The following is a 72,089-nucleotide window of genomic DNA, read 5'->3' as shown; positions in this document are numbered from 1 at the left end:
TCTGAGGTGGGATTCGAACCCACGCCTCCTGGGGAGACTGCGACCTGAACGCAACGCCTTAGACCGCTCTGCCATCCTGGCAACTGGTAATTCTCTCTTGACTGTGTTTGCTTTGTTATTGCTTGGTACTTTCAATGGGCTCTGTCTGAGGTGGGATTCGAACCCTCGCCTCCTGGGGAGACTGCGACCTGAACGCAACGCCTTAGACCGCTATGCCATCCTGGCAACTGGTAATGCTCTCTTGACTTTGTTTGCTTTGTTATCACTTGGTACTTTCAATGGTCTCTGTCTGAGGTGGGATTCGAACCCACGCCTCCTGGGGAGACTGCGACCTGAACGCAACGCCTTAGACCGCTCTGCCATCCTGGCATCTGGTAATGCACTCTTGAATGTGTTTGCTTTGTTCTTACTTGGTACTTTCAATGGGCACTGTCAGAGGTGGGATTCAACCCACGCCTCCTGGGGAGACTGCGACCTGAACGCAACGCCTTAGACCGCTCTGCCATCCTGGCACCTCGTAATGCTCTTATGACTGTGTTTGCTTTGTTCTTGCTTGGTACTTTCAATGGGCTATGTCTGAGGTGGGATTCGAACCGACGCCACCTGGGGAGACTGCAACCTGAACGCAACGCCTTAGACCACTCTGCCATCCTGGCATCTGGGAATGCTCTCTTGAATGTGTTTGCTTTGTTCTTGCTTGGTACTTTCAATGGGCACTGTCTGAGGTGGGATTCTCACCCACGCCTCCTGGGGAGACTGCGACCTGAACGCAACGCCTTAGACCGCTCTGCCATCCTGGCAACTGGTAATTCTCTCTTGACTGTGTTTGCTTTGTTATTGCTTGGTACTTTCAATGGGCTCTGTCTGAGGTGGGATTCGAACCCTCGCCTCCTGGGGAGACTGCGACCTGAACGCAACGCCTTAGACCGCTATGCCATCCTGGCAACTGGTAATGCTCTCTTGACTTTGTTTGCTTTGTTATCATTTGGTACTTTCAATGGTCTCTGTCTGAGGTGGGATTCGAACCCACGCCTCCTGGGGAGACTGCGACCTGAACGCAACGCCTTAGACCGCTCTGCCATCCTGGCAACTGGTAATGCTCTCTTGACTGTGTTTGCTTTGTTATTGCTTGGTACTTTCAATGGGCTCTGTCTGAGGTGGGATTCGAACCCACGCCTCCTGGGGAGACTGCGACCTGAACGCAACGCCTTAGACCACACTGCCATCCTGGCAGCTGGTAATGCTCTCTTGACTGTGTTTGCTTTTTTCTTGCTCGGTACGTTCAATGGGCTCTGTCAGAGGCGGGATTCGAACCCACGCCTCCTGGGGAGACTGCGACCTGAACGCAACGCCTTAGACCGCTCTGCCATCCTGGCAACTGGTAATGCTCTCTTGACTGTGTTTGCTTTTTTCTTGCTTGGTACGTTCAATGGGCTCTGTCTGAGGCGGGATTCGAACCCACGCCTCCTGGGGAGACTGCGACCTGAACGCAACGCCTTAGACCGCTCTGCCATCCTGGCAACTGGTAATGCTCTCTTGACTTTGTTTGCTTTGTTATTGCTTGGTACTTTCAATGGGCTCTGTCTGAGGTGGGATTCTAAACCACGCCTCCTGGGGAGACTGCGACCTGAACGCAACGCCTGAGACCGCTCTGCCATCCTGGCAACTGGTAATGCTCTCTTGACTGTCTTTGCTTTGTTATTGCTTGGTACTTTCAATGGGATCTGTCTGAGGTGGGATTCGAACCCACGCCTCCTGGGGAGACTGCGACCTGAACGCAACGCCTTCGACCGCTCTGCCATCCTGGCATTTGGTAATGCTCTCTTGACTGTGTTTGCTTTGTTCTTGCTTGGTACTTTCAATGGGCACTGTCTGAGGTGGGATTCGAAACCACGCCTCCTGGGGAGACTGCGACCTGAACGCAACGCCTTAGACCGCTCTGCCATCCTGGCATCTGGTAATGCTCTCTTGAATATGTTTGCTTTGTTCTTGCTTGGTACTTTCAATGGGCACTGTCTGAGGTGGGATTCAACCCACGCCTCCTGGGGAGACTGCGACCTGAACGCAACGCCTTAGACCCCTCTGCCATCCTGGCACCTCGTAATGCTCTTATGACTGTGTTTGCTTTGTTCTTGCTTGGTACTTTCAATGGGCTCTGTCTGAGGTGGGATTCGAACCCCTGCGTCCTGGGGAGACTGCGACCTGAACGCAACGCCTTAGACCGCTCTGCCATCCTGGCACCTGGTAATGCTCTCTTGACTGTGTTTGCTTTGTTATTGCTTGGTACTTTCAATGGGCTATGTCTGAGGTGGGATTCGAACCCACGACTCCTGGGGAGACTGCGACCTGAACGCAACGCCTTAGACCGCTCTGCCATCCTGGCAACTGGTACCTCTCTCTTGACTGTGTTTCCTTTGTTCTTGGGATTCGAACCCACGCCTCCTGGGGAGACTGCGACCTGAACGCAACGCCTTAGACCGCTCTGCCATCCTGGCAACTGGTAATGCTCTCTTGACTGTGTTTGCTTTTTTCTTGCTTGGTACGTTCAATGGGCTCTGTCTGAGGCGGGATTCGAACCCACGCCTCCTGGGGAGACTGCGACCTGAACGCAACGCCTTAGACCGCTCTGCCATCCTGGCAACTGGTACCTCTCTCTTGACTGTGTTTCCTTTGTTCTTGGGATTCTAACCCACGCCTCCTGGGGAGACTGCGACCTGAACGCAACGCCTTAGACCGCTCTGCCATCCTGGCATCTGGGAATGCTCTCTTGAATGTGTTTGCTTTTTTCTCGCTTGGTACTTTCAATGGGCTCTGTCTGAGGTGGGATTCGAACCCACGCCTCCTGGGGAGACTGCGACCTGAACGCAACGCCTTAGACCGCTCTGCCATCCTGGCATCTGGTAATGCACTCTTGAATGTGTTTGCTTTGTTCTTACTTGGTACTTTCAATGGGCACTGTCAGAGGTGGGATTCAACCCACGCCTCCTGGGGAGACTGCGACCTGAACGCAACGCCTTAGACCGCTCTGCCATCCTGGCACCTCGTAATGCTCTTATGACTGTGTTTGCTTTGTTCTTGCTTGGTACTTTCAATGGGCTATGTCTGAGGTGGGATTCGAACCGACGCCACCTGGGGAGACTGCAACCTGAACGCAACGCCTTAGACCACTCTGCCATCCTGGCATCTGGGAATGCTCTCTTGAATGTGTTTGCTTTGTTCTTGCTTGGTACTTTCAATGGGCACTGTCTGAGGTGGGATTCTCACCCACGCCTCCTGGGGAGACTGCGACCTGAACGCAACGCCTTAGACCGCTCTGCCATCCTGGCAACTGGTAATGCTCTCTTGACTGTGTTTGCTTTTTTCTTGCTCGGTACGTTCAATGGGCTCTGTCAGAGGCGGGATTCGAACCCACGCCTCCTGGGGAGACTGCGACCTGAACGCAACGCCTTAGACCGCTCTGCCATCCTGGCAACTGGTAATGCTCTCTTGACTGTGTTTGCTTTTTTCTTGCTTGGTACGTTCAATGGGCTCTGTCTGAGGCGGGATTCGAACCCACGCCTCCTGGGGAGACTGCGACCTGAACGCAACGCCTTAGACCGCTCTGCCATCCTGGCAACTGGTAATGCTCTCTTGACTTTGTTTGCTTTGTTATTGCTTGGTACTTTCAATGGGCTCTGTCTGAGGTGGGATTCTAAACCACGCCTCCTGGGGAGACTGCGACCTGAACGCAACGCCTGAGACCGCTCTGCCATCCTGGCAACTGGTAATGCTCTCTTGACTGTCTTTGCTTTGTTATTGCTTGGTACTTTCAATGGGATCTGTCTGAGGTGGGATTCGAACCCACGCCTCCTGGGGAGACTGCGACCTGAACGCAACGCCTTCGACCGCTCTGCCATCCTGGCATTTGGTAATGCTCTCTTGACTGTGTTTGCTTTGTTCTTGCTTGGTACTTTCAATGGGCACTGTCTGAGGTGGGATTCGAAACCACGCCTCCTGGGGAGACTGCGACCTGAACGCAACGCCTTAGACCGCTCTGCCATCCTGGCATCTGGTAATGCTCTCTTGAATATGTTTGCTTTGTTCTTGCTTGGTACTTTCAATGGGCACTGTCTGAGGTGGGATTCAACCCACGCCTCCTGGGGAGACTGCGACCTGAACGCAACGCCTTAGACCCCTCTGCCATCCTGGCACCTCGTAATGCTCTTATGACTGTGTTTGCTTTGTTCTTGCTTGGTACTTTCAATGGGCTCTGTCTGAGGTGGGATTCGAACCCCTGCGTCCTGGGGAGACTGCGACCTGAACGCAACGCCTTAGACCGCTCTGCCATCCTGGCACCTGGTAATGCTCTCTTGACTGTGTTTGCTTTGTTATTGCTTGGTACTTTCAATGGGCTATGTCTGAGGTGGGATTCGAACCCACGACTCCTGGGGAGACTGCGACCTGAACGCAACGCCTTAGACCGCTCTGCCATCCTGGCAACTGGTACCTCTCTCTTGACTGTGTTTCCTTTGTTCTTGGGATTCGAACCCACGCCTCCTGGGGAGACTGCGACCTGAACGCAACGCCTTAGACCGCTCTGCCATCCTGGCAACTGGTAATGCTCTCTTGACTGTGTTTGCTTTTTTCTTGCTTGGTACGTTCAATGGGCTCTGTCTGAGGCGGGATTCGAACCCACGCCTCCTGGGGAGACTGCGACCTGAACGCAACGCCTTAGACCGCTCTGCCATCCTGGCAACTGGTACCTCTCTCTTGACTGTGTTTCCTTTGTTCTTGGGATTCTAACCCACGCCTCCTGGGGAGACTGCGACCTGAACGCAACGCCTTAGACCGCTCTGCCATCCTGGCATCTGGGAATGCTCTCTTGAATGTGTTTGCTTTTTTCTCGCTTGGTACTTTCAATGGGCTCTGTCTGAGGTGGGATTCGAACCCACGCCTCCTGGGGAGACTGCGACCTGAACGCAACGCCTTAGACCGCTCTGCCATCCTGGCATCTGGTAATGCACTCTTGAATGTGTTTGCTTTGTTCTTACTTGGTACTTTCAATGGGCACTGTCAGAGGTGGGATTCAACCCACGCCTCCTGGGGAGACTGCGACCTGAACGCAACGCCTTAGACCGCTCTGCCATCCTGGCACCTCGTAATGCTCTTATGACTGTGTTTGCTTTGTTCTTGCTTGGTACTTTCAATGGGCTATGTCTGAGGTGGGATTCGAACCGACGCCACCTGGGGAGACTGCAACCTGAACGCAACGCCTTAGACCACTCTGCCATCCTGGCATCTGGGAATGCTCTCTTGAATGTGTTTGCTTTGTTCTTGCTTGGTACTTTCAATGGGCACTGTCTGAGGTGGGATTCTCACCCACGCCTCCTGGGGAGACTGCGACCTGAACGCAACGCCTTAGACCGCTCTGCCATCCTGGCAACTGGTAATTCTCTCTTGACTGTGTTTGCTTTGTTATTGCTTGGTACTTTCAATGGGCTCTGTCTGAGGTGGGATTCGAACCCTCGCCTCCTGGGGAGACTGCGACCTGAACGCAACGCCTTAGACCGCTATGCCATCCTGGCAACTGGTAATGCTCTCTTGACTTTGTTTGCTTTGTTATCATTTGGTACTTTCAATGGTCTCTGTCTGAGGTGGGATTCGAACCCACGCCTCCTGGGGAGACTGCGACCTGAACGCAACGCCTTAGACCGCTCTGCCATCCTGGCAACTGGTAATGCTCTCTTGACTGTGTTTGCTTTGTTATTGCTTGGTACTTTCAATGGGCTCTGTCTGAGGTGGGATTCGAACCCACGCCTCCTGGGGAGACTGCGACCTGAACGCAACGCCTTAGACCACACTGCCATCCTGGCAGCTGGTAATGCTCTCTTGACTGTGTTTGCTTTTTTCTTGCTCGGTACGTTCAATGGGCTCTGTCAGAGGCGGGATTCGAACCCACGCCTCCTGGGGAGACTGCGACCTGAACGCAACGCCTTAGACCGCTCTGCCATCCTGGCAACTGGTAATGCTCTCTTGACTGTGTTTGCTTTTTTCTTGCTTGGTACGTTCAATGGGCTCTGTCTGAGGCGGGATTCGAACCCACGCCTCCTGGGGAGACTGCGACCTGAACGCAACGCCTTAGACCGCTCTGCCATCCTGGCAACTGGTAATGCTCTCTTGACTTTGTTTGCTTTGTTATTGCTTGGTACTTTCAATGGGCTCTGTCTGAGGTGGGATTCTAAACCACGCCTCCTGGGGAGACTGCGACCTGAACGCAACGCCTGAGACCGCTCTGCCATCCTGGCAACTGGTAATGCTCTCTTGACTGTCTTTGCTTTGTTATTGCTTGGTACTTTCAATGGGATCTGTCTGAGGTGGGATTCGAACCCACGCCTCCTGGGGAGACTGCGACCTGAACGCAACGCCTTCGACCGCTCTGCCATCCTGGCATTTGGTAATGCTCTCTTGACTGTGTTTGCTTTGTTCTTGCTTGGTACTTTCAATGGGCACTGTCTGAGGTGGGATTCGAAACCACGCCTCCTGGGGAGACTGCGACCTGAACGCAACGCCTTAGACCGCTCTGCCATCCTGGCATCTGGTAATGCTCTCTTGAATATGTTTGCTTTGTTCTTGCTTGGTACTTTCAATGGGCACTGTCTGAGGTGGGATTCAACCCACGCCTCCTGGGGAGACTGCGACCTGAACGCAACGCCTTAGACCCCTCTGCCATCCTGGCACCTCGTAATGCTCTTATGACTGTGTTTGCTTTGTTCTTGCTTGGTACTTTCAATGGGCTCTGTCTGAGGTGGGATTCGAACCCCTGCGTCCTGGGGAGACTGCGACCTGAACGCAACGCCTTAGACCGCTCTGCCATCCTGGCACCTGGTAATGCTCTCTTGACTGTGTTTGCTTTGTTATTGCTTGGTACTTTCAATGGGCTATGTCTGAGGTGGGATTCGAACCCACGACTCCTGGGGAGACTGCGACCTGAACGCAACGCCTTAGACCGCTCTGCCATCCTGGCAACTGGTACCTCTCTCTTGACTGTGTTTCCTTTGTTCTTGGGATTCGAACCCACGCCTCCTGGGGAGACTGCGACCTGAACGCAACGCCTTAGACCGCTCTGCCATCCTGGCAACTGGTAATGCTCTCTTGACTGTGTTTGCTTTTTTCTTGCTTGGTACGTTCAATGGGCTCTGTCTGAGGCGGGATTCGAACCCACGCCTCCTGGGGAGACTGCGACCTGAACGCAACGCCTTAGACCGCTCTGCCATCCTGGCAACTGGTACCTCTCTCTTGACTGTGTTTCCTTTGTTCTTGGGATTCTAACCCACGCCTCCTGGGGAGACTGCGACCTGAACGCAACGCCTTAGACCGCTCTGCCATCCTGGCATCTGGGAATGCTCTCTTGAATGTGTTTGCTTTGTTCTTGCTTGGTACTTTCAATGGGCACTGTCTGAGGTGGGATTCGAACCCACGCCTCCTGGGGAGACTGCGACCTGAACGCAACGCCTTAGACCACTCTGCCATCCTGGCATCTGGTAATGCTCTCTTGAATGTGTTTGCTTTGTTCTTGCTTGGTACTTTCAATGGGCTCTGTCTGAGGTGGGATTCGAACCCACGCCTCCTGGGGTGACTGCGATCTGAACGCAACGCCTTAGACCGCTCTGCCATCCTGGCAACTGGTAATGCTCTCTTGACTGTGTTAGCTTTTTTCTCGCTTGGTACTTTCAATGGGCTCTGTCTGAGGTGGGATTCGAACCCACGCCTCCTGGGGTGACTGCAACCTGAACGCAACGCCTTAGACCGCTCTGCCATCCTGGCAACTGGTAATGCTCTCTTGACTGTGTTTGCTTTTTTCTCGCTTGGTACTTTCAATGGGCTCTGTCTGAGGTGGGATTCGAACCCACGCCTCCTGGGGTGACTGCAACCTGAACGCAACGCCTTAGACCGCTCTGCCATCCTGGCATCTGGTAATGCACTCTTGAATGTGTTTGCTTTGTTCTTACTTGGTACTTTCAATGGGCACTGTCAGAGGTGGGATTCAACCCACGCCTCCTGGGGAGACTGCGACCTGAACGCAACGCCTTAGACCGCTCTGCCATCCTGGCACCTCGTAATGCTCTTATGACTGTGTTTGCTTTGTTCTTGCTTGGTACTTTCAATGGGCTATGTCTGAGGTGGGATTCGAACCGACGCCACCTGGGGAGACTGCAACCTGAACGCAACGCCTTAGACCACTCTGCCATCCTGGCATCTGGGAATGCTCTCTTGAATGTGTTTGCTTTGTTCTTGCTTGGTACTTTCAATGGGCACTGTCTGAGGTGGGATTCGAACCCACGCCTCCTGGGGAGACTGCGACCTGAACGCAACGCCTTAGACCGCTCTGCCATCCTGGCAACTGGTAATTCTCTCTTGACTGTGTTTGCTTTGTTATTGCTTGGTACTTTCAATGGGCTCTGTCTGAGGTGGGATTCGAACCCTCGCCTCCTGGGGAGACTGCGACCTGAACGCAACGCCTTAGACCGCTATGCCATCCTGGCAACTGGTAATGCTCTCTTGACTTTGTTTGCTTTGTTATCACTTGGTACTTTCAATGGTCTCTGTCTGAGGTGGGATTCGAACCCACGCCTCCTGGGGAGACTGCGACCTGAACGCAACGCCTTAGACCGCTCTGCCATCCTGGCAACTGGTAATGCTCTCTTGACTGTGTTAGCTTTTTTCTCGCTTGGTACTTTCAATGGGCACTGTCTGAGGTGGGATTCGAACCCACGCCTCCTGGGGAGACTGCGACCTGAACGCAACGCCTTAGACCGCTCTGCCATCCTGGCAACTGGTAATTCTCTCTTGACTGTGTTTGCTTTGTTATTGCTTGGTACTTTCAATGGGCTCTGTCTGAGGTGGGATTCGAACCCTCGCCTCCTGGGGAGACTGCGACCTGAACGCAACGCCTTAGATCGCTATGCCATCCTGGCAACTGGTAATGCTCTCTTGACTTTGTTTGCTTTGTTATCACTTGGTACTTTCAATGGTCTCTGTCTGAGGTGGGATTCGAACCCACGCCTCCTGGGGAGACTGCGAACTGAACGCAACGCCTTAGACCGCTCTGCCATCCTGGCAACTGGTAATGCTCTCTTGACTGTGTTTGCTTTGTTATTGCTTGGTACTTTCAATGGGCTCTGTCTGAGGTGGGATTCGAACCCACGCCTCCTGGGGAGACTGCGACCTGAACGCAACGCCTTAGACCACACTGCCATCCTGGCAGCTGGTAATGCTCTCTTGACTGTGTTTGCTTTTTTCTTGCTCGGTACGTTCAATGGGCTCTGTCAGAGGCGGGATTCGAACCCACGCCTCCTGGGGAGACTGCGACCTGAACGCAACGCCTTAGACCGCTCTGCCATCCTGGCAACTGGTAATGCTCTCTTGACTGTGTTTGCTTTTTTCTTGCTTGGTACCTTCAATGGGCTCTGTCTGAGGCGGGATTCGAACCCACGCCCCCTGGGGAGACTGCGACCTGAACGCAACGCCTTAGACCGCTCTGCCATCCTGGCAACTGGTAATGCTCTCTTGACTTTGTTTGCTTTGTTATTGCTTGGTACTTTCAATGGGCTCTGTCTGAGGTGGGATTCTAAACCACGCCTCCTGGGGAGACTGCGACCTGAACGCAACGCCTGAGACCGCTCTGCCATCCTGGCAACTGGTAATGCTCTCTTGACTGTCTTTGCTTTGTTATTGCTTGATACTTTCAATGGGATCTGTCTGAGGTGGGATTCGAACCCACGCCTCCTGGGGAGACTGCGACCTGAACGCAACGCCTTAGACCGCTCTGCCATCCTGGCATCTGGTAATGCTCTCTTGAATATGTTTGCTTTGTTCTTGCTTGGTACTTTCAATGGGCACTGTCTGAGGTGGGATTCAACCCACGCCTCCTGGGGAGACTGCGACCTGAACGCAACGCCTTAGACCCCTCTGCCATCCTGGCTCCTCGTAATGCTCTTATGACTGTGTTTGCTTTGTTCTTGCTTAGTACTTTCAATGGGCTCTGTCTGAGGTGGGATTCGAACCCCTGCGTCCTGGGGAGACTGGGACCTGAACGCAACGCCTTAGACCGCTCTGCCATCCTGGCACCTGGTAATGCTCTCTTGACTGTGTTTGCTTTGTTATTGCTTGGTACTTTCAATGGGCACTGTCTGAGGTGGGATTCGAACCCACGGCTCCTGGGGAGACTGCGACCTGAACGCAACGCCTTAGACCGCTCTGCCATCCTGGCAACTGGTAATTCTCTCTTGACTGTGTTTGCTTTGTTATTGCTTGGTACTTTCAATGGGCTCTGTCTGAGGTGGGATTCGAACCCTCGCCTCCTGGGGAGACTGCGACCTGAACGCAACGCCTTAGACCGCTATGCCATCCTGGCAACTGGTAATGCTCTCTTGACTTTGTTTGCTTTGTTATCACTTGGTACTTTCAATGGTCTCTGTCTGAGGTGGGATTCGAACCCACGCCTCCTGGGGAGACTGCGACCTGAACGCAACGCCTTAGACCGCTCTGCCATCCTGGCAACTGGTAATGCTCTCTTGACTGTGTTTGCTTTGTTATTGCTTGGTACTTTCAATGGGCTCTGTCTGAGGTGGGATTCGAACCCACGCCTCCTGGGGAGACTGCGACCTGAACGCAACGCCTTAGACCACACTGCCATCCTGGCAGCTGGTAATGCTCTCTTGACTGTGTTTGCTTTTTTCTTGCTCTGTACGTTCAATGGGCTCTGTCAGAGGCGGGATTCGAACCCACGCCTCCTGGGGAGACTGCGACCTGAACGCAACGCCTTAGACCGCTCTGCCATCCTGGCAACTGGTAATGCTCTCTTGACTGTGTTTGCTTTTTTCTTGCTTGGTACCTTCAATGGGCTCTGTCTGAGGCGGGATTCGAACCCACGCCCCCTGGGGAGACTGCGACCTGAACGCAACGCCTTAGACCGCTCTGCCATCCTGGCAACTGGTAATGCTCTCTTGACTTTGTTTGCTTTGTTATTGCGTGGTACTTTCAATGGGCTCTGTCTGAGGTGGGATTCTAAACCACGCCTCCTGGGGAGACTGCGACCTGAACGCAACGCCTGAGACCGCTCTGCCATCCTGGCAACTGGTAATGCTCTCTTGACTGTCTTTGCTTTGTTATTGCTTGATACTTTCAATGGGATCTGTCTGAGGTGGGATTCGAACCCACGCCTCCTGGGGAGACTGCGACCTGAACGCAACGCCTTAGACCGCTCTGCCATCCTGGCATCTGGTAATGCTCTCTTGAATATGTTTGCTTTTTTCTTGCTCGGTACGTTCAATGGGCTCTGTCAGAGGCGGGATTCGAACCCACGCCTCCTGGGGAGACTGCGACCTGAACGCAACGCCTTAGACCGCTCTGCCATCCTGGCAACTGGTAATGCTCTCTTGACTGTGTTTGCTTTTTTCTTGCTTGGTACGTTCAATGGGCTCTGTCTGAGGCGGGATTCGAACCCACGCCTCCTGGGGAGACTGCGACCTGAACGCAACGCCTTAGACCGCTCTGCCATCCTGGCAACTGGTAATGCTCTCTTGACTGTGTTTGCTTTGTTATTGCTTGGTACTTTCAATGGGCTCTGTCTGAGGTGGGATTCGAACCCACGCCTCCTGGGGAGACTGCGACCTGAACGCAACGCCTTAGACCGCTCTGCCATCCTGGCATCTGGTAATGCTCTCTTGACTGTGTTTGCTTTTTTCTTGCTCGGTACGTTCAATGGGCTCTGTCAGAGGCGGGATTCGAACCCACGCCTCCTGGGGAGACTGCGACCTGAACGCAACGCCTTAGACCGCTCTGCCATCCTGGCAACTGGTAATGCTCTCTTGACTGTGTTTGCTTTTTTCTTGCTTGGTACGTTCAATGGGCTCTGTCTGAGGCGGGATTCGAACCCACGCCTCCTGGGGAGACTGCGACCTGAACGCAACGCCTTAGACCGCTCTGCCATCCTGGCAACTGGTAATGCTCTCTTGACTTTGTTTGCTTTGTTATTGCTTGGTACTTTCAATGGGCTCTGTCTGAGGTGGGATTCTAAACCACGCCTCCTGGGGAGACTGCGACCTGAACGCAACGCCTGAGACCGCTCTGCCATCCTGGCAACTGGTAATGCTCTCTTGACTGTCTTTGCTTTGTTATTGCTTGGTACTTTCAATGGGATCTGTCTGAGGTGGGATTCGAACCCACGCCTCCTGGGGAGACTGCGACCTGAACGCAACGCCTTCGACCGCTCTGCCATCCTGGCATTTGGTAATGCTCTCTTGACTGTGTTTGCTTTGTTCTTGCTTGGTACTTTCAATGGGCACTGTCTGAGGTGGGATTCGAAACCACGCCTCCTGGGGAGACTGCGACCTGAACGCAACGCCTTAGACCGCTCTGCCATCCTGGCATCTGGTAATGCTCTCTTGAATATGTTTGCTTTGTTCTTGCTTGGTACTTTCAATGGGCACTGTCTGAGGTGGGATTCAACCCACGCCTCCTGGGGAGACTGCGACCTGAACGCAACGCCTTAGACCCCTCTGCCATCCTGGCACCTCGTAATGCTCTTATGACTGTGTTTGCTTTGTTCTTGCTTGGTACTTTCAATGGGCTCTGTCTGAGGTGGGATTCGAACCCCTGCGTCCTGGGGAGACTGCGACCTGAACGCAACGCCTTAGACCGCTCTGCCATCCTGGCACCTGGTAATGCTCTCTTGACTGTGTTTGCTTTGTTATTGCTTGGTACTTTCAATGGGCTATGTCTGAGGTGGGATTCGAACCCACGACTCCTGGGGAGACTGCGACCTGAACGCAACGCCTTAGACCGCTCTGCCATCCTGGCAACTGGTACCTCTCTCTTGACTGTGTTTCCTTTGTTCTTGGGATTCGAACCCACGCCTCCTGGGGAGACTGCGACCTGAACGCAACGCCTTAGACCGCTCTGCCATCCTGGCAACTGGTAATGCTCTCTTGACTGTGTTTGCTTTTTTCTTGCTTGGTACGTTCAATGGGCTCTGTCTGAGGCGGGATTCGAACCCACGCCTCCTAGGGAGACTGCGACCTGAACGCAACGCCTTAGACCGCTCTGCCATCCTGGCAACTGGTACCTCTCTCTTGACTGTGTTTCCTTTGTTCTTGGGATTCTAACCCACGCCTCCTGGGGAGACTGCGACCTGAACGCAACGCCTTAGACCGCTCTGCCATCCTGGCATCTGGGAATGCTCTCTTGAATGTGTTTGCTTTGTTCTTGCTTGGTACTTTCAATGGGCACTGTCTGAGGTGGGATTCGAACCCACGCCTCCTGGGGAGACTGCGACCTGAACGCAACGCCTTAGACCACTCTGCCATCCTGGCATCTGGTAATGCTCTCTTGAATGTGTTTGCTTTGTTCTTGCTTGGTACTTTCAATGGGCTCTGTCTGAGGTGGGATTCGAACCCACGCCTCCTGGGGTGACTGCGATCTGAACGCAACGCCTTAGACCGCTCTGCCATCCTGGCAACTGGTAATGCTCTCTTGACTGTGTTAGCTTTTTTCTCGCTTGGTACTTTCAATGGGCTCTGTCTGAGGTGGGATTCGAACCCACGCCTCCTGGGGTGACTGCAACCTGAACGCAACGCCTTAGACCGCTCTGCCATCCTGGCAACTGGTAATGCTCTCTTGACTGTGTTTGCTTTTTTCTCGCTTGGTACTTTCAATGGGCTCTGTCTGAGGTGGGATTCGAACCCACGCCTCCTGGGGTGACTGCAACCTGAACGCAACGCCTTAGACCGCTCTGCCATCCTGGCATCTGGTAATGCACTCTTGAATGTGTTTGCTTTGTTCTTACTTGGTACTTTCAATGGGCACTGTCAGAGGTGGGATTCAACCCACGCCTCCTGGGGAGACTGCGACCTGAACGCAACGCCTTAGACCGCTCTGCCATCCTGGCACCTCGTAATGCTCTTATGACTGTGTTTGCTTTGTTCTTGCTTGGTACTTTCAATGGGCTATGTCTGAGGTGGGATTCGAACCGACGCCACCTGGGGAGACTGCAACCTGAACGCAACGCCTTAGACCACTCTGCCATCCTGGCATCTGGGAATGCTCTCTTGAATGTGTTTGCTTTGTTCTTGCTTGGTACTTTCAATGGGCACTGTCTGAGGTGGGATTCGAACCCACGCCTCCTGGGGAGACTGCGACCTGAACGCAACGCCTTAGACCGCTCTGCCATCCTGGCAACTGGTAATTCTCTCTTGACTGTGTTTGCTTTGTTATTGCTTGGTACTTTCAATGGGCTCTGTCTGAGGTGGGATTCGAACCCTCGCCTCCTGGGGAGACTGCGACCTGAACGCAACGCCTTAGACCGCTATGCCATCCTGGCAACTGGTAATGCTCTCTTGACTTTGTTTGCTTTGTTATCACTTGGTACTTTCAATGGTCTCTGTCTGAGGTGGGATTCGAACCCACGCCTCCTGGGGAGACTGCGACCTGAACGCAACGCCTTAGACCGCTCTGCCATCCTGGCAACTGGTAATGCTCTCTTGACTGTGTTAGCTTTTTTCTCGCTTGGTACTTTCAATGGGCACTGTCTGAGGTGGGATTCGAACCCACGCCTCCTGGGGAGACTGCGACCTGAACGCAACGCCTTAGACCGCTCTGCCATCCTGGCAACTGGTAATTCTCTCTTGACTGTGTTTGCTTTGTTATTGCTTGGTACTTTCAATGGGCTCTGTCTGAGGTGGGATTCGAACCCTCGCCTCCTGGGGAGACTGCGACCTGAACGCAACGCCTTAGATCGCTATGCCATCCTGGCAACTGGTAATGCTCTCTTGACTTTGTTTGCTTTGTTATCACTTGGTACTTTCAATGGTCTCTGTCTGAGGTGGGATTCGAACCCACGCCTCCTGGGGAGACTGCGACCTGAACGCAACGCCTTAGACCGCTCTGCCATCCTGGCAACTGGTAATGCTCTCTTGACTGTGTTTGCTTTGTTATTGCTTGGTACTTTCAATGGGCTCTGTCTGAGGTGGGATTCGAACCCACGCCTCCTGGGGAGACTGCGACCTGAACGCAACGCCTTAGACCACACTGCCATCCTGGCAGCTGGTAATGCTCTCTTGACTGTGTTTGCTTTTTTCTTGCTCGGTACGTTCAATGGGCTCTGTCAGAGGCGGGATTCGAACCCACGCCTCCTGGGGAGACTGCGACCTGAACGCAACGCCTTAGACCGCTCTGCCATCCTGGCAACTGGTAATGCTCTCTTGACTGTGTTTGCTTTTTTCTTGCTTGGTACCTTCAATGGGCTCTGTCTGAGGCGGGATTCGAACCCACGCCCCCTGGGGAGACTGCGACCTGAACGCAACGCCTTAGACCGCTCTGCCATCCTGGCAACTGGTAATGCTCTCTTGACTTTGTTTGCTTTGTTATTGCTTGGTACTTTCAATGGGCTCTGTCTGAGGTGGGATTCTAAACCACGCCTCCTGGGGAGACTGCGACCTGAACGCAACGCCTGAGACCGCTCTGCCATCCTGGCAACTGGTAATGCTCTCTTGACTGTCTTTGCTTTGTTATTGCTTGATACTTTCAATGGGATCTGTCTGAGGTGGGATTCGAACCCACGCCTCCTGGGGAGACTGCGACCTGAACGCAACGCCTTAGACCGCTCTGCCATCCTGGCATCTGGTAATGCTCTCTTGAATATGTTTGCTTTGTTCTTGCTTGGTACTTTCAATGGGCACTGTCTGAGGTGGGATTCAACCCACGCCTCCTGGGGAGACTGCGACCTGAACGCAACGCCTTAGACCCCTCTGCCATCCTGGCTCCTCGTAATGCTCTTATGACTGTGTTTGCTTTGTTCTTGCTTAGTACTTTCAATGGGCTCTGTCTGAGGTGGGATTCGAACCCCTGCGTCCTGGGGAGACTGGGACCTGAACGCAACGCCTTAGACCGCTCTGCCATCCTGGCACCTGGTAATGCTCTCTTGACTGTGTTTGCTTTGTTATTGCTTGGTACTTTCAATGGGCACTGTCTGAGGTGGGATTCGAACCCACGCCTCCTGGGGAGACTGCGACCTGAACGCAACGCCTTAGACCGCTCTGCCATCCTGGCAACTGGTAATTCTCTCTTGACTGTGTTTGCTTTGTTATTGCTTGGTACTTTCAATGGGCTCTGTCTGAGGTGGGATTCGAACCCTCGCCTCCTGGGGAGACTGCGACCTGAACGCAACGCCTTAGACCGCTATGCCATCCTGGCAACTGGTAATGCTCTCTTGACTTTGTTTGCTTTGTTATCACTTGGTACTTTCAATGGTCTCTGTCTGAGGTGGGATTCGAACCCACGCCTCCTGGGGAGACTGCGACCTGAACGCAACGCCTTAGACCGCTCTGCCATCCTGGCAACTGGTAATGCTCTCTTGACTGTGTTTGCTTTGTTATTGCTTGGTACTTTCAATGGGCTCTGTCTGAGGTGGGATTCGAACCCACGCCTCCTGGGGAGACTGCGACCTGAACGCAACGCCTTAGACCACACTGCCATCCTGGCAGCTGGTAATGCTCTCTTGACTGTGTTTGCTTTTTTCTTGCTCTGTACGTTCAATGGGCTCTGTCAGAGGCGGGATTCGAACCCACGCCTCCTGGGGAGACTGCGACCTGAACGCAACGCCTTAGACCGCTCTGCCATCCTGGCAACTGGTAATGCTCTCTTGACTGTGTTTGCTTTTTTCTTGCTTGGTACCTTCAATGGGCTCTGTCTGAGGCGGGATTCGAACCCACGCCCCCTGGGGAGACTGCGACCTGAACGCAACGCCTTAGACCGCTCTGCCATCCTGGCAACTGGTAATGCTCTCTTGACTTTGTTTGCTTTGTTATTGCTTGGTACTTTCAATGGGCTCTGTCTGAGGTGGGATTCTAAACCACGCCTCCTGGGGAGACTGCGACCTGAACGCAACGCCTGAGACCGCTCTGCCATCCTGGCAACTGGTAATGCTCTCTTGACTGTCTTTGCTTTGTTATTGCTTGATACTTTCAATGGGATCTGTCTGAGGTGGGATTCGAACCCACGCCTCCTGGGGAGACTGCGACCTGAACGCAACGCCTTAGACCGCTCTGCCATCCTGGCATCTGGTAATGCTCTCTTGAATATGTTTGCTTTGTTCTTGCTTGGTACTTTCAATGGGCACTGTCTGAGGTGGGATTCAACCCACGCCTCCTGGGGAGACTGCGACCTGAACGCAACGCCTTAGACCCCTCTGCCATCCTGGCTCCTCGTAATGCTCTTATGACTGTGTTTGCTTTGTTCTTGCTTAGTACTTTCAATGGGCTCTGTCTGAGGTGGGATTCGAACCCCTGCGTCCTGGGGAGACTGGGTCCTGAACGCAACGCCTTAGACCGCTCTGCCATCCTGGCACCTGGTAATGCTCTCTTGACTGTGTTTGCTTTGTTATTGCTTGGTACTTTCAATGGGCTCTGTCTGAGGTGGGATTCGAACCCACGACTCCTGGGGAGACTGCGACCTGAACGCAACGCCTTAGACCGCTCTGCCATCCTGGCAACTGGTACCTCTCTCTTGACTGTGTTTCCTTTGTTCTTGGGATTCTAACCCACGCCTCCTGGGGAGACTGCGACCTGAACGCAACGCCTTAGACCGCTCTGCCATCCTGGCAACTGGTAATGCTCTCTTGACTTTGTTTGCTTTGTTATTGCTTGGTACTTTCAATGGGCTCTGTCTGAGGCGGGATTCGAACCCACGCCTCCTGGGGAGACTGCGACCTGAACGCAACGCCTTAGACCAATCTGCCATCCTGGCATCTGGTAATGCTCTCTTGAATGTGTTTGCTTTGTTCTTGGGATTCGAACCCACGCCTCCTGGGGAGACTGCGACCTGAACGCAACGCCTTAGACCGCTCTGCCATCCTGGCAACTGGTACCTCTCTCTTGACTGTGTTTGCTTTTTTCTTGCTAGGTACTTTCAATGGGCTCTGTCTGAGGTGGGATTCGAACCCACGCCTCCTGGGGAGACTGCAACCTGAACGCAACGCCTTAGACCACTCTGCCATCCTGGCATCTGGGAATGCTCTCTTGAATGTGTTTGCTTTGTTCTTGCTTGGTACTTTCAATGGGCACTGTCTGAGGTGGGATTCGAACCCACGCCTCCTGGGGAGACTGCGACCTGAACGCAACGCCTTAGACCACTCTGCCATCCTGGCATCTGGTAATGCTCTCTTGAATGTGTTTGCTTTGTTCTTGCTTGGTACTTTCAATGGGCTCTGTCTGAGGTGGGATTCGAACCCACGCCTCCTGGGGTGACTGCGACCTGAACGCAACGCCTTAGACCGCTCTGCCATCCTGGCAACTGGTAATGCTCTCTTGACTGTGTTTGCTTTTTTCTCGCTTGGTACTTTCAATGGGCTCTGTCTGAGGTGGGATTCGAACCCACGCCTCCTGGGGTGACTGCAACCTGAACGCAACGCCTTAGACCGCTCTGCCATCCTGGCAACTGGTAATGCTCTCTTGACTGTGTTTGCTTTTTTCTCGCTTGGTACTTTCAATGGGCTCTGTCTGAGGTGGGATTCGAACCCACGCCTCCTGGGGTGACTGCAACCTGAACGCAACGCCTTAGACCACTCTGCCATCCTGGCATCTGGGAATGCTCTCTTGAATGTGTTTGCTTTGTTCTTGCTTGGTACTTTCAATGGGCACTGTCTGAGGTGGGATTCTCACCCACGCCTCCTGGGGAGACTGCGACCTGAACGCAACGCCTTAGACCGCTCTGCCATCCTGGCAACTGGTAATTCTCTCTTGACTGTGTTTGCTTTGTTATTGCTTGGTACTTTCAATGGGCTCTGTCTGAGGTGGGATTCGAACCCTCGCCTCCTGGGGAGACTGCGACCTGAACGCAACGCCTTAGACCGCTATGCCATCCTGGCAACTGGTAATGCTCTCTTGACTTTGTTTGCTTTGTTATCATTCGACGCCTTTCAATGGGCTCTGTCTGAGGTGGGATTCGAACCCACGCCTCCTGGGGTGACTGCAACCTGAACGCAACGCCTTAGACCGCTCTGCCATCCTGGCAACTGGTAATGCTCTCTTGACTGTGTTTGCTTTTTTCTCGCTTGGTACTTTCAATGGGCTCTGTCTGAGGTGGGATTCGAACCCACGCCTCCTGGGGTGACTGCAACCTGAACGCAACGCCTTAGACCACTCTGCCATCCTGGCATCTGGTAATGCTCTCTTGAATGTGTTTGCTTTGTTCTTGCTTGGTACTTTCAATGGGCTCTGTCTGAGGTGGGATTCGAACCCACGCCTCCTGGGGTGACTGCGACCTGAACGCAACGCCTTAGACCGCTCTGCCATCCTGGCATCTGGTAATGCACTCTTGAATGTGTTTGCTTTGTTCTTACTTGGTACTTTCAATGGGCACTGTCAGAGGTGGGATTCAACCCACGCCTCCTGGGGAGACTGCGACCTGAACGCAACGCCTTAGACCGCTCTGCCATCCTGGCACCTCGTAATGCTCTTATGACTGTGTTTGCTTTGTTCTTGCTTGGTACTTTCAATGGGCTATGTCTGAGGTGGGATTCGAACCGACGCCACCTGGGGAGACTGCAACCTGAACGCAACGCCTTAGACCACTCTGCCATCCTGGCATCTGGGAATGCTCTCTTGAATGTGTTTGCTTTGTTCTTGCTTGGTACTTTCAATGGGCACTGTCTGAGGTGGGATTCTCACCCACGCCTCCTGGGGAGACTGCGACCTGAACGCAACGCCTTAGACCGCTCTGCCATCCTGGCAACTGGTAATTCTCTCTTGACTGTGTTTGCTTTGTTATTGCTTGGTACTTTCAATGGGCTCTGTCTGAGGTGGGATTCGAACCCTCGCCTCCTGGGGAGACTGCGACCTGAACGCAACGCCTTAGACCGCTATGCCATCCTGGCAACTGGTAATGCTCTCTTGACTTTGTTTGCTTTGTTATCATTTGGTACTTTCAATGGTCTCTGTCTGAGGTGGGATTCGAACCCACGCCTCCTGGGGAGACTGCGACCTGAACGCAACGCCTTAGACCGCTCTGCCATCCTGGCAACTGGTAATGCTCTCTTGACTGTGTTTGCTTTGTTATTGCTTGGTACTTTCAATGGGCTCTGTCTGAGGTGGGATTCGAACCCACGCCTCCTGGGGAGACTGCGACCTGAACGCAACGCCTTAGACCACACTGCCATCCTGGCAGCTGGTAATGCTCTCTTGACTGTGTTTGCTTTTTTCTTGCTCGGTACGTTCAATGGGCTCTGTCAGAGGCGGGATTCGAACCCACGCCTCCTGGGGAGACTGCGACCTGAACGCAACGCCTTAGACCGCTCTGCCATCCTGGCAACTGGTAATGCTCTCTTGACTGTGTTTGCTTTTTTCTTGCTTGGTACGTTCAATGGGCTCTGTCTGAGGCGGGATTCGAACCCACGCCTCCTGGGGAGACTGCGACCTGAACGCAACGCCTTAGACCGCTCTGCCATCCTGGCAACTGGTAATGCTCTCTTGACTTTGTTTGCTTTGTTATTGCTTGGTACTTTCAATGGGCTCTGTCTGAGGTGGGATTCTAAACCACGCCTCCTGGGGAGACTGCGACCTGAACGCAACGCCTGAGACCGCTCTGCCATCCTGGCAACTGGTAATGCTCTCTTGACTGTCTTTGCTTTGTTATTGCTTGGTACTTTCAATGGGATCTGTCTGAGGTGGGATTCGAACCCACGCCTCCTGGGGAGACTGCGACCTGAACGCAACGCCTTCGACCGCTCTGCCATCCTGGCATTTGGTAATGCTCTCTTGACTGTGTTTGCTTTGTTCTTGCTTGGTACTTTCAATGGGCACTGTCTGAGGTGGGATTCGAAACCACGCCTCCTGGGGAGACTGCGACCTGAACGCAACGCCTTAGACCGCTCTGCCATCCTGGCATCTGGTAATGCTCTCTTGAATATGTTTGCTTTGTTCTTGCTTGGTACTTTCAATGGGCACTGTCTGAGGTGGGATTCAACCCACGCCTCCTGGGGAGACTGCGACCTGAACGCAACGCCTTAGACCCCTCTGCCATCCTGGCACCTCGTAATGCTCTTATGACTGTGTTTGCTTTGTTCTTGCTTGGTACTTTCAATGGGCTCTGTCTGAGGTGGGATTCGAACCCCTGCGTCCTGGGGAGACTGTGACCTGAACGCAACGCCTTAGACCGCTCTGCCATCCTGGCACCTGGTAATGCTCTCTTGACTGTGTTTGCTTTGTTATTGCTTGGTACTTTCAATGGGCTATGTCTGAGGTGGGATTCGAACCCACGACTCCTGGGGAGACTGCGACCTGAACGCAACGCCTTAGACCGCTCTGCCATCCTGGCAACTGGTACCTCTCTCTTGACTGTGTTTCCTTTGTTCTTGGGATTCGAACCCACGCCTCCTGGGGAGACTGCGACCTGAACGCAACGCCTTAGACCGCTCTGCCATCCTGGCAACTGGTAATGCTCTCTTGACTGTGTTTGCTTTTTTCTTGCTTGGTACGTTCAATGGGCTCTGTCTGAGGCGGGATTCGAACCCACGCCTCCTGGGGAGACTGCGACCTGAACGCAACGCCTTAGACCGCTCTGCCATCCTGGCAACTGGTACCTCTCTCTTGACTGTGTTTCCTTTGTTCTTGGGATTCTAACGCACGCCTCCTGGGGAGACTGCGACCTGAACGCAACGCCTTAGACCGCTCTGCCATCCTGGCAACTGGTAATGCTCTCTTGACTTTGTTTGCTTTGTTATTGCTTCGTACTTTCAATGGGCTCTGTCTGAGGCGGGATTCGAACCCACGCCTCCTGGGAAGACTGAGACCTGAACGCAACGCCTTAGACCAATCTGCCATCCTGGCATCTGGTAATGCTCTCTTGAATGTGTTTGCTTTGTTCTTGGGATTCGAACCCACGCCCCCTGGGGAGACTGCGACCTGAACGCAACGCCTTAGACCGCTCTGCCATCCTGGCACCTGGTAATGCTCTCTTGACTGTGTTTGCTTTGTTATTGCTTAGTACTTTCAATGGGCTCTGTCTGAGGTGGGATTCGAACCCACGCCTCCTGGGGAGACTGCGACCTGAACGCAACGCCTTAGACCGCTCTGCCATCCTGGCAACTGGTACCTCTCTCTTGACTGTGTTTGCTTTTTTCTTGCTAGGTACTTTCAATGGGCTCTGTCTGAGGTGGGATTCGAACCCACGCCTCCTGGGGAGACTGCGACCTGAACGCAACGCCTTAGACCGCTCTGCCATCCTGGCACCTGGTAATGCTCTCTTGACTTTGTTTGCTTTGTTATCACTTGATACTTTCAATGGTCTCTGTCTGAGGTAGGATTCGAACCCACGCCTCCTGGGGAGGCTGCGACCTGAACGCAACGCCTTAGACCGCTCTGCCATCCTGGCAACTGGTTATGCTCTCTTGACTGTGTTTGCTTTGTTATTGCTTGGTACTTTCAATGGGCTCTGTCTGAGGTGGGATTCGAACCCACGCCTCCTGGGGAGACTGCGACTTGAACGCAACGCCTTAGACCACTCTGCCATCTGGTAATGCTCTCTTGAATGTGTTTGCTTTGTTCTTGCTTGGTACTTTCAATGGGCTCTGTCTGAGGTGGGATTCGAACCCACGCCTCCTGGGGTGACTGCGACCTGAACGTAACGCCTTAGACCGCTCTGCCATCCTGGCAACTGGTAATGCTCTCTTGACTGTGTTTGCTTTTTTCTCGCTTGGTACTTTCAATGGGCTCTGTCTGAGGTGGGATTCGAACCCACGCCTCCTGGGGTGACTGCAACCTGAACGCAACGCCTTAGACCGCTCTGCCATCCTGGCAACTGGTAATGCTCTCTTGACTGTGTTTGCTTTTTTCTCGCTTGGTACTTTCAATGGGCTCTGTCTGAGGTGGGATTCGAACCCACGCCTCCTGGGGTGACTGCAACCTGAACGCAACGCCTTAGACCGCTCTGCCATCCTGGCATCTGGTAATGCACTCTTGAATGTGTTTGCTTTGTTCTTACTTGGTACTTTCAATGGGCACTGTCTGAGGTGGGATTCAACCCACGCCTCCTGGGGAGACTGCGACCTGAACGCAACGCCTTAGACCGCTCTGCCATCCTGGCACCTCGTAATGCTCTTATGACTGTGTTTGCTTTGTTCTTGCTTGGTACTTTCAATGGGCTATGTCTGAGGTGGGATTCGAACCCACGCCACCTGGGGAGACTGCAACCTGAACGCCACGCCTTAGACCACTCTGCCATCCTGGCATCTGGGAATGCTCTCTTGAATGTGTTTGCTTTGTTCTTGCTTGGTACTTTCAATGGGCACTGTCTGAGGTGGGATTCGAACCCACGCCTCCTGGGGAGACTGCGACCTGAACGCAACGCCTTAGACCGCTCTGCCATCCTGGCAACTGGTAATTCTCTCTTGACTGTGTTTGCTTTGTTCTTGCTTGGTACTTTCAATGGGCTCTGTCTGAGGTGGGATTCGAACCCTCGCCTCCTGGGGAGACTGCGACCTGACCGCAACGCCTTAGACCGCTATGCCATCCTGGCAACTGGTAATGCTCTCTTGACTTTGTTTGCTTTTTTCTTGCTTGGTACTTTCAATGGGCTCTGTCTGTGGTGGGATTCGAACCCACGCCTCCTGGGGAGACTGCGACCTGAACGCAACGCCTTAGACCGCTCTGCCATCCTGGCAACTGGTACCTCTCTCTTGACTGTGTTTCCTTTGTTCTTGGGATTCGAACCCACGCCTCCTGGGGAGACTGCGACCTGAACGCAACGCCTTAGACCGCTCTGCCATCCTGGCAACTGGTAATGCTCTCTTGACTTTGTTTGCTTTGTTATTGCTTGGTACTTTCAATGGGCTCTGTCTGAGGCGGGATTCGAACCCACGCCTCCTGGGGAGACTGCGACCTGAACGCAACGCCTTAGACCACTCTGCCATCCTGGCATCTGGTAATGCTCTCTTGAATGTGTTTGCTTTGTTCTTGGGATTCGAACCCACGCCTCCTGGGGAGACTGCGACCTGAACGCAACGCCTTAGACCGCTCTGCCATCCTGGCACTTGGTAATGCTCTCTTGACTGTGTTTGCTTTGTTATTGCTTGGTACTTTCAATGGGCTCTGTCTGAGGTGGGATTCGAACCCACGCCTCCTGGGGAGACTGCGACCTGAACGCAACGCCTTAGACCGCTCTGCCATCCTGGCAACTGGTACCTCTCTCTTGACTGTGTTTGCTTTTTTCTTGCTAGGTACTTTCAATGGGCTCTGTCTGAGGTGGGATTCAAACCCACACCTCCTGGGGAGACTGCGACCTGAACGCAACGCCTTAGACCACTCTGCCATCCTGGCATCTGGTAATGCTCTCTTGAATGTGTTTGCTTTGTTATTGCTTGGTACTTTCAATGGGCTCTGTCTGAGGTGGGATTCAAACCCACGCCTCCTGGGGTGACTGCGACCTGAACGCAACGCCTTAGACCGCTCTGCCATCCTGACAACTGGTAATGCTCTCTTGACTGTGTTTGCTTTTTTCTCGCTTGGTACTTTCAATGGGCTCTGTCTGAGATGGGATTCGAACCCACGCCTCCTGGGGTGACTGCAACCTGAACGCAACGCCTTAGACCGCTCTGCCATCCTGGCATCTGGTAATGCACTCTTGAATGTGTTTGCTTTGTTCTTACTTGGTACTTTCAATGGGCACTGTCTGAGGTGGGATTCAACCCACGCCTCCTGGGGAGACTGCGACCTGAACGCAACGCCTTAGACCGCTCTGCCATCCTGGCAACTGGTACCTCTCTCTTGACTGTGTTTCCTTTGTTCTTGGGATTCTAACCCACGCCTCCTGGGGAGACTGCGACTTGAACGCAACGCCTTAGACCGCTCTGCCATCCTGGCAACTGGTAATGCTCTCTTGACTTTGTTTGCTTTGTTATCACTTGATACTTTCAATGGTCTCTGTCTGAGGTAGGATTCGAACCCACGCCTCCTGGGGAGGCTGCGACCTGAACGCAACGCCTTAGACCGCTCTGCCATCCTGGCAACTGGTAATGCTCTCTTGACTGTGTTTGCTTTGTTATTGCTTGGTACTTTCAATGGGCTCTGTCTGAGGTGGGATTCGAACCCACGCCTCCTGGGGAGACTGCGACTTGAACGCAACGCCTTAGACCACTCTGCCATCTGGTAATGCTCTCTTGAATGTGTTTGCTTTGTTCTTGCTTGGTACTTTCAATGGGCTCTGTCTGAGGTGTGATTCGAACCCACGCCTCCTGGGGTGACTGCGACCTGAACGTAACGCCTTAGACCGCTCTGCCATCCTGGCAACTGGTAATGCTCTCTTGACTGTGTTTGCTTTTTTCTCGCTTGGTACTTTCAATGGGCTCTGTCTGAGGTGGGATTCGAACCCACGCCTCCTGGGGTGACTGCAACCTGAACGCAACGCCTTAGATCGCTCTGCCATCCTGGCAACTGGTAATGCTCTCTTGACTGTGTTTGCTTTTTTCTCGCTTGGTACTTTCAATGGGCTCTGTCTGAGGTGGGATTCGAACCCACGCCTCCTGGGGTGACTGCAACCTGAACGCAACGCCTTAGACCGCTCTGCCATCCTGGCATCTGGTAATGCACTCTTGAATGTGTTTGCTTTGTTCTTACATGGTACTTTCAATGGGCACTGTCTGAGGTGGGATTCAACCCACACCTCCTGGGGAGACTGCGACCTGAACGCAACGCCTTAGACCGCTCTGCCATCCTGGCACCTCGTAATGCTCTTATGACTGTGTTTGCTTTGTTCTTGCTTGGTACTTTCAATGGGCTATGTCTGAGGTGGGATTCGAACCCACGCCACCTGGGGAGACTGCAACCTGAACGCAACGCCTTAGACCACTCTGCCATCCTGGCATCTGGGAATGCTCTCTTGAATGTGTTTGCTTTGTTCTTGCTTGGTACTTTCAATGGGCACTGTCTGAGGTGGGATTCGAACCCACGCCTCCTGGGGAGACTGCGACCTGAACGCAACGCCTTAGACCGCTCTGCCATCCTGGCAACTGGTAATTCTCTCTTGACTGTGTTTGCTTTGTTATTGCTTGGTACTTTCAATGGGCTCTGTCTGAGGTGGGATTCGAACCCTCGCCTCCTGGGGAGACTGCGACCTGACCGCAACGCCTTAGACCGCTATGCCATCCTGGCAACTGGTAATGCTCTCTTGACTTTGTTTGCTTTGTTATCACTTGGTACTTTCAATGGTCTCTGTCTGAGGTGGGATTCGAACCCACGCCTCCTGGGGAGACTGCGACCTGAACGCAACGCCTTAGACCGCTCTGCCATCCTGGCAACTGGTAATGCTCTCTTGACTGTGTTTGCTTTTTTCTCGCTTGGTACTTTCAATGGGCTCTGTCTGAGGTGGGATTCGAACCCACGCCTCCTGGGGTGACTGCAACCTGAACGCAACGCCTTAGACCGCTCTGCCATCCTGGCATCTGGTAATGCACTCTTGAATGTGTTTGCTTTGTTCTTACTTGGTACTTTCAATGGGCACTGTCTGAGGTGGGATTCAACCCACGCCTCCTGGGGAGACTGCGACCTGAACGCAACGCCTTAGACCGCTCTGCCATCCTGGCACCTCGTAATGCTCTTATGACTGTGTTTGCTTTGTTCTTGCTTGGTACTTTCAATGGGCTATGTCTGAGGTGGGATTCGAACCCACGCCACCTGGGGAGACTGCAACCTGAACGCAACGCCTTAGACCACTCTGCCATCCTGGCATCTGGGAATGCTCTCTTGAATGTGTTTGCTTTGTTCTTGCTTGGTACTTTCAATGGGCACTGTCTGAGGTGGGATTCGAACCCACGCCTCCTGGGGAGACTGCGACCTGAACGCAACGCCTTAGACCGCTCTGCCATCCTGACAACTGGTAATTCTCTCTTGACTGTGTTTGCTTTGTTATTGCTTGGTACTTTCAATGGGCTCTGTCTGAGGTGGGATTCGAACCCTCGCCTCCTGGGGAGACTGCGACCTGACCGCAACGCCTTAGACCGCTATGCCATCCTGGCAACTGGTAATGCTCTCTTGACTTTGTTTGCTTTTTTCTTGCTTGGTACTTTCAATGGGCTCTGTCTGTGGTGGGATTCGAACCCACGCCTCCTGGGGAGACTGCGACCTGAACGCAACGCCTTAGACCGCTCTGCCATCCTGGCAACTGGTACCTCTCTCTTGACTGTGTTTCCTTTGTTCTTGGGATTCGAACCCACGCCTCCTGGGGAGACTGCGACCTGAACGCAACGCCTTAGACCGCTCTGCCATCCTGGCAACTGGTAATGCTCTCTTGACTTTGTTTGCTTTGTTATTGCTTGGTACTTTCAATGGGCTCTGTCTGAGGCGGGATTCGAACCCACGCCTCCTGGGAAGACTGCGACCTGAACGCAACGCCTTAGACCACTCTGCCATCCTGGCATCTGGTAATGCTCTCTTGAATGTGTTTGCTTTGTTCTTGGGATTCGAACCCACGCCTCCTGGGGAGACTGCGACCTGAACGCAACGCCTTAGACCGCTCTGCCATCCTGGCACTTGGTAATGCTCTCTTGACTGTGTTTGCTTTGTTATTGCTTGGTACTTTCAATGGGCTCTGTCTGAGGTGGGATTCGAACCCACGCCTCCTGGGGAGACTGCGACCTGAACGCAACGCCTTAGACCGCTCTGCCATCCTGGCAACTGGTACCTCTCTCTTGACTGTGTTTGCTTTTTTCTTGCTAGGTACTTTCAATGGGCTCTGTCTGAGGTGGGATTCGAACCCACACCTCCTGGGGAGACTGCGACCTGAACGCAACGCCTTAGACCACTCTGCCATCCTGGCATCTGGTAATGCTCTCTTGAATGTGTTTGCTTTGTTATTGCTTGGTACTTTCAATGGGCTCTGTCTGAGGTGGGATTCAAACCCACGCCTCCTGGGGTGACTGCGACCTGAACGCAACGCCTTAGACCGCTCTGCCATCCTGACAACTGGTAATGCTCTCTTGACTGTGTTTGCTTTTTTCTCGCTTGGTACTTTCAATGGGCTCTGTCTGAGATGGGATTCGAACCCACGCCTCCTGGGGTGACTGCAACCTGAACGCAACGCCTTAGACCGCTCTGCCATCCTGGCATCTGGTAATGCACTCTTGAATGTGTTTGCTTTGTTCTTACTTGGTACTTTCAATGGGCACTGTCTGAGGTGGGATTCAACCCACGCCTCCTGGGGAGACTGCGACCTGAACGCAACGCCTTAGACCGCTCTGCCATCCTGGCAACTGGTACCTCTCTCTTGACTGTGTTTCCTTTGTTCTTGGGATTCTAACCCACGCCTCCTGGGGAGACTGCGACTTGAACGCAACGCCTTAGACCGCTCTGCCATCCTGGCAACTGGTAATGCTCTCTTGACTTTGTTTGCTTTGTTATCACTTGATACTTTCAATGGTCTCTGTCTGAGGTAGGATTCGAACCCACGCCTCCTGGGGAGGCTGCGACCTGAACGCAACGCCTTAGACCGCTCTGCCATCCTGGCAACTGGTAATGCTCTCTTGACTGTGTTTGCTTTGTTATTGCTTGGTACTTTCAATGGGCTCTGTCTGAGGTGGGATTCGAACCCACGCCTCCTGGGGAGACTGCGACTTGAACGCAACGCCTTAGACCACTCTGCCATCTGGTAATGCTCTCTTGAATGTGTTTGCTTTGTTCTTGCTTGGTACTTTCAATGGGCTCTGTCTGAGGTGGGATTCGAACCCACGCCTCCTGGGGTGACTGCGACCTGAACGTAACGCCTTAGACCGCTCTGCCATCCTGGCAACTGGTAATGCTCTCTTGACTGTGTTTGCTTTTTTCTCGCTTGGTACTTTCAATGGGCTCTGTCTGAGGTGGGATTCGAACCCACGCCTCCTGGGGTGACTGCAACCTGAACGCAACGCCTTAGACCGCTCTGCCATCCTGGCAACTGGTAATGCTCTCTTGACTGTGTTTGCTTTTTTCTCGCTTGGTACTTTCAATGGGCTCTGTCTGAGGTGGGATTCGAACCCACGCCTCCTGGGGTGACTGCAACCTGAACGCAACGCCTTAGACCGCTCTGCCATCCTGGCATCTGGTAATGCACTCTTGAATGTGTTTGCTTTGTTCTTACATGGTACTTTCAATGGGCACTGTCTGAGGTGGGATTCAACCCACGCCTCCTGGGGAGACTGCGACCTGAACGCAACGCCTTAGACCGCTCTGCCATCCTGGCACCTCGTAATGCTCTTATGACTGTGTTTGCTTTGTTCTTGCTTGGTACTTTCAATGGGCTATGTCTGAGGTGGGATTCGAACCCACGCCACCTGGGGAGACTGCAACCTGAACGCAACGCCTTAGACCACTCTGCCATCCTGGCATCTGGGAATGCTCTCTTGAATGTGTTTGCTTTGTTCTTGCTTGGTACTTTCAATGGGCACTGTCTGAGGTGGGATTCGAACCCACGCCTCCTGGGGAGACTGCGACCTGAACGCAACGCCTTAGACCGCTCTGCCATCCTGGCAACTGGTAATTCTCTCTTGACTGTGTTTGCTTTGTTATTGCTTGGTACTTTCAATGGGCTCTGTCTGAGATGGGATTCGAACCCTCGCCTCCTGGGGAGACTGCGACCTGACCGCAACGCCTTAGACCGCTATGCCATCCTGGCAACTGGTAATGCTCTCTTGACTTTGTTTGCTTTGTTATCACTTGGTACTTTCAATGGTCTCTGTCTGAGGTGGGATTCGAACCCACGCCTCCTGGGGAGACTGCGACCTGAACGCAACGCCTTAGACCGCTCTGCCATCCTGGCAACTGGTAATGCTCTCTTGACTGTGTTTGCTTTTTTCTCGCTTGGTACTTTCAATGGGCTCTGTCTGAGGTGGGATTCGAACCCACGCCTCCTGGGGTGACTGCAACCTGAACGCAACGCCTTAGACCGCTCTGCCATCCTGGCATCTGGTAATGCACTCTTGAATGTGTTTGCTTTGTTCTTACTTGGTACTTTCAATGGGCACTGTCTGAGGTGGGATTCAACCCACGCCTCCTGGGGAGACTGCGACCTGAACGCAACGCCTTAGACCGCTCTGCCATCCTGGCACCTCGTAATGCTCTTATGACTGTGTTTGCTTTGTCTTGCTTGGTACTTTCAATGGGCTATGTCTGAGGTGGGATTCGAACCCACGCCACCTGGGGAGACTGCAACCTGAACGCAACGCCTTAGACCACTCTGCCATCCTGGCATCTGGGAATGCTCTCTTGAATGTGTTTGCTTTGTTCTTGCTTGGTACTTTCAATGGGCACTGTCTGAGGTGGGATTCGAACCCACGCCTCCTGGGGAGACTGCGACCTGAACGCAACGCCTTAGACCGCTCTGCCATCCTGGCAACTGGTAATTCTCTCTTGACTGTGTTTGCTTTGTTATTGCTTGGTACTTTCAATGGGCTCTGTCTGAGGTGGGATTCGAACCCTCGCCTCCTGGGGAGACTGCGACCTCACCGCAACGCCTTAGACCGCTATGCCATCCTGGCAACTGGTAATGCTCTCTTGACTTTGTTTGCTTTGTTATCACTTGGTACTTTCAATGGTCTCTGTCTGAGGTGGGATTCGAACCCACGCCTCCTGGGGAGACTGCGACCTGAACGCAACGCCTTAGACCGCTCTGCCATCCTGGCAACTGGTAATGCTCTCTTGACTGTGTTTGCTTTTTTCTTGCTTGGTACTTTCAATGGGCTCTGTCTGAGGTGGGATTCGAACCCACGCCTCCTGGGGAGACTGCGACCTGAACGCAACGCCTTAGACCGCTCTGCCATCCTGGCAACTGGTACCTCTCTCTTGACTGTGTTTCCTTTGTTCTTGGGATTCGAACCCACGCCTCCTGGGGAGACTGCGACCTGAACGCAACGCCTTAGACCGCTCTGCCATCCTGGCAACTGGTAATGCTCTCTTGACTTTGTTTGATTTGTTATTGCTTGGTACTTTCAATGGGCTCTGTCTGAGGCGGGATTCGAACCCACGCCTCCTGGGAAGACTGCGACCTGAACGCAACGCCTTAGACCACTCTGCCATCCTGGCATCTGGTAATGCTCTCTTGAATGTGTTTGCTTTGTTCTTGGGATTCGAACCCACGCCTCCTGGGGAGACTGCGACCTGAACGCAACGCCTTAGACCGCTCTGCCATCCTGGCAACTGGTAATGCTCTCTTGACTGTGTTTGCTTTGTTATTGCTTGGTACTTTCAATGGGCTCTGTCTGAGGTGGGATTCGAACCCTCGCCTCCTGGGGAGACTGCGACCTGACCGCAACGCCTTAGACCGCTATGCCATCCTGGCAACTGGTAATGCTCTCTTGACTTTGTTTGCTTTGTTATCACTTGGTACTTTCAATGGTCTCTGTCTGAGGTGGGATTCGAACCCACGCCTCCTGGGGAGACTGCGACCTGACCGCAACGCCTTAGACCGCTATGCCATCCTGGCAACTGGTAATGCTCTCTTGACTTTGTTTGCTTTTTTCTCGCTTGGTACTTTCAATGGGCTCTGTCTGAGGTGGGATTCGAACCCACGCCTCCTGGGGTGACTGCAACCTGAACGCAACGCCTTAGACCGCTCTGCCATCCTGGCATCTGGTAATGCACTCTTGAATGTGTTTGCTTTGTTCTTACTTGGTACTTTCAATGGGCACTGTCTGAGGTGGGATTCAACCCACGCCTCCTGGGGAGACTGCGACCTGAACGCAACGCCTTAGACCGCTCTGCCATCCTGGCACCTCGTAATGCTCTTATGACTGTGTTTGCTTTGTTCTTGCTTGGTACTTTCAATGGGCTATGTCTGAGGTGGGATTCAACCCACGCCTCCTGGGGAGACTGCGACCTGAACGCAACGCCTTAGACCGCTCTGCCATCCTGGCAACTGGTAATTCTCTCTTGACTGTGTTTGCTTTGTTATTGCTTGGTACTTTCAATGGGCTCTGTCTGAGGTGGGATTCGAACCCACGCCTCCTGGGGAGACTGCGACCTGAACGCAACGCCTTAGACCGCTCTGCCATCCTGGCAACTGGTACCTCTCTCTTGACTGTGTTTGCTTTTTTCTTGCTAGGTACTTTCAATGGGCTCTGTCTGAGGTGGGATTCGAACCCACGCCTCCTGGGGTGACTGCAACCTGAACGCAACGCCTTAGACCACTCTGCCATCCTGGCATCTGGTAATGCACTCTTGAATGTGTTTGCTTTGTTCTTACTTGGTACTTTCAATGGGCACTGTCTGAGGTGGGATTCAACCCACGCCTCCTGGGGAGACTGCGACCTGAACGCAACGCCTTAGACCGCTCTGCCATCCTGGCATCTGGTAATGCTCTCTTGAATGTGTTTGCTTTGTTCTTGCTTGGTACTTTCAATGGGCTCTGTCTGCTGCGGGATTCGAACCCACGCCTCCTGGGGAGACTGCGACCTGAACGCAGCGTCTTAGACCGCTCCGCCATCCTGGCACCTGGTAATTCTCTCTTTACTGTGTTTGCTTTGTTCTTGCTTGGTACTTTCAATGGGCTTTGTCTGAGGCGGGATTCGAACCCACGCCTCCTGGGGAGACTGCGACCTGAACGCAACGCCTTAGACCGCTCCGCGATCCTGGCACCTGGTAATTCTCTCTTTACTGTGTTTGCTTTGTTCTTGCTTGGTACTTTCAATGGGCTCTGTCTGAGGTGGGATTCGAACCCACGCCACCTGGGGAGACTGCAACCTGAACGCAACGCCTTAGACCACTCTGCCATCCTGGCAACTGGTAATGCTCTCTTGACTGTGTTTGCTTTGTTATTGCTTGGTACTTTCAATGGGCTCTGTCTGAGGTGGGATTCGAACCCTCGCCTCCTGGGGAGACTGCGACCTGACCGCAACGCCTTAGACCGCTCTGCCATCCTGGCAACTGGTAATGCTCTCTTGACTGTGTTTGCTTTTTTCTTGCTTGGTACTATCAATGGGCTCTGTCTGAGGTGGGATTCGAACCCACGCCTCCTGGGGAGACTGCGACCTGAACGCAACGCCTTAGACCGCTCTGCCATCCTGGCAACTGGTACCTCTCTCTTGACTGTGTTTCCTTTGTTCTTGGGATTCGAACCCACGGCTCCTGGGGAGACTGCGACCTGAACGCAACGCCTTAGACCGCTCTGCCATCCTGGCAACTGGTAATGCTCTCTTGACTTTGTTTGATTTGTTATTGCTTGGTACTTTCAATGGGCTCTGTCTGAGGCGGGATTCAAACCCACGCCTCCTGGGAAGACTGCGACCTGAACGCAACGCCTTAGACCACTCTGCCATCCTGGCATCTGGTAATGCTCTCTTGAATGTGTTTGCTTTGTTCTTGGGATTCGAACCCACGCCTCCTGGGGAGACTGCGACCTGAACGCAACGCCTTAGACCGCTCTGCCATCCTGGCACCTGGTAATGCTCTCTTGACTGTGTTTGCTTTGTTATTGCTTGGTACTTTCAATGGGCTCTGTCTGAGGTGGGATTCGAACCCACGCCTCCTGGGGAGACTGCGACCTGAACGCAACGCCTTAGACCGCTCTGCCATCCTGGCAACTGGTAATGCTCTCTTGACTGTGTTTGCTTTTTTCTCGCTTGGTACTTTCAATGGGCTCTGTCTGAGGTGGGATTCGAACCCACGCCTCCTGGGGTGACTGCAACCTGAACGCAACGCCTTAGACCGCTCTGCCATCCTGGCATCTGGTAATGCACTCTTGAATGTGTTTGCTTTGTTCTTACTTGGTACTTTCAATGGGCACTGTCTGAGGTGGGATTCAACCCACGCCTCCTGGGGAGACTGCGACCTGAACGCAACGCCTTAGACCGCTCTGCCATCCTGGCACCTCGTAATGCTCTTATGACTGTGTTTGCTTTGTTCTTTCTTGGTACTTTCAATGGGCTATGTCTGAGGTGGGATTCGAACCCACGCCACCTGGGGAGACTGCAACCTGAACGCAACGCCTTAGACCACTCTGCCATCCTGGCATCTGGGAATGCTCTCTTGAATGTGTTTGCTTTGTTCTTGCTTGGTACTTTCAATGGGCACTGTCTGAGGTGGGATTCGAACCCACGCCTCCTGGGGAGACTGCGACCTGAACGCAACGCCTTAGACCGCTCTGCCATCCTGGCAACTGGTAATTCTCTCTTGACTGTGTTTGCTTTGTTATTGCTTGGTACTTTCAATGGGCTCTGTCTGAGGTGGGATTCGAACCCACGCCTCCTGGGGAGACTGCGACCTGAACGCAACGCCTTAGACCGCTCTGCCATCCTGGCAACTGGTACCTCTCTCTTGACTGTGTTTGCTTTTTTCTTGCTAGGTACTTTCAATGGGCTCTGTCTGAGGTGGGATTCGAACCCACGCCTCCTGGGGTGACTGCAACCTGAACGCAACGCCTTAGACCACTCTGCCATCCTGGCATCTGGTAATGCACTCTTGAATGTGTTTGCTTTGTTCTTACTTGGTACTTTCAATGGGCACTGTCTGAGGTGGGATTCAACCCACGCCTCCTGGGGAGACTGCGACCTGAACGCAACGCCTTAGACCGCTCTGCCATCCTGGCATCTGGTAATGCTCTCTTGAATGTGTTTGCTTTGTTCTTGCTTGGTACTTTCAATGGGCTCTGTCTGCTGCGGGATTCGAACCCACGCCTCCTGAGGAGACTGCGACCTGAACGCAGCGTCTTAGACCGCTCCGCCATCCTGGCACCTGGTAATTCTCTCTTTACTGTGTTTGCTTTGTTCTTGCTTGGTACTTACAATGGGCTTTGTCTGAGGCGGGATTCGAACCCACGCCTCCTGGGGAGACTGCGACCTGAACGCAACGCCTTAGACCGCTCCGCGATCCTGGCACCTGGTAATTCTCTCTTTACTGTGTTTGCTTTGTTCTTGCTTGGTACTTTCAATGGGCTATGTCTGAGGTGGGATTCGAACCCACGCCACCTGGGGAGACTGCAACCTGAACGCAACGCCTTAGACCACTCTGCCATCCTGGCATCTGGGAATGCTCTCTTGAATGTGTTTGCTTTGTTCTTGCTTGGTACTTTCAATGGGCACTGTCTGAGGTGGGATTCGAACCCACGCCTCCTGGGGAGACTGCGACCTGAACGCAACGCCTTAGACCGCTCTGCCATCCTGGCAACTGGTAATTCTCTCTTGACTGTGTTTGCTTTGTTATTGCTTGGTACTTTCAATGGGCTCTGTCTGAGGTGGGATTCGAACCCTCGCCTCCTGGGGAGACTGCGACCTGACCGCAACGCCTTAGACCGCTATGCCATCCTGGCAACTGGTAATGCTCTCTTGACTTTGTTTGCTTTGTTATCACTTGGTACTTTCAATGGTCTCTGTCTGAGGTGGGATTCGAACCCACGCCTCCTGGGGAGACTGCGACCTGAACGCAACGCCTTAGACCGCTCTGCCATCTTGGCAACTGGTAATGCTCTCTTGACTGTGTTTGCTTTTTTCTCGCTTGGTACTTTCAATGGGCTCTGTCTGAGGCGGGATTCGAACCCACGCCTCCTGGGAAGACTGCGACCTGAACGCAACGCCTTAGACCACTCTGCCATCCTGGCATCTGGTAATGCTCTCTTGAATGTGTTTGCTTTGTTCTTGGGATTCGAACCCACGCCTCCTGGGGAGACTGCGACCTGAACGCAACGCCTTAGACCGCTCTGCCATCCTGGCAACTGGTAATGCTCTCTTGACTGTGTTTGCTTTGTTATTGCTTGGTACTTTCAATGGGCTCTGTCTGAGGTGGGATTCGAACCCTCGCCTCCTGGGGAGACTGCGACCTGACCGCAACGCCTTAGACCGCTATGCCATCCTGGCAACTGGTAATGCTCTCTTGACTTTGTTTGCTTTGTTATCACTCGGTACTTTCAATGGTCTCTGTCTGAGGTGGGATTCGAACCCACGCCTCCTGGGGAGACTGCGACCTGAACGCAACGCCTTAGACCGCTATGCCATCCTGGCAACTGGTAATGCTCTCTTGACTTTGTTTGCTTTTTTCTCGCTTGGTACTTTCAATGGGCTCTGTCTGAGGTGGGATTCGAACCCACGCCTCCTGGGGTGACTGCAACCTGAACGCAACGCCTTAGACCGCTCTGCCATCCTGGCATCTGGTAATGCACTCTTGAATGTGTTTGCTTTGTTCTTACTTGGTACTTTCAATGGGCACTGTCTGAGGTGGGATTCAACCCACGCCTCCTGGGGAGACTGCGACCTGAACGCAACGCCTTAGACCGCTCTGCCATCCTGGCACCTCGTAATGCTCTTATGACTGTGTTTGCTTTGTTCTTGCTTGGTACTTTCAATGGGCTATGTCTGAGGTGGGATTCAACCCACGCCTCCTGGGGAGACTGCGACCTGAACGCAACGCCTTAGACCGCTCTGCCATCCTGGCAACTGGTAATTCTCTCTTGACTGTGTTTGCTTTGTTATTGCTTGGTACTTTCAATGGGCTCTGTCTGAGGTGGGATTCGAACCCACGCCTCCTGGGGAGACTGCGACCTGAACGCAACGCCTTAGACCGCTCTGCCATCCTGGCAACTGGTACCTCTCTCTTGACTGTGTTTGCTTTTTTCTTGCTAGGTACTTTCAATGGGCTCTGTCTGAGGTGGGATTCGAACCCACGCCTCCTGGGGTGACTGCAACCTGAACGCAACGCCTTAGACCACTCTGCCATCCTGGCATCTGGTAATGCACTCTTGAATGTGTTTGCTTTGTTCTTACTTGGTACTTTCAATGGGCACTGTCTGAGGTGGGATTCAACCCACGCCTCCTGGGGAGACTGCGACCTGAACGCAACGCCTTAGACCGCTCTGCCATCCTGGCATCTGGTAATGCTCTCTTGAATGTGTTTGCTTTGTTCTTGCTTGGTACTTTCAATGGGCTCTGTCTGCTGCGGGATTCGAACCCACGCCTCCTGGGGAGACTGCGACCTGAACGCAGCGTCTTAGACCGCTCCGCCATCCTGGCACCTGGTAATTCTCTCTTTACTGTGTTTGCTTTGTTCTTGCTTGGTACTTTCAATGGGCTTTGTCTGAGGCGGGATTCGAACCCACGCCTCCTGGGGAGACTGCGACCTGAACGCAACGCCTTAGACCGCTCCGCGATCCTGGCACCTGGTAATTCTCTCTTTACTGTGTTTGCTTTGTTCTTGCTTGGTACTTTCAATGGGCTCTGTCTGAGGTGGGATTCGAACCCACGCCACCTGGGGAGACTGCAACCTGAACGCAACGCCTTAGACCACTCTGCCATCCTGGCAACTGGTAATGCTCTCTTGACTGTGTTTGCTTTGTTATTGCTTGGTACTTTCAATGGGCTCTGTCTGAGGTGGGATTCGAACCCTCGCCTCCTGGGGAGACTGCGACCTGACCGCAACGCCTTAGACCGCTCTGCCATCCTGGCAACTGGTAATGCTCTCTTGACTGTGTTTGCTTTTTTCTTGCTTGGTACTATCAATGGGCTCTGTCTGAGGTGGGATTCGAACCCACGCCTCCTGGGGAGACTGCGACCTGAACGCAACGCCTTAGACCGCTCTGCCATCCTGGCAACTGGTACCTCTCTCTTGACTGTGTTTCCTTTGTTCTTGGGATTCGAACCCACGCCTCCTGGGGAGACTGCGACCTGAACGCAACGCCTTAGACAGCTCTGCCATCCTGGCAACTGGTAATGCTCTCTTGACTTTGTTTGATTTGTTATTGCTTGGTACTTTCAATGGGCTCTGTCTGAGGCGGGATTCGAACCCACGCCTCCTGGGAAGACTGCGACCTGAACGCAACGCCTTAGACCACTCTGCCATCCTGGCATCTGGTAATGCTCTCTTGAATGTGTTTGCTTTGTTCTTGGGATTCGAACCCACGCCTCCTGGGGAGACTGCGACCTGAACGCAACGCCTTAGACCGCTCTGCCATCCTGGCACCTGGTAATGCTCTCTTGACTGTGTTTGCTTTGTTATTGCTTGGTACTTTCAATGGGCTCTGTCTGAGGTGGGATTCGAACCCACGCCTCCTGGGGAGACTGCGACCTGAACGCAACGCCTTAGACCGCTCTGCCATCCTGGCAACTGGTAATGCTCTCTTGACTGTGTTTGCTTTTTTCTCGCTTGGTACTTTCAATGGGCTCTGTCTGAGGTGGGATTCGAACCCACGCCTCCTGGGGTGACTGCAACCTGAACGCAACGCCTTAGACCGCTCTGCCATCCTGGCATCTGGTAATGCACTCTTGAATGTGTTTGCTTTGTTCTTACTTGGTACTTTCAATGGGCACTGTCTGAGGTGGGATTCAACCCACGCCTCCTGGGGAGACTGCGACCTGAACGCAACGCCTTAGACCGCTCTGCCATCCTGGCACCTCGTAATGCTCTTATGACTGTGTTTGCTTTGTTCTTTCTTGGTACTTTCAATGGGCTATGTCTGAGGTGGGATTCGAACCCACGCCACCTGGGGAGACTGCAACCTGAACGCAACGCCTTAGACCACTCTGCCATCCTGGCATCTGGGAATGCTCTCTTGAATGTGTTTGCTTTGTTCTTGCTTGGTACTTTCAATGGGCACTGTCTGAGGTGGGATTCGAACCCACGCCTCCTGGGGAGACTGCGACCTGAACGCAACGCCTTAGACCGCTCTGCCATCCTGGCAACTGGTAATTCTCTCTTGACTGTGTTTGCTTTGTTATTGCTTGGTACTTTCAATGGGCTCTGTCTGAGGTGGGATTCGAACCCACGCCTCCTGGGGAGACTGCGACCTGAACGCAACGCCTTAGACCGCTCTGCCATCCTGGCAACTGGTACCTCTCTCTTGACTGTGTTTGCTTTTTTCTTGCTAGGTACTTTCAATGGGCTCTGTCTGAGGTGGGATTCGAACCCACGCCTCCTGGGGTGACTGCAACCTGAACGCAACGCCTTAGACCACTCTGCCATCCTGGCATCTGGTAATGCACTCTTGAATGTGTTTGCTTTGTTCTTACTTGGTACTTTCAATGGGCACTGTCTGAGGTGGGATTCAACCCACGCCTCCTGGGGAGACTGCGACCTGAACGCAACGCCTTAGACCGCTCTGCCATCCTGGCATCTGGTAATGCTCTCTTGAATGTGTTTGCTTTGTTCTTGCTTGGTACTTTCAATGGGCTCTGTCTGCTGCGGGATTCGAACCCACGCCTCCTGAGGAGACTGCGACCTGAACGCAGCGTCTTAGACCGCTCCGCCATCCTGGCACCTGGTAATTCTCTCTTTACTGTGTTTGCTTTGTTCTTGCTTGGTACTTACAATGGGCTTTGTCTGAGGCGGGATTCGAACCCACGCCTCCTGGGGAGACTGCGACCTGAACGCAACGCCTTAGACCGCTCCGCGATCCTGGCACCTGGTAATTCTCTCTTTACTGTGTTTGCTTTGTTCTTGCTTGGTACTTTCAATGGGCTCTGTCTGAGGCGGGATTCGAACCCACGCCTCCTGGGGAGACTGCGACCTGAACGCAACGCCTGAGACCGCTCCGCCATCCTGGCAACTGGTAATGCTCTCTTGACTGTGTTTGCTTTGTTCTTGTTTGGTAGTTTCAATGGGCACTGTCTGAGGCGGGATTCGAACCCACGCCTCCTGGGGAGACTGCGACCTGAACGCAATGCCTTAGACCGCTCTGCCATCCTGGCAAATGGTAATGCTCTCTTGACTGTGTTTGCTTTGTTCTTGCTTGGTACTTTCAATGGGCACTGTCTGAGGTGGGATTCGAACCCACGCCTCCTGGGGAGACTGCGACCTGAACGCAACGCCTTAGACCACTCTGCCATCCTGGCATCTGGTAATGCTCTCTTGAATGTGTTTGCTTTGTTCTTGGGATTCGAACCCACGCCTCCTGGGGAGACTGCGACCTGAACGCAACGCCTTAGACCGCTCTGCCATCCTGGCACCTGGTAATGCTCTCTTGACTGTGTTTGCTTTGTTATTGCTTGGTACTTTCAATGTGCTCTGTCTGAGGTGGGATTCTAACCCACGCCTCCTGGGGAGACTGCGACCTGAACGCAACGCCTTAGACCGCTCTGCCATCCTGGCAACTGGTACCTCTCTCTTGACTGTGTTTGCTTTTTTCTTGCTAGGTACTTTCAATGGGCTCTGTCTGAGGTGGGATTCGAACCCACGCCTCCTGGGGAGACTGCAACCTGAACGCAACGCCTTAGACCACTCTGCCATCCTGGCATCTGGGAATGCTCTCTTGAATGTGTTTGCTTTGTTCTTGCTTGGTACTTTCAATGGGCACTGTCTGAGGTGGGATTCGAACCCACGCCTCCTGGGGAGACTGCGACCTGAACGCAACGCCTTAGACCACTCTGCCATCCTGGCATCTGGTAATGCTCTCTTGAATGTGTTTGCTTTGTTATTGCTTGGTACTTTCAATGGGCTCTGTCTGAGGTGGGATTCGAACCCACGCCTCCTGGGGTGACTGCGACCTGAACGCAACGCCTTAGACCGCTCTGCCATCCTGACAACTGGTAATGCTCTCTTGACTGTGTTTGCTTTTTTCTCGCTTGGTACTTTCAATGGGCTCTGTCTGAGGTGGGATTCGAACCCACGCCTCCTGGGGTGACTGCAACCTGAACGCAACGCCTTAGACCGCTCTGCCATCCTGGCATCTGGTAATGCACTCTTGAATGTGTTTGCTTTGTTCTTACTTGGTACTTTCAATGGGCACTGTCTGAGGTGGGATTCAACCCACGCCTCCTGGGGAGACTGCGACCTGAACGCAACGCCTTAGACCGCTCTGCCATCCTGGCACCTCGTAATGCTCTTATGACTGTGTTTGCTTTGTTCTTGCTTGGTACTTTCAATGGGCTATGTCTGAGGTGGGATTCGAACCCACGCCACCTGGGGAGACTGCAACCTGAACGCAACGCCTTAGACCGCTCTGCCATCCTGGCAACTGGTAATGCTCTCTTGACTGTGTTTGCTTTTTTCTTGCTTGGTACTTTCAATGGGCTCTGTCTGAGGTGGGATTCGAACCCACGCCTCCTAGGGTGACTGCGACCTGAACGCAACGCCTTAGAAGACACTGCCATCCTGGCAGCTGGTACCTCTCTCTTGACTGTGTTTCCTTTGTTCTTGGGATTCGAACCCACGCCTCCTGGGGAGACTGCGACCTGAACGCAACGCCTTAGACCGCTCTGCCATCCTGGCAACTGGTAATGCTCTCTTGACTTTGTTTGATTTGTTATTGCTTGGTACTTTCAATGGGCTCTGTCTGAGGCGGGATTCGAACCCACGCCTCCTGGGAAGACTGCGACCTGAACGCAACGCCTTAGACCACTCTGCCATCCTGGCATCTGGTAATGCTCTCTTGAATGTGTTTGCTTTGTTCTTGGGATTCGAACCCACGCCTCCTGGGGAGACTGCGACCTGAACGCAACGCCTTAGACCGCTCTGCCATCCTGGCACCTGGTAATGCTCTCTTGACTGTGTTTGCTTTGTTATTGCTTGGTACTTTCAATGGGCTCTGTCTGAGGTGGGATTCGAACCCACGCCTCCTGGGGAGACTGCGACCTGAACGCAACGCCTTAGACCGCTCTGCCATCCTGGCAACTGGTAATGCTCTCTTGACTGTGTTTGCTTTTTTCTCGCTTGGTACTTTCAATGGGCTCTGTCTGAGGTGGGATTCGAACCCACGCCTCCTGGGGTGACTGCAACCTGAACGCAACGCCTTAGACCGCTCTGCCATCCTGGCATCTGGTAATGCACTCTTGAATGTGTTTGCTTTGTTCTTACTTGGTACTTTCAATGGGCACTGTCTGAGGTGGGATTCAACCCACGCCTCCTGGGGAGACTGCGACCTGAACGCAACGCCTTAGACCGCTCTGCCATCCTGGCACCTCGTAATGCTCTTATGACTGTGTTTGCTTTGTTCTTTCTTGGTACTTTCAATGGGCTATGTCTGAGGTGGGATTCGAACCCACGCCACCTGGGGAGACTGCAACCTGAACGCAACGCCTTAGACCACTCTGCCATCCTGGCATCTGGGAATGCTCTCTTGAATGTGTTTGCTTTGTTCTTGCTTGGTACTTTCAATGGGCACTGTCTGAGGTGGGATTCGAACCCACGCCTCCTGGGGAGACTGCGACCTGAACGCAACGCCTTAGACCGCTCTGCCATCCTGGCAACTGGTAATTCTCTCTTGACTGTGTTTGCTTTGTTATTGCTTGGTACTTTCAATGGGCTCTGTCTGAGGTGGGATTCGAACCCACGCCTCCTGGGGAGACTGCGACCTGAACGCAACGCCTTAGACCGCTCTGCCATCCTGGCAACTGGTACCTCTCTCTTGACTGTGTTTGCTTTTTTCTTGCTAGGTACTTTCAATGGGCTCTGTCTGAGGTGGGATTCGAACCCACGCCTCCTGGGGAGACTGCGACCTGAACGCAACGCCTTAGACCACTCTGCCATCCTGGCATCTGGTAATGCACTCTTGAATGTGTTTGCTTTGTTCTTACTTGGTACTTTCAATGGGCACTGTCTGAGGTGGGATTCAACCCACGCCTCCTGGGGAGACTGCGACCTGAACGCAACGCCTTAGACCGCTCTGCCATCCTGGCATCTGGTAATGCTCTCTTGAATGTGTTTGCTTTGTTCTTGCTTGGTACTTTCAATGGGCTCTGTCTGCTGCGGGATTCGAACCCACGCCTCCTGGGGAGACTGCGACCTGAACGCAGCGTCTTAGACCGCTCCGCCATCCTGGCACCTGGTAATTCTCTCTTTACTGTGTTTGCTTTGTTCTTGCTGGGTACTTTCAATGGGCTTTGTCTGAGGCGGGATTCGAACCCACGCCTCCTGGGGAGACTGCGACCTGAACGCAACGCCTTAGACCGCTCCGCGATCCTGGCACCTGGTAATTCTCTCTTTACTGTGTTTGCTTTGTTCTTGCTTGGTACTTTCAATGGGCTCTGTCTGAGGCGGGATTCGAACCCACGCCTCCTGGGGAGACTGCGACCTGAACGCAACGCCTGAGACCGCTCCGCCATCCTGGCAACTGGTAATGCTCTCTTGACTGTGTTTGCTTTGTTCTTGTTTGGTAGTTTCAATGGGCACTGTCTGAGGCGGGATTCGAACCCACGCCTCCTGGGGAGACTGCGACCTGAACGCAACGCCTTAGACCGCTCTGCCATCCTGGCAAATGGTAATGCTCTCTTGACTGTGTTTGCTTTGTTCTTGCTTGGTACTTTCAATGGGCACTGTCTGAGGTGGGATTCGAACCCACGCCTCCTGGGGAGACTGCGACCTGAACGCAACGCCTTAGACCACTCTGCCATCCTGGCATCTGGTAATGCTCTCTTGAATGTGTTTGCTTTGTTCTTGGGATTCGAACCCACGCCTCCTGGGGAGACTGCGACCTGAACGCAACGCCTTAGACCGCTCTGCCATCCTGGCACCTGGTAATGCTCTCTTGACTGTGTTTGCTTTGTTATTGCTTGGTACTTTCAATGTGCTCTGTCTGAGGTGGGATTCTAACCCACGCCTCCTGGGGAGACTGCGACCTGAACGCAACGCCTTAGACCGCTCTGCCATCCTGGCAACTGGTACCTCTCTCTTGACTGTGTTTGCTTTTTTCTTGCTAGTGTTGGAATTTATCTTTAAATCAATGTTAGAATTTAATCTTAAACCAATGTAAACTCAAATTAATAATCTGACTCCAATTTGTGACTTTACCCAACTCCCACTCATCCAACAATATGCGCGCTCGTTCTGCAATAGAAAGGTATCAGGAAGCCGGCATTTTCACACACGAGTGGATTTATTCCTAACACACAAATCTACAACTTGAGTTTGGGTCCCTCTCAATACAGCTCTCTTTGTCTTCGCTGTTCAGCATTAATTTATAGACACAATATGCAAATGACACAGAGACAAAGGCATCCTGGCATGATTCTATTGGCTATGTGTATGCTGCAGTTAACTTTAGCTTGCTTCTCTTGGTCTTTCTTCAAGTGGTGGCCCCTCCTGCTTGTGGCTGAAGGGTCCAGTTTCTTGTGCATCCCTTCCCCCTCGAGGTATCTGTCTGCGCCAGGCACCGACCTAAAACCTCCCAAACCTCACATTCTTTCACTTTCTTTTTCCAACTTCACCAGCCACACACTCAGCATTCCACAGAATAACAGTGACACAAGATGCAGGACATAGAATAAAACTAGCCAGGTTTAAACTCTTCCACTCCTTTATTCCCTCTCATGACCTCAGACAACTGAGGTCATCACTCGAACCCATTATTTTATTGTTACACACGAGCTCAAAATCAAACAATGAAAAGTTAGTAACAACTTACAAATCAATAGAATGTGAGGTCAAGCTCAATAGAGAGTTAGTAAAAGACTAAAGATCAATAAAAATTAGTAAAAATTAAAAATCAATAGAAAACCAGTAAAAATTAAAAATCAATAGAAAATTAGTAAAACTTAAAAATCAATAGAAAATTTCATTTCCTCCTCATGGCCTCAGGTCGCTGAGGCCATCTTTCCATACTCACATCCTGGACTCCCGGAGGGCCACGCTACCTCCGCCTCCTGGGGGTCCTTTTGAGGGATCATCATGTACTGACCCCCCGGAGGGAGTGGCCCCAACGTGCGTTCTATTGTCTTAACAGTTAATGATCTGATACATGGAATACAGCAACATCCGCATAACACCATAATAGCGGCAAACACAGCGATAGAAATCAGTACTGATGCAATCAGGCTTTTATATTTACCAAAGATGTTTAACCAGTCAGAATACCAACTGGTGTCCACACCTGAGTGCTCCTTCATTTTGTTACTTAGCGTGCGCAGACCCTCCAATGCCTTGGTAAGGCGACCGTCAGGAGATGTATTGTTGGGAATCAGAGTACAACACTGATCCCCAAAAATACCACACACCCCTCCTCTTTCGGCTAACACCATATCTAAGCTTATTCTGTTCTGGAATGCCATAAGAGACGTGGCAGCCAATTGCTCATGCACTGCCTGGAGTGCTGAGGTGGTAAAATTCGCCAATCGTTGGACATTATAGTGGACATAATTAATCCGGTCCACATTTTTGTTTACTGTAACGAACAGGAAAAGACTCTCCCATCCTGCTGCAATTTGATCCACCAATTTATACTCGTCAGGGACCCCTCTTGGAACTCCAATTGCATCTATATACGTGGGATCTCCTGCATTCAACCATTCTTGCATGTCCCTTCTCTTCCTGTTAAGGAAGGGGATTCTTCCCCATTGTCCAACACCTTCCCACTCCATTTTGGCCAGATCTAAGGCTGTCACACTAACTGGCATGATCAGCGTTACCAGGGCGCACTTACCTGAGGCATTGGTGGGAAGCCTATCGTACAGCACTTTCTCTCCACACCACAGCCAAACATCATCACGAGCGAGAGGGATTCCTACTGGCAAAGACACATTTTCATTACACCATGACTCCTGGAGATTTCCAATCCCAGGACCAGTCCCATTTAACTTTTAGGCAGGTGAACTTTTGTTTTGCAACTTGGGTGTCAAAAATAGGCTCTTTCTTTTTTATTCCCACATCATTCCATGGGTGTGTCCAATTAAAATTGTACCCAAGTGTTCACCTGTGTCGGTTGTTTACATTTCAGATTTAGCAGTAGTTGTTGTGTCTGTGTCAGCGTCTTACCATCATCTCGCTCTGCTCCATACCATACCATTCCATTACATGCTCCTTTCGCTCCATCACTTCTGTCATCCCGCATCCTATGTTCAAACGCAAACATCGTCCACACAAAGCACACGCCAGCAGGTAAAATAGTCAATAAGTTAAACATTTGCATCGTCATCGTCTTTGTTCAGACTCGAAAGTGTCTGACTTTGATCCAATTCATGCCATCTACACATTCCCTCTCTTGACCTGCCCGTCCGGGCGGTCAACCTCTAAGCTCAACCATGGCGGGCACAAATACTGGGGCCGGGCGCAACTGTGAGCTATGGTACCACTTTTGTCCTGTAGTTCCCAATTGGATGGCGTGTCAGGTTCTAGCCAGAACTCTAAACTGTCCTTATCAGCGAGATTGAGTCCACCTCCGGGAAAGCACCCGGAGGTTGATGTACGGAGCGATGTCCGACTCCAGTGATGCTGAGTTCACTGAGTTCAAATATCTAACTGTGTTCCGAGATTACAAATGAAGCCTCGAGCTAACGCTCCAATTTTGACTGTTAATTGACAAATTTTAAAGCAACACAAATGAAATAGTAACCATTTATGCTTAAAATAAAAAATCCCAAAACTATAATAACGCAGATACCGAATTAAACCTCTATTTTTTCTTTTTTTTTTTTTTATGGGAAGAAAAGGTGCTCTACAAGACATAGACAGCTCCAAGACCGCTGCAGTCTTCACCTCCTATTGTCTCATGATTGGCTCAATCCACCTACAGGCTGTGCCCACACTGATTCTGTCAACTGGGGGAGGGGGTAGAAACAGTGAAAACAATCGCGGAGCTGTCGAGCCGAGCCCCAACTCAGTCGGGCCCTGGGTCCACAACACCTCAAGCAGAGACACACACAGAACTACCACTTCCGAGCGACCCCTCTCTGGAAATTTCGACATTTAGTAATGTTCCCAAAACCAAAGAATTTGTAGTCGGTGCTGAAATATGATTTCCCGATTGTGACGCGGAGTATTCAACAACGATGGGGTCTAGATCTTTAGTATGATGACGCGCATCAATATTCAATGCGATTTGTGGCTCGGCGAAAGTAAACAATTCATACCATTTCCGCTGCTCAGGGACAAGGCACGCGTGCGAGGCAACGCCAGTAGACATAACAAATATATAATTCTAACGCAAGATGCACTCATGACTAAATTTGGATGAGTGCATTTTTGATAAACCCAATCATGTTTGTGATCACATGTACAATGTGATATGTCAATTGGTGAATTGAAAGGGTGGCGGTTGCTAAACCACTCAGACCAGAGCAAGAACAGGGCATACCCACCGCGGGAGGATGGGAACCAGGTTTCAGAGCTGCCCTCAAATGTTTCAGTTCAGTTTAGCCACTGGGAAGGAAGAGAGCACGACATATGCTCCCTCCGATGGATGTGCAGAGTCAAGTTCAGTCCCATCCGGGAATGCCACTCGAATTCCAGTGTTCGTTCAGTCAATGGCAGTGACTCAGGCAATCTTGAGAGTCCACATGGCTCAGTGGGGGTTGCGGAAGGAGCTCATAGCTCGCCCCAATATCCAGCACCATCGAAAACTTGTCCATCCACCGTCCCCGGAATGCTAGGACCTGCTAGTCCTCGAACGCTGACGCTCCGCGGCCCCCTGTCATGGAATGGGGTACGAGCGGGTTTGTGTCAAGTGCGTTGGGAGTGGGTAACGGTGGCGCCCCCTGCGCTGGTGGAGCTCTTTGTGACAGATATGGCACCGGAGGATGGCACATTCCAGAAAGTGGCTCGGCATGGACAGCTCATCACCCAGTGACCCCACACCCCGCAGCAAGAGCACACCCCACTCACAACCCCCGTCTGTAAACACCCATACCTCTGTTACTGCAATCCCAACCTCGTTGACTGGCCTGCTATGGACAGCAGCCAGTCTGCTGTGGCGCTGCGTCACCCGAACCTTGCCCAGAAGCAGCAGAAGTGGAAGGAGCAGCTGCCTCCTTTTTTCTTATCTCTCTTGGCCTTCTAAACCTGCAAGTACAACAATTTTAGTCACGCTCCTTAATCCAATCCCATATTTTCCTTTTCTGATGTCGTGCAAAATTATGTACAAAATGTGTTCTACTTAGCCCGAGTAGCATTTCTCATTGATGGACTATTTCGCCTGATTTCTGCCACTGGGAGGGGCACGCCCTTGTGGACGGCCGACTGGAACAGCTGTGTAATGTCGACATTATTGGATGGGTCACTGCCGGAAGTCTCACTCTATTCACGTCTCGCCCTGGCCACATAGACCAGGCCTGTCTCCCTTTTCCCCACCTGAAAGACACAGCAACATCGACCCCAACGGGCCAGAAATATCTGATGCACGGCACAGCCAATCTCACCTGAGGTGTCCCCATTTAGCTGGTGACCATCATGCTGGTCAGCAGATCTGGCCTCGGCCTCAAGTGAGGATAGTTCCTCTGAAATAAATTTTGTCCCGCTTGTAACTCTGTATAAACCTCTTAGTCTGGTGTCTCCTTTATAGGAGATTTCAACCAACGTGACTTCTTTACAACGTGTCAAATAAACCAATGTTGACCTTTCTGCTATCTTTACAGCTGTGAGAGCTGTTACTAACCCCTCCTTCCCCCTTGGGTAATTACAAATGTCTTATCTTCAAACTTCTTACAAGCACCCAGTATCCTGGCTTTACTAGATTACTGCCCCTGCTGGGAGACGGAAAGAGCTTTGTCACTCTAAATTTGCGCCTGTCTTTTGTTTTCCTAACATTTTTCACATATGGTCAACTAAAGTTGCTTCAACATCTATTTCCCATTTGTTCTTAAATTTGAGGTATTCTATAAGTTCTTCCAAACAGTGTTTTACAATGTCTTAGTCCTAAATACAATGAACTACGATACAATGGAAAATATCAGAATAACATTCATACATCCAACATGAGACACGTGCTTGAGACCACTTCAGGGTCATTTTTGTCTGAAATATCTCCTCTACAACAACTTACCCTTGCGTTAAGTGAGTAATTTTCCATAAAAACAGTGCCACTAATTCGACATTAACTTCAAGTATCACTGCTGTGGTGCTGTATTATATGGAAAAGTCTGAACAATCCAAGAAAATTTTGCCCTATCCTGGACTGGGTGTGTGTTATCTAGTCGCGCATCCAATGTGAATATATCTTATATCTCCCTCCTTGTTGAGGAGAACCTCTGGGATGGTAGTGGTGAGGCGCTATTTGAAGCATTCTCTGGCCTTCTGGTCACACTGGTCACATGTCACCTCAAACCTGTGGACAGAACTGGACGAGTGGCACTTGCCAGTGAGAATGAGAAGGGGTAAATTATCTTCCTTTCAAAACTTTCAGTTTTGCATAAATTTTGTGTAATAACGTCAATCAATCATTCACTTGATGCTTGAATTTAATTACTCCAATCTTTCTCCAAAAACAATTTCAAAATCAATACTCGGGAGTGCAATAGGGATTCAGGTTGATCAGGCCTGTCCACCCATCGCATCCTAAGTACTGTAAGGGCTTGCCGGTGACCTCAAACAATTTTCTGTCCTGAGGCCCGTCCCTACAACATTCACTCAAACCACATATGCATACAAACACTTTTCTTTCACACTGTCATTCACCAAACGATACTTTCCAATTCCACACAGAGACCCCTCCCTTGGCGCGTCCGCCTTGATTTCACTGAGATTTGTGCTGGCAGATCCATAATTTTGCCTTAATTTAGCCAGCGTATGCCAAAATTTACAACTGTGGGTCTCTGGATTTTCCCATTCACTCCCCGTGAAGTTGTTTCTCCTCTCAAGGACGTAGCTGACGAAACTGCACCTGTGACATCAAACAGCTCATAGATGCGAATGTTAGCAGTCTGGTATTTATGGAATGATGTCATATCCTCTAAAATTGTCATGTCAGCGTTCGCGTCGTACAGTCAAAAAAAAACATCTGTCTTCCACCTTTGTCACATTTAATACACATCAGTTAATAAATCATCTACAAAACTATTTAGTCCAACTTTATATTTGGTAAACCAATCTCCAATGGCTAGATATTCCCCTTTCCAAAGATTTTCTTTCAACATGTTCATAGAATACTTCACTTAAAACTTATCCCAAAACCATAATCCCTTTGCTTAAAAAGTTAAATTTTAATAAGATTGTCGCCGCCCTGCTGTTCCTCAGGCATCCCCTGCATGTTTCAGTATTTAACTTGTGTTCTAATTCCCTGCTAATTTGTATTTATTGTTAGGTTGAATACATATATTTTATCCCGTACCTTACTAAAAAAAATTGCTCCACAGTGCGACCCATGCTCGACCACATGAGAACACCTCAAGTAGAGGCAGATGCCTGAAGATTAGATCGTCAGCAACATCGAGGGGGGTGCCGAGACACACCTCTGAAACAAAAAGACTGTGACCTTCTTTCGAGAGCACCAAAAGGCATATCTTCCTTTTCAATCAGTTAACGACTGCCATTGATGCCTGTTTTTCCTCTTGTGTCTGAAATGTTTACATGTTCCTGCTGGTGCTTCCCCCCGGGGCCAGCATGGGCGTCTCCACACTCCCCTGCTGTTCTCCGCGCACCTTCTCTCTCATTATTCACAGCCTGTTCGATCAATTGTATGGTCGCTGGTGCCATCCTTGAATCGTTATCTTTTGCATCTCAAACCATTCTGCTCCCCCCCCATTAATGGCGCCGTCGGATCGGGCGGCGGCTCAAACACATACTGTTGCGAGTCTGGCAACTGTGGATAAATGCCTCTCAGACATTCCGTCTTTTCTTCCACTTTTCAATCACTTCATCCTCTTTCTTTGACTTCCTCCCCCTACTTTGGAACGAGCATCTAACTTCAAAGAGCTGTTAACTCTTTGTTAGAGCACACTCATGATTTTACGATTACACCTATACTCATTGCCTTCTGTAAAATCTTTCTCACTCTTATTTTTTTTCCTTTAATTTTCCAAATTCACCGTAGCCTTACCAAAGCCACTCAACCAATCAAGGTATCAAATCACAAACTACAAAGTCAGGAACCACCTATGCTCTTGCAAAGGTTTCTCATGCTCTCAAAAGCTTCATTCAATTATGATTTCATAACACCAATCTTTTTCTTTGTGTCATTTCCATCTGTGCAATTCATTCCAGTTACTAATTACAGTTACCTTAATAGAAAGACCATCAACTAAAGTATGAAACATAAAATATTTATTTCTTCAATTCCTCCTTACAGCAGACCCTAATTCTTATCCTTTTCATTTGTTCAAGTCACACCTTCTTCAATACTGCCTGTTTCATCATCCTCCTTTCAATGGAACATTAATTGTTCCTTTCTCTTTTCTTATTGAACTTCCAATCTCTACACTGACACAATTTCTTCTCTTTACTCTAGCTTTCTTTCTTTCTCTTTTCTTATTTCATCCCTACTTCATGTTTTTCTTCTCTTTTTTATGTTTCATTTTATGAATTTATCCTTAATCTCCGTGCCACACCCGGGACCACTATCACACTTACTCTCCTTCGCCATCTTGAAATCCACTCGTGTGTGTCCCAACCACTTCTTACGCAGAACAATTTTAGCCTTCACATTCACACAGCTTCCACACAGACACGTAAATCCCAGATTTTAAACCGTGTCCCGATACGTAAATCCCAGATTTTATACCGTATCTTAACCACGAATAGTTCCAAACTATTCAAGTAGGTAAATCCCAGATTTCAGACCCTACTAACGTCCACACTGTAACACTTTTTATTATTATTTTTTTAACTATACTACTTTACTTTTGCGCCATTAATTATGCTAGAAGGTAAATCCCAGATTTTACACCCTAATAGCGTCCAACACTTTTACGCTTACTACGTTCCGCTCCTCCTTCCTCTTATAATTTAGCGTTGCCAATGTGCAGAATTTGAAAGGGTTCTGCTTACCTTGTTTCACTGTGGGCCCAAGAGGAAAGATGGTCGGATGTGTGGCTCTTTTATACTTTATCCTTTCTCAGGTCGTCACCTGGTGTGGACGTGCGAGACCCAGTCTCATGTGGTTTTTCTCGAAGTTCCAAACTTCTTTTACCTCTCATGCATCGCGTCGGCGTCACCATAATTGTTGGAATTTATCTTTAAATCAATGTTAGAATTTAATCTTAAACCAATGTAAACTCAAATTAATAATCTGACTCCAATTTGTGACTTTACCCAACTCCCACTCATCCAACAATATGCGCGCTCGTTCTGCAATAGAAAGGTATCAGGAAGCCGGCATTTTCACACACGAGTGGATTTATTCCTAACACACAAATCTACAACTTGAGTTTGGGTCCCTCTCAATACAGCTCTCTTTGTCTTCGCTGTTCAGCATTAATTTATAGACACAATATGCAAATGACACAGAGACAAAGGCATCCTGGCATGATTCTATTGGCTATGTGTATGCTGCAGTTAACTTTAGCTTGCTTCTCTTGGTCTTTCTTCAAGTGGTGGCCCCTCCTGCTTGTGGCTGAAGGGTCCAGTTTCTTGTGCATCCCTTCCCCCTCGAGGTATCTGTCTGCGCCAGGCACCGACCTAAAACCTCCCAAACCTCACATTCTTTCACTTTCTTTTTCCAACTTCACCAGCCACACACTCAGCATTCCACAGAATAACAGTGACACAAGATGCAGGACATAGAATAAAACTAGCCAGGTTTAAACTCTTCCACTCCTTTACTAGGTACTTTCAATGGGCTCTGTCTGAGGTGGGATTCGAACCCACGCCTCCTGGGGAGACTGCAACCTGAACGCAACGCCTTAGACCACTCTGCCATCCTGGCATCTGGGAATGCTCTCTTGAATGTGTTTGCTTTGTTCTTGCTTGGTACTTTCAATGGGCACTGTCTGAGGTGGGATTCGAACCCACGCCTCCTGGGGAGACTGCGACCTGAACGCAACGCCTTAGACCGCTCTGCCATCCTGGCAACTGGTACCTCTCTCTTGACTGTGTTTGCTTTTTTCTTGCTAGGTACTTTCAATGGGCTCTGTCTGAGGTGGGATTCGAACCCACGCCTCCTGGGGTGACTGCAACCTGAACGCAACGCCTTAGACCACTCTGCCATCCTGGCATCTGGTAATGCACTCTTGAATGTGTTTGCTTTGTTCTTACTTGGTACTTTCAATGGGCACTGTCTGAGGTGGGATTCAACCCACGCCTCCTGGGTAGACTGCGACCTGAACGCAACGCCTTAGACCGCTCTGCCATCCTGGCATCTGGTAATGCTCTCTTGAATGTGTTTGCTTTGTTCTTGCTTGGTACTTTCAATGGGCTCTGTCTGCTGCGGGATTCGAACCCACGCCTCCTGGGGAGACTGCGACCTGAACGCAGCGTCTTAGACCGCTCCGCCATCCTGGCACCTGGTAATTCTCTCTTTACTGTGTTTGCTTTGTTCTTGCTTGGTACTTTCAATGGGCTCTGTCTGAGGCGGGATTCGAACCCACGCCTCCTGGGGAGACTGCGACCTGAACGCAACGCCTGAGACCGCTCCGCCATCCTGGCAACTGGTAATGCTCTCTTGACTGTGTTTGCTTTGTTCTTGTTTGGTAGTTTCAATGGGCACTGTCTGAGGCGGGATTCGAACCCACGCCTCCTGGGGAGACTGCGACCTGAACGCAACGCCTTAGACCGCTCTGCCATCCTGGCAAATGGTAATGCTCTCTTGACTGTGTTTGCTTTGTTCTTGCTTGGTACTTTCAATGGGCACTGTCTGAGGTGGGATTCGAACCCACGCCTCCTGGGGAGACTGCGACCTGAACGCAACGCCTTAGACCACTCTGCCATCCTGGCATCTGGTAATGCTCTCTTGAATGTGTTTGCTTTGTTCTTGGGATTCGAACCCACGCCTCCTGGGGAGACTGCGACCTGAACGCAACGCCTTAGACCGCTCTGCCATCCTGGCACCTGGTAATGCTCTCTTGACTGTGTTTGCTTTGTTATTGCTTGGTACTTTCAATGTGCTCTGTCTGAGGTGGGATTCTAACCCACGCCTCCTGGGGAGACTGCGACCTGAACGCAACGCCTTAGACCGCTCTGCCATCCTGGCATCTGGGAATGCTCTCTTGAATGTGTTTGCTTTGTTCTTGCTTGGTACTTTCAATGGGCACTGTCTGAGGTGGGATTCGAACCCACGCCTCCTGGGGAGACTGCGACCTGAACGCAACGCCTTAGACCACTCTGCCATCCTGGCATCTGGTAATGCTCTCTTGAATGTGTTTGCTTTGTTATTGCTTGGTACTTTCAATGGGCTCTGTCTGAGGTGGGATTCGAACCTACGCCTCCTGGGGTGACTGCGACCTGAACGCAACGCCTTAGACCGCTCTGCCATCCTGACAACTGGTAATGCTCTCTTGACTGTGTTTGCTTTTTTCTCGCTTGGTACTTTCAATGGGCTCTGTCTGAGGTGGGATTCGAACCCACGCCTCCTGGGGTGACTGCAACCTGAACGCAACGCCTTAGACCGCTCTGCCATCCTGGCATCTGGTAATGCACTCTTGAATGTGTTTGCTTTGTTCTTACTTGGTACTTTCAATGGGCACTGTCTGAGGTGGGATTCAACCCACGCCTCCTGGGGAGACTGCGACCTGAACGCAACGCCTTAGACCGCTCTGCCATCCTGGCACCTCGTAATGCTCTTATGACTGTGTTTGCTTTGTTCTTGCTTGGTACTTTCAATGGGCTATGTCTGAGGTGGGATTCGAACCCACGCCACCTGGGGAGACTGCAACCTGAACGCAACGCCTTAGACCGCTCTGCCATCCTGGCAACTGGTAATGCTCTCTTGACTGTGTTTGCTTTTTTCTTGCTTGGTACTTTCAATGGGCTCTGTCTGAGGTGGGATTCGAACCCACGCCTCCTAGGGTGACTGCGACCTGAACGCAACGCCTTAGACCGCTCTGCCATCCTGGCAACTGGTAATTCTCTCTTGACTGTGTTTGCTTTTTTCTTGCTTGGTACTATCAATGGGCTCTGTCTGAGGTGGGATTCGAACCCACGCCTCCTGGGGAGACTGCGACCTGAACGCAACGCCTTAGACCGCTCTGCCATCCTGGCAACTGGTACCTCTCTCTTGACTGTGTTTGCTTTTTTCTTGCTAGGTACTTTCAATGGGCTCTGTCTGAGGTGGGATTCGAACCCACGCCTCCTGGGGTGACTGCAACCTGAACGCAACGCCTTAGACCACTCTGCCATCCTGGCATCTGGTAATGCACTCTTGAATGTGTTTGCTTTGTTCTTACTTGGTACTTTCAATGGGCACTGTCTGAGGTGGGATTCAACCCATGCCTCCTGGGGAGACTGCGACCTGAACGCAACGCCTTAGACCGCTCTGCCATCCTGGCATCTGGTAATGCTCTCTTGAATGTGTTTGCTTTGTTCTTGCTTGGTACTTTCAATGGGCTCTGTCTGCTGCGGGATTCGAACCCACGCCTCCTGGGGAGACTGCGACCTGAACGCAGCGTCTTAGACCGCTCCGCCATCCTGGCACCTGGTAATTCTCTCTTTACTGTGTTTGCTTTGTTCTTGCTTGGTACTTTCAATGGGCTTTGTCTGAGGCGGGATTCGAACCCACGCCTCCTGGGGAGACTGCGACCTGAACGCAACGCCTTAGACCGCTCCGCGATCCTGGCACCTGGTAATTCTCTCTTTACTGTGTTTGCTTTGTTCTTGCTTGGTACTTTCAATGGGCTCTGTCTGAGGCGGGATTCGAACCCACGCCTCCTGGGGAGACTGCGACCTGAACGCAACGCCTGAGACCGCTCCGCCATCCTGGCAACTGGTAATGCTCTCTTGACTGTGTTTGCTTTGTTCTTGCTTGGTACTTTCAATGGGCACTGTCTGAGGTGGGATTCGAACCCACGCCTCCTGGGGAGACTGCGACCTGAACGCAACGCCTTAGACCGCTCTGCCATCCTGGCACCTCGTAATGCTCTTATGACTGTGTTTGCTTTGTTCTTGCTTGGTACTTTCAATGGGCTATGTCTGAGGTGGGATTCGAACCCACGCCACCTGGGGAGACTGCAACCTGAACGCAACGCCTTAGACCACTCTGCCATCCTGGCATCTGGGAATGCTCTCTTGAATGTGTTTGCTTTGTTCTTGCTTGGTACTTTCAATGGGCACTGTCTGAGGTGGGATTCGAACCCACGCCTCCTGGGGAGACTGCGACCTGAACGCAACGCCTTAGACCGCTCTGCCATCCTGGCAACTGGTAATTCTCTCTTGACTGTGTTTGCTTTGTTATTGCTTGGTACTTTCAATGGGCTCTGTCTGAGGTGGGATTCGAATCCACGCCTCCTGGGGAGACTGCGACCTGAACGCAACGCCTTAGACCGCTCTGCCATCCTGGCAACTGGTACCTCTCTCTTGACTGCGTTTGCTTTTTTCTTGCTAGGTACTTTCAATGGGCTCTGTCTGAGGTGGGATTCGAACCCACGCCTCCTGGGGTGACTGCAACCTGAACGCAACGCCTTAGACCACTCTGCCATCCTGGCATCTGGTAATGCACTCTTGAATGTGTTTGCTTTGTTCTTACTTGGTACTTTCAATGGGCACTGTCTGAGGTGGGATTCAACCCACGCCTCCTGGGGAGACTGCGACCTGAACGCAACGCCTTAGACCGCTCTGCCATCCTGGCATCTGGTAATGCTCTCTTGAATGTGTTTGCTTTGTTCTTGCTTGGTACTTTCAATGGGCTCTGTCTGCTGCGGGATTCGAACCCACGCCTCCTGGGGAGACTGCGACCTGAACGGAGCGTCTTAGACCGCTCCGCCATCCTGGCACCTGGTAATTCTCTCTTTACTGTGTTTGCTTTGTTCTTGCTTGGTACTTTCAATGGGCTTTGTCTGAGGCGGGATTCGAACCCACGCCTCCTGGGGAGACTGCGACCTGAACGCAACGCCTTAGACCGCTCCGCGATCCTGGCACCTGGTAATTCTCTCTTTACTGTGTTTGCTTTGTTCTTGCTTGGTACTTTCAATGGGCTCTGTCTGAGGCGGGATTCGAACCCACGTCTCCTGGGGAGACTGCGACCTGAACGCAACGCCTGAGACCGCTCCGCCATCCTGGCAACTGGTAATGCTCTCTTGACTGTGTTTGCTTTGTTCTTGTTTGGTAGTTTCAATGGGCACTGTCTGAGGCGGGATTCGAACCCACGCCTCCTGGGGAGACTGCGACCTGAACGCAACGCCTTAGACCGCTCTGCCATCCTGGCAAATGGTAATGCTCTCTTGACTGTGTTTGCTTTGTTCTTGCTTGGTACTTTCAATGGGCACTGTCTGAGGTGGGATTCGAACCCACGCCTCCTGGGGAGACTGCGACCTGAACGCAACGCCTTAGACCACTCTGCCATCCTGGCATCTGGTAATGCTCTCTTGAATGTGTTTGCTTTGTTCTTGGGATTCGAACCCACGCCTCCTGGGGAGACTGCGACCTGAACGCAACGCCTTAGACCGCTCTGCCATCCTGGCACCTGGTAATGCTCTCTTGACTGTGTTTGCTTTGTTATTGCTTGGTACTTTCAATGTGCTCTGTCTGAGGTGGGATTCTAACCCACGCCTCCTGGGGAGACTGCGACCTGAACGCAACGCCTTAGACCGCTCTGCCATCCTGGCAACTGGTACCTCTCTCTTGACTGTGTTTGCTTTTTTCTTGCTAGGTACTTTCAATGGGCTCTGTCTGAGGTGGGATTCGAACCCACGCTTCCTGGGGAGACTGCAACCTGAACGCAACGCCTTAGACCACTCTGCCATCCTGGCATCTGGTAATGCTCTCTTGAATGTGTTTGCTTTGTTCTTGCTTGGTACTTTCAATGGGCACTGTCTGAGGTGGGATTCGAACCCACGCCTCCTGGGGAGACTGCGACCTGAACGCAACGCCTTAGACCACTCTGCCATCCTGGCATCTGGTAATGCTCTCTTGAATGTGTTTGCTTTGTTATTGCTTGGTACTTTCAATGGGCTCTGTCTGAGGTGGGATTCAAACCCACGCCTCCTGGGGTGACTGCGACCTGAACGCAACGCCTTAGACCGCTCTGCCATCCTGACAACTGGTAATGCTCTCTTGACTGTGTTTGCTTTTTTCTCGCTTGGTACTTTCAATGGGCTCTGTCTGAGGTGGGATTCGAACCCACGCCTCCTGGGGTGACTGCAACCTGAACGCAACGCCTTAGACCGCTCTGCCATCCTGGCATCTGGTAATGCACTCTTGAATGTGTTTGCTTTGTTCTTACTTGGTACTTTCAATGGGCACTGTCTGAGGTGGGATTCAACCCACGCCTCCTGGGGAGACTGCGACCTGAACGCAACGCCTTAGACCGCTCTGCCATCCTGGCACCTCGTAATGCTCTTATGACTGTGTTTGCTTTGTTCTTGCTTGGTACTTTCAATGGGCTATGTCTGAGGTGGGATTCGAACCCACGCCACCTGGGGAGACTGCAACCTGAACGCAACGCCTTAGACCGCTCTGCCATCCTGGCAACTGGTAATGCTCTCTTGACTGTGTTTGCTTTTTTCTTGCTTGGTACTTTCAATGGGCTCTGTCTGAGGTGGGATTCGAACCCACGCCTCCTAGGGTGACTGCGACCTGAACGCAACGCCTTAGAAGACACTGCCATCCTGGCAGCTGGTAATGCTCTCTTGACTGTGTTTGCTTTGTTATTGCTTGGTACTTTCAATGGGCTCTGTCTGAGGTGGGATTCGAACCCACGCCTCCTGGGGTTACTGCGACCTGAACGCAACGCCTTAGACCGCTCTGCCATCCTGGCAACTGGTAATGCTCTCTTGACTGTGTTTGCTTTTTTCTCGCTTGGTACTTTCAATGGGCTCTGTCTGAGGCGGGATTCGAACCCACGCCTCCTGGGGAGACTGCGACCTGAACGCAGCGCCTTAGACCGCTCTGCCATCCTGGCAACTGGTAATGCTCTCTTGACTTTGTTTGCTTTGTAATCACTTGGTACTTTCAATGATCTCTGTCTGAGGTGGGATTCGAACCCACGCCTCCTGGGGAGACTGCGACCTGAACGCAACGCCTTAGACCGCTCTGCCATCCTGGCAACTGGTAATGCTCTCTTGACTGTGTTTGCTTTGTTATTGCTTGGTACTTTCAATGGGCTCTGTCTGAGGTGGGATTCGAACCCACGCCTCCTGGGGAGACTGCGACCTGAACGCAACGCCTTAGACCACTCTGCCATCCTGGCAACTGGTAATTCTCTCTTGACTGTGTTTGCTTTTTTCTTGCTTGGTACTTTCAATGGGCTCTGTCTGAGGTGGGATTCGAACCCACGCCTCCTGGGGAGACTGCGACCTGAACGCAACGCCTTAGACCGCTCTGCCATCCTGGCAACTGGTACCTCTCTCTTGACTGTGTTTCCTTTGTTCTTGGGATTCGAACCCACGCCTCCTGGGGAGACTGCGACTTGAACGCAACGCCTTAGACCGCTCTGCCATCCTGGCAACTGGTAATGCTCTCTTGACTTTGTTTGCTTTGTTATCACTTGATACTTTCAATGGTCTCTGTCTGAGGTAGGATTCGAACCCACGCCTCCTCGGGAGGCTGCGACCTGAACGCAACGCCTTAGACCGCTCTGCCATCCTGGCAACTGGTAATGCTCTCTTGACTGTGTTTGCTTTGTTATTGCTTGGTACTTTCAATGGGCTCTGTCTGAGGTGGGATTCGAACCCACGCCTCCTGGGGAGACTGCGACCTGAACGCAACGCCTTAGACCACTCTGCCATCCTGGCAACTGGTAATTCTCTCTTGACTGTGTTTGCTTTTTTCTTGCTTGGTACTTTCAATGGGCTCTGTCTGAGGTGGGATTCGAACCCACGTCTCCTGGGGAGACTGCGACCTGAACGCAACGCCTTAGACCGCTCTGCCATCCTGGCAACTGGTACCTCTCTCTTGACTGTGTTTCCTTTGTTCTTGGGATTCGAACCCACGCCTCCTGGGGAGACTGCGACTTGAACGCAACGCCTTAGACCGCTCTGCCATCCTGGCAACTGGTAATGCTCTCTTGACTTTGTTTGCTTTGTTATCACTTGATACTTTCAATGGTCTCTGTCTGAGGTAGGATTCGAACCCACGCCTCCTGGGGAGGCTGCGACCTGAACGCAACGCCTTAGACCGCTCTGCCATCCTGGCAACTGGTAATGCTCTCTTGACTGTGTTTGCTTTGTTATTGCTTGGTACTTTCAATGGGCTCTGTCTGAGGTGGGATTCGAACCCACGCCTCCTGGGGAGACTGCGACCTGAACGCAACGCCTTAGACCACTCTGCCATCCAGGCAACTGGTAATTCTCTCTTGACTGTGTTTGCTTTTTTCTTGCTTGGTACTTTCAATGGGCTCTGTCTGAGGTGGGATTCGAACCCACGCCTCCTGGGGAGACTGCGACCTGAACGCAACGCCTTAGACCGCTCTGCCATCCTGGCAACTGGTACCTCTCTCTTGACTGTGTTTCCTTTGTTCTTGGGATTCGAACCCACGCCTCCTGGGGAGACTGCGACCTGAACGCAACGCCTTAGACCGCTCTGCCATCCTGGCAACTGGTAATGCTCTCTTGACTTTGTTTGCTTTGTTATTGCTTGGTACTTTCAATGGGCTCTGTCTGAGGCGGGATTCGAACCCACGCCTCCTGGGAAGACTGCGACCTGAACGCAACGCCTTAGACCACTCTGCCATCCTGGCATCTGGTAATGCTCTCTTGAATGTGTTTGCTTTGTTCTTGGGATTCGAACCCACGCCTCCTGGGGAGACTGCGACCTGAACGCAACGCCTTAGACCGCTCTGCCATCCTGGCACCTGGTAATGCTCTCTTGACTGTGTTTGCTTTGTTATTGCTTGGTACTTTCAATGGGCTCTGTCTGAGGTGGGATTCGAACCCACGCCTCCTGGGGAGACTGCGACCTGAACGCAACGCCTTAGACCGCTCTGCCATCCTGGCAACTGGTACCTCTCTCTTGACTGTGTTTGCCTTTTTCTTGCTAGGTACTTTCAATGGGCTCTGTCTGAGGTGGGATTCGAACCCACGCCTCCTGGGGAGACTGCGACCTGAACGCAACGCCTTAGACCACTCTGCCATCCTGGCATCTGGTAATGCTCTCTTGAATGTGTTTGCTTTGTTATTGCTTGGTACTTTCAATGGGCTCTGTCTGAGGTGGGATTCGAACCCACGCCTCCTGGGGTGACTGCGACCTGAACGCAACGCCTTAGACCGCTCTGCCATCCTGACAACTGGTAATGCTCTCTTGACTGTGTTTGCTTTTTTCTCGCTTGGTACTTTCAATGGGCTCTGTCTGAGATGGGATTCGAACCCACGCCTCCTGGGGTGACTGCAACCTGAACGCAACGCCTTAGACCGCTCTGCCATCCTGGCATCTGGTAATGCACTCTTGAATGTGTTTGCTTTGTTCTTACTTGGTACTTTCAATGGGCACTGTCTGAGGTGGGATTCAACCCACGCCTCCTGGGGAGACTGCGACCTGAACGCAACGCCTTAGACCGCTCTGCCATCCTGGCAACTGGTACCTCTCTCTTGACTGTGTTTCCTTTGTTCTTGGGATTCGAACCCACGCCTCCTGGGGAGACTGCGACTTGAACGCAACGCCTTAGACCGCTCTGCCATCCTGGCAACTGGTAATGCTCTCTTGACTTTGTTTGCTTTGTTATCACTTGATACTTTCAATGGTCACTGTCTGAGGTAGGATTCGAACCCACGCCTCCTGGGGAGGCTGCGACCTGAACGCAACGCCTTAGACCGCTCTGCCATCCTGGCATCTGGTAATGCACTCTTGAATGTGTTTGCTTTGTTCTTACTTGGTACTTTCAATGGGCACTGTCTGAGGTGGGATTCAACCCACGCCTCCTGGGGAGACTGCGACCTGAACGCAACGCCTTAGACCGCTCTGCCATCCTGGCATCTGGTAATGCACTCTTGAATGTGTTTGCTTTGTTCTTACTTGGTACTTTCAATGGGCACTGTCTGAGGTGGGATTCAACCCACGCCTCCTGGGGAGATTGCGACCTGAACGCAACGCCTTAGACCGCTCTGCCATCCTGGCAACTGGTACCTCTCTCTTGACTGTGTTTCCTTTGTTCTTGGGATTCGAACCCACGCCTCCTGGGGAGACTGCGACTTGAACGCAACGCCTTAGACCGCTCTGCCATCCTGGCAACTGGTAATGCTCTCTTGACTTTGTTTGCTTTGTTATCACTTGATACTTTCAATGGTCTCTGTCTGAGGTAGGATTCGAACCCACGCCTCCTGGGGAGGCTGCGACCTGAACGCAACGCCTTAGACCGCTCTGCCATCCTGGCAACTGGTAATGCTCTCTTGACTGTGTTTGCTTTGTTATTGCTTGGTACTTTCAATGGGCTCTGTCTGAGGTGGGATTCGAACCCACGCCTCCTGGGGAGACTGCGACTTGAACGCAACGCCTTAGACCACTCTGCCATCTGGTAATGCTCTCTTGAATGTGTTTGCTTTGTTCTTGCTTGGTACTTTCAATGGGCTCTGTCTGAGGTGGGATTCGAACCCACGCCTCCTGGGGTGACTGCGACCTGAACGCAACGCCTTAGACCGCTCTGCCATCCTGGCAACTGGTAATGCTCTCTTGACTGTGTTTGCTTTTTTCTCGCTTGGTACTTTCAATGGGCTCTGTCTGAGGTGGGATTCGAACCCACGCCTCCTGGGGTGACTGCAACCTGAACGCAACGCCTTAGACCGCTCTGCCATCCTGGCATCTGGTAATGCACTCTTGAATGTGTTTGCTTTGTTCTTACTTGGTACTTTCAATGGGCACTGTCTGAGGTGGGATTCAACCCACGCCTCCTGGGGAGACTGCGACCTGAACGCAACGCCTTAGACCGCTCTGCCATCCTGGCACCTCGTAATGCTCTTATGACTGTGTTTGCTTTGTTCTTGCTTAGTACTTTCAATGGGCTATGTCTGAGGTGGGATTCGAACCCACGCCACCTGGGGAGACTGCAACCTGAACGCAACGCCTTAGACCACTCTGCCATCCTGGCATCTGGGAATGCTCTCTTGAATGTGTTTGCTTTGTTCTTGCTTGGTACTTTCAATGGGCACTGTCTGAGGTGGGATTCGAACCCACGCCTCCTGGGGAGACTGCGACCTGAACGCAACGCCTTAGACCGCTCTGCCATCCTGGCAACTGGTAATTCTCTCTTGACTGTGTTTGCTTTGTTATTGCTTGGTACTTTCAATGGGCTCTGTCTGAGGTGGGATTCGAACCCTCGCCTCCTGGGGAGACTGCGACCTGACCGCAACGCCTTAGACCGCTATGCCATCCTGGCAACTGGTAATGCTCTCTTGACTTTGTTTGCTTTGTTATCACTTGGTACTTTCAATGGTCTCTGTCTGAGGTGGGATTAGAACCCACGCCTCCTGGGGAGACTGCGACCTGAACGCAACGCCTTAGACCGCTCTGCCATCCTGGCAACTGGTAATGCTCTCTTGACTGTGTTTGCTTTTTTCTTGCTTGGTACTTTCAATGGGCTCTGTCTGAGGTGGGATTCGAACCCACGCCTCCTGGGGAGACTGCGACCTGAACGCAACGCCTTAGACCGCTCTGCCATCCTGGCAACTGGTACCTCTCTCTTGACTGTGTTTCCTTTGTTCTTGGGATTCGAACCCACGCCTCCTGGGGAGACTGCGACCTGAACGCAACGCCTTAGACCGCTCTGCCATCCTGGCAACTGGTAATGCTCTCTTGACTTTGTTTGATTTGTTATTGCTTGGTACTTTCAATGGGCTCTGTCTGAGGCGGGATTCGAACCCACGCCTCCTGGGAAGACTGCGACCTGAACGCAACGCCTTAGACCACTCTGCCATCCTGGCATCTGGTAATGCTCTCTTGAATGTGTTTGCTTTGTTCTTGGGATTCGAACCCACGCCTCCTGGGGAGACTGCGACCTGAACGCAACGCCTTAGACCGCTCTGCCATCCTGGCACCTGGTAATGCTCTCTTGACTGTGTTTGCTTTGTTATTGCTTGGTACTTTCAATGGGCTCTGTCTGAGGTGGGATTCGAACCCACGCCTCCTGGGGAGACTGCGACCTGAACGCAACGCCTTAGACCGCTCTGCCATCCTGGCAACTGGTAATGCTCTCTTGACTGTGTTTGCTTTTTTCTCGCTTGGTACTTTCAATGGGCTCTGTCTGAGGTGGGATTCAAACCCACGCCTCCTGGGGTGACTGCAACCTGAACGCAACGCCTTAGACCGCTCTGCCATCCTGGCATCTGGTAATGCACTCTTGAATGTGTTTGCTTTGTTCTTACTTGGTACTTTCAATGGGCACTGTCTGAGGTGGGATTCAACCCACGCCTCCTGGGGAGACTGCGACCTGAACGCAACGCCTTAGACCGCTCTGCCATCCTGGCACCTCGTAATGCTCTTATGACTGTGTTTGCTTTGTTCTTGCTTGGTACTTTCAATGGGCTATGTCTGAGGTGGGATTCGAACCCACGCCACCTGGGGAGACTGCAACCTGAACGCAACGCCTTAGACAACTCTGCCATCCTGGCATCTGGGAATGCTCTCTTGAATGTGTTTGCTTTGTTCTTGCTTGGTACTTTCAATGGGCACTGTCTGAGGTGGGATTCGAACCCACGCCTCCTGGGGAGACTGCGACCTGAACGCAACGCCTTAGACCGCTCTGCCATCCTGGCAACTGGTAATTCTCTCTTGACTGTGTTTGCTTTGTTATTGCTTGGTACTTTCAATGGGCTCTGTCTGAGGTGGGATTCGAACCCACGCCTCCTGGGGAGACTGCGACCTGAACGCAACGCCTTAGACCGCTCTGCCATCCTGGCAACTGGTACCTCTCTCTTGACTGTGTTTGCTTTTTTCTTGCTAGGTACTTTCAATGGGCTTTGTCTGAGGTGGGATTCGAACCCACGCCTCCTGGGGTGACTGCAACCTGAACGCAACGCCTTAGACCACTCTGCCATCCTGGCATCTGGTAATGCACTCTTGAATGTGTTTGCTTTGTTCTTACTTGGTACTTTCAATGGGCACTGTCTGAGGTGGGATTCAACCCACGCCTCCTGGGGAGACTGCGACCTGAACGCAACGCCTTAGACCGCTCTGCCATCCTGGCATCTGGTAATGCTCACTTGAATGTGTTTGCTTTGTTCTTGCTTGGTACTTTCAATGGGCTCTGTCTGAGGTGGGATTCGAACCCACGCCTCCTGGGGTGACTGCGACCTGAACGCAACGCCTTAGACCGCTCTGCCATCCTGGCAACTGGTAATGCTCTCTTGACTGTGTTTGCTTTTTTCTCGCTTGGTACTTTCAATGGGCTCTGTCTGAGGTGGGATTCGAACCCACGCCTCCTGGGGTGACTGCAACCTGAACGCAACGCCTTAGACCGCTCTGCCATCCTGGCAACTGGTAATGCTCTCTTGACTGTGTTTGCTTTTTTCTCGCTTGGTACTTTCAATGGGCTCTGTCTGAGGTGGGATTCAACCCACGCCTCCTGGGGAGACTGCGACCTGAACGCAACGCCTTAGACCGCTCTGCCATCCTGGCACCTCGTAATGCTCTTATGACTGTGTTTGCTTTGTTCTTGCTTGGTACTTTCAATGGGCTATGTCTGAGGTGGGATTCGAACCCACGCCACCTGGGGAGACTGCAACCTGAACGCAACGCCTTAGACCACTCTGCCATCCTGGCATCTGGGAATGCACTCTTGAATGTGTTTGCTTTGTTCTTACTTGGTACTTTCAATGGGCACTGTCTGAGGTGGGATTCAACCCACGCCTCCTGGGGAGACTGCGACCTGAACGCAACGCCTTAGACCGCTCTGCCATCCTGGCACCTGGTAATGCTCTTATGACTGTGTTTGCTTTGTTCTTGCTTGGTACTTTCAATGGGCTATGTCTGAGGTGGGATTCGAACCCACGCCACCTGGGGAGACTGCAACCTGAACGCAACGCCTTAGACCACTCTGCCATCCTGGCATCTGGGAATGCTCTCTTGAATGTGTTTGCTTTGTTCTTGCTTGGTACTTTCAATGGGCACTGTCTGAGGTGGGATTCGAACCCACGCCTCCTGGGGAGACTGCGACCTGAACGCAACGCCTTAGACCGCTCTGCCATCCTGGCAACTGGTAATTCTCTCTTGACTGTGTTTGCTTTGTTATTGCTTGGTACTTTCAATGGGCTCTGTCTGAGGTGGGATTCGAACCCTCGCCTCCTGGGGAGACTGCGACCTGAACGCAACGCCTTAGACCGCTCTGCCATCCTGGCAACTGGTAATGCTCTCTTGACTGTGTTTGCTTTGTTATTGCTTGGTACTTTCAATGGGCTCTGTCTGAGGTGGGATTCGAACCCACGCCTCCTGGGGAGACTGCGACCTGAACGCAAAGCCTTAGACCACACTGCCATCCTGGCAGCTGGTAATGCTCTCTTGACTGTGTTTGCTTTTTTCTTGCTCGGTACGTTCAATGGGCTCTGTCAGAGGCGGGATTCGAACCCACGCCTCCTGGGGAGACTGCGACCTGAACGCAACGCCTTAGACCGCTCTGCCATCCTGGCAACTGGTAATGCTCTCTTGACTGTGTTTGCTTTTTTCTTGCTTGGTACGTTCAATGGGCTCTGTCTGAGGCGGGATTCGAACCCACGCCTCCTGGGGAGACTGCGACCTGAATGCAACGCCTTAGACCGCTCTGCCATCCTGGCAACTGGTAATGCTCTCTTGACTTTGTTTGCTTTGTTATTGCTTGGTACTTTCAATGGGCTCTGTCTGAGGTGGGATTCTAAACCACGCCTCCTGGGGAGACTGCGACCTGAACGCAACGCCTGAGACCGCTCTGCCATCCTGGCAACTGGTAATGCTCTCTTGACTGTCTTTGCTTTGTTATTGCTTGGTACTTTCAATGGGATCTGTCTGAGGTGGGATTCGAACCCACGCCTCCTGGGGAGACTGCGACCTGAACGCAACGCCTTCGACCGCTCTGCCATCCTGGCATTTGGTAATGCTCTCTTGACTGTGTTTGCTTTGTTCTTGCTTGGTAGTTTCAATGGGCTCTGTCTGAGGTGGGATTCGAACCCCTGCGTCCTGGGGAGACTGCGACCTGAACGCAACGCCTTAGACCGCTCTGCCATCCTGGCACCTGGTAATGCTCTCTTGACTGTGTTTGCTTTGTTATTGCTTGGTACTTTCAATGGGCTCTGTCTGAGGTGGGATTCGAACCCACGACTCCTGGGGAGACTGCGACCTGAACGCAACGCCTTAGACCGCTCTGCCATCCTGGCAACTGGTACCTCTCTCTTGACTGTGTTTGCTTTTTTCTTGCTAGGTACTATCAATGGGCACTGTCTGAGGTGGGATTCGAACCCACGCCTCCTGGGGAGACTGCGACCTGAACGCAACGCCTTAGACCGCTCCGCCATGCTGGCACCTGGTAATGCTCTCTTGAATGTGTTTGCTTTGTTCTTGCTTGGTAGTTTCAATGGGCTCTGTCTGAGGCGGGATTCGAACCCACGACTCCTGGGGAGACTGCGACCTGAACGCAACGCCTTAGACCGCTCTGCCATCCTGGCAACTGGTACCTCTCTCTTGACTGTGTTTGCTTTTTTCTTGCTAGGTACTATCAATGGGCACTGTCTGAGGTGGGATTCGAACCCACGCCTCCTGGGGAGACTGCGACCTGAACGCAACGCCTTAGACCGCTCCGCCATGCTGGCACCTGGTAATGCTCTCTTGACTGTGTTTGCTTTGTTCTTGCTTGGTAGTTTCAATGGGCTCTGTCTGAGGTGGGATTCGAACCCCTGCGTCCTGGGGAGACTGCGACCTGAACGCAACGCCTTAGACCGCTCTGCCATCCTGGCACCTGGTAATGCTCTCTTGACTGTGTTTGCTTTGTTATTGCTTGGTACTTTCAATGGGCTCTGTCTGAGGTGGGATTCGAACCCACGACTCCTGGGGAGACTGCGACCTGAACGCAACGCCTTAGACCGCTCTGCCATCCTGGCAACTGGTACCTCTCTCTTGACTGTGTTTGCTTTTTTCTTGCTAGGTACTATCAATGGGCACTGTCTGAGGTGGGATTCGAACCCACGCCTCCTGGGGAGACTGCGACCTGAACGCAACGCCTTAGACCGCTCCGCCATGCTGGCACCTGGTAATGCTCTCTTGACTTTGTTTGCTTTGTTATTGCTTGGTACTTTCAATGGGCTCTGTCTGAGGTGGGATTCTAAACCACGCCTCCTGGGGAGACTGCGACCTGAACGCAACGCCTGAGACCGCTCTGCCATCCTGGCAACTGGTAATGCTCTCTTGACTGTCTTTGCTTTGTTATTGCTTGGTACTTTCAATGGGATCTGTCTGAGGTGGGATTCGAACCCACGCCTCCTGGGGAGACTGCGACCTGAACGCAACGCCTTCGACCGCTCTGCCATCCTGGCATTTGGTAATGCTCTCTTGACTGTGTTTGCTTTGTTCTTGCTTGGTAGTTTCAATGGGCTCTGTCTGAGGTGGGATTCGAACCCCTGCGTCCTGGGGAGACTGCGACCTGAACGCAACGCCTTAGACCGCTCTGCCATCCTGGCACCTGGTAATGCTCTCTTGACTGTGTTTGCTTTGTTATTGCTTGGTACTTTCAATGGGCTCTGTCTGAGGTGGGATTCGAACCCACGACTCCTGGGGAGACTGCGACCTGAACGCAACGCCTTAGACCGCTCTGCCATCCTGGCAACTGGTACCTCTCTCTTGACTGTGTTTGCTTTTTTCTTGCTAGGTACTATCAATGGGCACTGTCTGAGGTGGGATTCGAACCCACGCCTCCTGGGGAGACTGCGACCTGAACGCAACGCCTTAGACCGCTCCGCCATGCTGGCACCTGGTAATGCTCTCTTGACTTTGTTTGCTTTGTTATTGCTTGGTACTTTCAATGGGCTCTGTCTGAGGTGGGATTCGAACCCACGACTCCTGGGGAGACTGCGACCTGAACGCAACGCCTTAGACCGCTCTGCCATCCTGGCAACTGGTACCTCTCTCTTGACTGTGTTTGCTTTTTTCTTGCTAGGTACTATCAATGGGCACTGTCTGAGGTGGGATTCGAACCCACGCCTCCTGGGGAGACTGCGACCTGAACGCAACGCCTTAGACCGCTCCGCCATGCTGGCACCTGGTAATGCTCTCTTGAATGTGTTTGCTTTGTTCTTGCTTGGTAGTTTCAATGGACTCTGTCTGAGGCGGGATTCGAACCCACGCCTCCTGGGGAGACTGCGACCTGAACGCAACGCCTTAGACCGCTCCGCCATGCTGGCACCTGGTAATGCTCTCTTGAATGTGTTTGCTTTGTTCTTGCTTGGTAGTTTCAATGGGCTCTGTCTGAGGCGGGATTCGAACCCACGACTCCTGGGGAGACTGCGACCTGAACGCAACGCCTTAGACCGCTCTGCCATCCTGGCAACTGGTACCTCTCTCTTGACTGTGTTTGCTTTTTTCTTGCTAGGTACTATCAATGGGCACTGTCTGAGGTGGGATTCGAACCCACGCCTCCTGGGGAGACTGCGACCTGAACGCAACGCCTTAGACCGCTCCGCCATGCTGGCACCTGGTAATGCTCTCTTGACTGTGTTTGCTTTGTTCTTGCTTGGTAGTTTCAATGGGCTCTGTCTGAGGTGGGATTCGAACCCCTGCGTCCTGGGGAGACTGCGACCTGAACGCAACGCCTTAGACCGCTCTGCCATCCTGGCACCTGCTAATGCTCTCTTGACTGTGTTTGCTTTGTTATTGCTTGGTACTTTCAATGGGCTCTGTCTGAGGTGGGATTCGAACCCACGACTCCTGGGGAGACTGCGACCTGAACGCAACGCCTTAGACCGCTCTGCCATCCTGGCAACTGGTACCTCTCTCTTGACTGTGTTTGCTTTTTTCTTGCTAGGTACTATCAATGGGCACTGTCTGAGGTGGGATTCGAACCCACGCCTCCTGGGGAGACTGCGACCTGAACGCAACGCCTTAGACCGCTCCGCCATGCTGGCACCTGGTAATGCTCTCTTGAATGTGTTTGCTTTGTTATTGCTTGGTACTTTCAATGGGCTCTGTCTGAGGTGGGATTCGAACCCACGACTCCTGGGGAGACTGCGACCTGAACGCAACGCCTTAGACCGCTCTGCCATCCTGGCAACTGGTACCTCTCTCTTGACTGTGTTTGCTTTTTTCTTGCTAGGTACTATCAATGGGCACTGTCTGAGGTGGGATTCGAACCCACGCCTCCTGGGGAGACTGCGACCTGAACGCAACGCCTTAGACCGCTCCGCCATGCTGGCACCTGGTAATGCTCTCTTGAATGTGTTTGCTTTGTTCTTGCTTGGTAGTTTCAATGGACTCTGTCTGAGGCGGGATTCGAACCCACGCCTCCTGGGGAGACTGCGACCTGAACGCAACGCCTTAGACCGCTCCGCCATGCTGGCACCTGGTAATGCTCTCTTGAATGTGTTTGCTTTGTTCTTGCTTGGTAGTTTCAATGGGCTCTGTCTGAGGCGGGATTCGAACCCACGACTCCTGGGGAGACTGCGACCTGAACGCAACGCCTTAGACCGCTCTGCCATCCTGGCAACTGGTACCTCTCTCTTGACTGTGTTTGCTTTTTTCTTGCTAGGTACTATCAATGGGCACTGTCTGAGGTGGGATTCGAACCCACGCCTCCTGGGGAGACTGCGACCTGAACGCAACGCCTTAGACCGCTCCGCCATGCTGGCACCTGGTAATGCTCTCTTGACTGTGTTTGCTTTGTTCTTGCTTGGTAGTTTCAATGGGCTCTGTCTGAGGTGGGATTCGAACCCCTGCGTCCTGGGGAGACTGCGACCTGAACGCAACGCCTTAGACCGCTCTGCCATCCTGGCACCTGGTAATGCTCTCTTGACTGTGTTTGCTTTGTTATTGCTTGGTACTTTCAATGGGCTCTGTCTGAGGTGGGATTCGAACCCACGACTCCTGGGGAGACTGCGACCTGAACGCAACGCCTTAGACCGCTCTGCCATCCTGGCAACTGGTACCTCTCTCTTGACTGTGTTTGCTTTTTTCTTGCTAGGTACTATCAATGGGCACTGTCTGAGGTGGGATTCGAACCCACGCCTCCTGGGGAGACTGCGACCTGAACGCAACGCCTTAGACCGCTCCGCCATGCTGGCACCTGGTAATGCTCTCTTGACTTTGTTTGCTTTGTTATTGCTTGGTACTTTCAATGGGCTCTGTCTGAGGTGGGATTCTAAACCACGCCTCCTGGGGAGACTGCGACCTGAACGCAACGCCTGAGACCGCTCTGCCATCCTGGCAACTGGTAATGCTCTCTTGACTGTCTTTGCTTTGTTATTGCTTGGTACTTTCAATGGGATCTGTCTGAGGTGGGATTCGAACCCACGCCTCCTGGGGAGACTGCGACCTGAACGCAACGCCTTCGACCGCTCTGCCATCCTGGCATTTGGTAATGCTCTCTTGACTGTGTTTGCTTTGTTCTTGCTTGGTAGTTTCAATGGGCTCTGTCTGAGGTGGGATTCGAACCCCTGCGTCCTGGGGAGACTGCGACCTGAACGCAACGCCTTAGACCGCTCTGCCATCCTGGCACCTGGTAATGCTCTCTTGACTGTGTTTGCTTTGTTATTGCTTGGTACTTTCAATGGGCTCTGTCTGAGGTGGGATTCGAACCCACGACTCGTGGGGAGACTGCGACCTGAACGCAACGCCTTAGACCGCTCTGCCATCCTGGCAACTGGTACCTCTCTCTTGACTGTGTTTGCTTTTTTCTTGCTAGGTACTATCAATGGGCACTGTCTGAGGTGGGATTCGAACCCACGCCTCCTGGGGAGACTGCGACCTGAACGCAACGCCTTAGACCGCTTCGCCATGCTGGCACCTGGTAATGCTCTCTTGAATGTGTTTGCTTTGTTCTTGCTTGGTAGTTTCAATGGGCTCTGTCTGAGGCGGGATTCGAACCCACGACTCCTGGGGAGACTGCGACCTGAACGCAACGCCTTAGACCGCTCTGCCATCCTGGCAACTGGTACCTCTCTCTTGACTGTGTTTGCTTTTTTCTTGCTAGGTACTATCAATGGGCACTGTCTGAGGTGGGATTCGAACCCACGCCTCCTGGGGAGACTGCGACCTGAACGCAACGCCTTAGACCGCTCCGCCATGCTGGCACCTGGTAATGCTCTCTTGACTGTGTTTGCTTTGTTCTTGCTTGGTAGTTTCAATGGGCTCTGTCTGAGGTGGGATTCGAACCCCTGCGTCCTGGGGAGACTGCGACCTGAACGCAACGCCTTAGACCGCTCTGCCATCCTGGCACCTGGTAATGCTCTCTTGACTGTGTTTGCTTTGTTATTGCTTGGTACTTTCAATGGGCTCTGTCTGAGGTGGGATTCGAACCCACGA

This window comes from Idiotropiscis lumnitzeri, chromosome 22 (assembly GCF_059441095.1).
Source record: "Idiotropiscis lumnitzeri isolate Australia: NSW breed Sydney's pygmy pipehorse chromosome 22, RoL_Ilum_1.0, whole genome shotgun sequence".
NCBI classification, from domain to species: domain Eukaryota; kingdom Metazoa; phylum Chordata; class Actinopteri; order Syngnathiformes; family Syngnathidae; genus Idiotropiscis; species Idiotropiscis lumnitzeri.
This window is presented reverse-complemented; position numbering follows the sequence as displayed.